Below are 72,089 nucleotides of genomic sequence, written 5' to 3'. Positions count from 1 at the left end.
CTGTTACCCCTTACTAAAACTCTGTGGGAGTTTTTTGGTTTGCCAGCTCCCACTTTCAGAGGGGGAAGGGTTCAGGAGGCTGACAGACCCCAGAGACAATGGAAAGCAGCCAACACTCCAGCTCAGCCTGATTGACAGGTTGGACAGGCCAGTGAGGAAGGGGAGAGGCCAGGCCCGGTCCTCCCTGTGAGCTGGGATTGTTCTGGCTCTCTCTCTGAACAAACAAGCTGTGTGCAGAAGAGGTCCTGGAAAGACAGAGAGCTGAAATAGGAGGACAAGCTGTGTGAAGAAGTCCTGCAAAAACAGGGAGCTGAGAGACAGCCCAAGCAAAGCAAGCGGTGTGCTGAGGGGCAGTTTTTGCAGCAGCTGAGCCAGGCACACACAGCTCAAAGAGCGCAGACCCTGTGTTGAGCAGCAGACTGGCAGTGCTCAGAGAGCCAAAAGGAACAGAGAAGCAATGCAAGAAGCTAGAGACTGGCCACACAGCACAGCCTGCAGCTGGATGTGGTGAGCAGCTGGGAACTGCAAAGTGTGGGGAGAGGCTCTGGACTGGGAGAGGGGTCTGGCCACTTAGAGCTTGAGGGTGTGTGGGCACTGCCAGAGCAAGCGTGTCCAGCCTGCAGCCCCCGCTGCAGCACATCCAAGGCCTCTAAGGGGCCCCTAAGGAAAAGACTGTGAACTGTCCTTACACTCTGCAGGCTGCTGTTTTGATGTCCCTGTGCTACAGAGCAGGGCTGTGTGTTCTCATTTAACCATTCTCATTTTTTTCTTATTCTTTTCTCTTTAATCAGTTGATGTTTAATAAATTGTATTTGCTTTGAACCTTATGAAGTGATCACTGGGCCAAGAAGGCCTGCAGTGTAAAGAGAGCACCTCGGAGTGGGGACACCCTAACTCCTGCCCCTAGTGACTACAAGGTCAGGGATTAAGCCCCAGGAAACCTGGGCCCAGCCTTGTTGGGGTTTCGAGGGCTCTGCTACTCAGGAGAGTGGAGGGGGAGCCCTCAGGATCAGGGAGCCGTGGGATAAAGGAAGTGGGAGTGGGGACTCAGATCCTTTTGCTGGTTCATTTCACCGGGGTGTATAGAAGCCAGGAAAGTTCCCCACAATAGCGGGATCATTCCCCCGCTTACATGTATAAGCAGTGCTGTCATACCCACACAGTGAGTACAGCCTGCCTCACGTAGCACAGTAGCATACTGAAAATAAACTCAGAATAGCCATCTTAAATAGTCTTGAAACGCCATTAGGCTCATATTGTGACTCTCTCATCATTTGACATCAGTGGGGGGTTTGGTGCTAAAATGAGACACATTAAATCTGTCTCAGAAGCATTCAAGAGCTGGATAAGAGAGTTATTGCTGAAAGCCAATTCTGTAATGCACAGGGGGAGACCACAAGAGAGATGTTTGCCTTACAATGTATTTATCAGAAACATTAAATGAGAAAATAATCACCATCGCCTTTAAATGGGCAGTTCCTTCTTGCTTGGAGTACTTTGGCTTTCAGTAAACAAGTTCCTTCTCAGAACATCTAAACAGTTTGCTTTTGTAGAGAAGAATAGTTGTTATGCCCTGAGTGCTTATTGCACTAACACATTAGTCTTATAATTTCTAATGACAGGTTAGACGTACTGGGAATCCAGCATTTTTATACAAAAAGAAGAATGTGATGTGACTTTATTAATACCCTGGATCACCCGGAATCACTGTGGTTTATGGCTTAGAGAACCACAAGAAAAAATGACTGTCTGTTAGTGAATCCATTCTGAGCCTAACTGAGGCCTGAAGCTTTACTATAGTACTGCGAAGTAATTACAGAACATAAATGAACTCAGTATTCGGTAGTTTCTCTTCTCTCTCTCAAAGTCTTCTTTAAATATAACCAAATAGCACACTCACTTCATCAAGAATATAAGAAAGATGATCTGACAGGGGAGAAGAGGCTACATTATATTAACTGGGATACAACAGAAGGAAAAAGTCTTTGAATTTCATAGCAGGCCTTTTTGCAACAGCAATTGTAGAGAGATTTAAGACCTTTTGTGAACAAAATAATCTTTTAGGTAGGAATTTTAACAAGTGCTTGGAAACTTAAGCTCTCAAATCCCAATGAAACACATGGGAAGCTTGGTGTCTAATACTCATAGGCACTTTTGAAAATCTCAGCCATGATTTTTTTTTTTTTAAATAGAAGCCAGTAAGATTGTAAGGTTCAGAAGTCTATTTGTTTCACTTACCCACTAGCTATATAATTCTTAACTTCCTACACTCTAGCAGCTGAATATCTATACCACAAAAACAACATTAAAATAACATTATTAAGATGGCAAAAGAGAAGCACTCAAAAATTAGGAAACAATTGAATATGCCTGTGCAACCTTATTTCCACTTCCTCATGCTTTGTTGGCATGGCTGGGCATAAGTTACTTGACATAAGTAAGACCTCATTTTTTAGTGGGCATGACAGGGAAGGTGAATGCAAGGTTATGCTGTAACAAGCAGTATTCTGGCATCAATACGTCTGTGCTAGCTAAGATAAATAACAACCTGATTCTAAAGACAAGTGGACAAGATAACCCTGAAATGTGAAAGTCAGGTTAGACATGAACAGCACATGGATGGAGGATGTGTACAGGAGGGTTTGGGGTGGCCATCCCAGGCTTCGTGCTTTGGGGTGCCCCACAGAGGCCTCTTCACCTGTCTTATAGGTGGGGTCTAGGGCAGTCTGGGAAATTACTGGGATGCCTAGCATGGGGTGGCAGCAGGATTGACCGACCACACACACACTCAGCGCAATGGCAGGAGCTGGAGCTACCTGGCAGCCTGCTCTGCTCCACCCTCTGCTCCCATTCCACCCCACTTCCCACCTCCCAGCTTGCTGTGCTACGCTTCAATATGGCAGCAGGAAACAGAGCACCCCTGGGCATTCCGCTTCCTGCCACTGTGGTGAAGAGAGAAGGCAGGACCCCTGCTCCCACCCTGCACCAAGTCATGCAGTAATATCCCAGCTCATGTTGCTGGAGGAGGGGGCTTCAGGTAAGGCAGTAAGCGGTGGAAGGATCAGAGCAAGTACACTGGGGGAAGGGGTGCAGTAGGGGTGGAGCAGAGCCAGGGTGGGGTCTGCAGTGGGGGAGTTACCACATTCCCAAAGCCTGCGGCAATGGGGGGGGGGGGGGGGCGAGGGGAGAAGAGATTGCTCCAGACCCTGGATCTTCATAGGGATCACCCTGGGTACAGGGATTGATTCCTGAAAAATAAACAAACCAGTCATGAAGTATATGATGCAATATATAATTAAGAATGTATGTTTTATTAGTGTTAGTAAAAATATATTTAAGGTAAACTTTTGATACGTAACTTTGGCTATGTCTACACTACACTGTAAACTCAAAATAAGATACGCAATATGCACTATGCAAATTACGTAGCTTATTTTGAGTTTATTTTTAAATAGGCTATTTCGAAATTTGGTGCTGTCTATACCCCACCAAATTTCAAAATAAAGTGCTATTTTGAGACATCCCTTAACCCTCGTGGAATGAGGATTACAGGGATGCCAAAATAGCACGTTTGTTATATTTTGGAATAGCGGACGCATTCAAAAGACATGGGTTAGCTATTTCAGGATACCTCTGGTGTAATGTGCAGGACCAGATTATGACATACTGAGGTCTTTAGCTATTTCAAGGGTAAGAGGCCCCATACCATAAAAATGTACTATTTTTACATTTTAACTATTTTTACTATTTTAACAGAAAGGCATTGAATTTATAAACACAAAAGCTGCATGGCTTCACAGAAAAATAGAGATGATATATAATTTTTATACCCTGAATAAGTAAAATTATTATTTTATATGAATAAATGAAAAAAGCGATTAATTTTGTTAGGGAAGTACAAAGTTTATCAAGACTATATGTAAAATATGTTTACAAATGTTTTTTCAGATTTAATTTTCCCTACAAAACTATGTTGGGATTTTTCTTTTGCTATCAGAAAACAGTGAAGACTCCTGAAACTGATGAAGGGAAGCCTCTTGATCAAGTTCCATCAGACGATCACTTGCAAACTCAATCATATGAAGCACGGCTCGAATCCCACAGGCAGAGACAAACAACTACTGGATCTATATCAAACATTTTAAAAAATGAAATACCCACCCAGGGAAGTGAAAAAACTTATTAGCAGAGCCAGACAAGTACCCAGGCATCAGTTTCTTCAAGATAGGCCCAACAAAGAAAACAACACCTACAGTCCCCAACTTAAACCTCTCAGCTGTGTCTACACTGCACCCCTTTTCTGGAAAAGGGATGCAGATTAGACCAGTCAGAATTGCAAATCTGCGGGGGATTTAAATATCCCCCGCGGCATTTGCATTTACATGGCTGCCGCTTTTATCCGGCTTGGGGATAAGCCGGAGAAAAGCGCCAGTCTAGACGCGATTCTCCAGAAAATAAGCCCTTTTCCGGAGGATTTCTTATTCCTACTTTCAAGAATAAGAAATCCTCCGGAAAAGGGCTTATTTTCCGGAGAATCGCGTCTAGACTGGCGCTTTTCTCCGGCTTATCCCCAAGCCGGAAAAAAGCGGCAGCCATGTAAATGCAAATGCCACGGGGGATATTTAAATCCTCCACGGATTTGCAATTCCGACTGGTCTAGTCTGCATCCCTTTTCCGGAAAGGGGGTGTAGTGTAGACACAGCCCTCCTGTGCATTATCAACAATTTACAACCTATCCTGGAAAATGACCCCTCACTCTCACAGGCCTTGGCAGACAGGCCAATCCTCATCTACAGACAATCCCCTAACCTCAAAAAAATTATTTCCAGCAACCACACAGGACATCTCCATCATACTCATCCAGGAACCTAGCCCTGCTATCAATTTTGTTGCCAACTCTGTCCACACATCTATACTAGTGACATTATCACAGGACCTAACCACATAAACCATCACATTAGAGGCTCATACACCTGCACATCCACCAATGTGATCTATGCCATCAAGTGCCAGCAATGCCCCTCTGCCGTGTATATTGGCCAAACAGGATAGTCTCTACAAGAAAGGATAATTGGACACAAATCACATATTTGAAAAGATAACACACACAAACCTGTTGGGGAACATTTTAACTTTCCCAGGCACTCATTAATGAATCTCAAAGTTACCATATTATTACAAGTCAATTTCAAAAAACAGCTTGAAAGTGGAGCTGAAGAACTGAATTTCATTTATAAATAGAGGTTTAAACAAATAGGTTTAATCTTTAACTGGATTGCCCACTACATTCCACATTTTAATAACATAAAAAAGCCAAGCACCAGGTACTTAAGAGAACTTAGAACCCACTTGGTTAGCTTCATTTAGCATGGACACTCTGACAATTTTTTCCCTTTTTTTTCTCCCTTCTCTTTCTCTTCCCATCCCTTCTCTGCTATTTATTTTGCAACCTGCACCAACTCCACTCACCTGAAGTAGTGGGTTGTGCCTATGGAAGCTCATGATACCATCTACATGTTTTGTTAGTCTATAAAGTGCTGCAGGACCATTAATTGTTTTTTAAGTTTTTTCAGTTACAGAACTAACTTGACTACCCCTCTGAAACTGTGCATGCTGTTATACTTGAAATAATTTTACCAGTTGCTGCTGGTCAACAAAATGCTGCCTTAGGAGACGGGTAGCAGACTTACTTATAAAAATACTAATTTTATAAATGCAATTTTTGTCACCTATCGGTAAGGAACAATCAGTACTTCAGCTTAGACTTCACCAATGCAGAGTATAGACATTAATTATGTCTTTTCTCTAATGAACAATGCTGCTAACACACCAGAATATTAGCTTTAGTCTATAAGTGCATCAGACTGCTAACTCATATCCCCCAGATCCTTTTCAGCAATACTACTTCCTATCCAGTTATTCCCTCTTTCTACCTGTGCATTTGATGTTTTTTAAGTGCAATACTTCTTACTTATCTTTACTGAGCTTCTTCTTCATGATTTGAAATCAATTCTCCAATTTGTCCAGCTTATTTAGAATTCTAATCCTGTCCTCCAAAATGCTGGAAACCCTCCCAGTTTGGTGTCATCTGCAAATTTTGTAAACAGATCCAATTCATTATACAAGCCATTAATGAAAATATTGACTTGTACTAGGTCCTCTGAGGGACCCCACGAGACACAAACAAATAGTTATCAGTGGTGGGAATGTGTCATCTTTCAAGCACCCATCTTACAGTAATTTCAATTAGACCATATTTCCCTGGTTTGCTTATGAAAATGTCCTGTGAGACTGTCAAAAGCCTTACTAAAACAAAATCAAGATATATTACAGCTACAACTTCCCTAGACAGTACAGCAATAATACAGTTAAAGAAGAAAATTATGTTGGCATGACATGATTTATTCCTGACATGATATTCCTCATAGCCCTGCTACCCTTCACTTGCTTACATATGGATTGTCTAATATTTGTTTTGGTATCTTTCCAGGTAACCAAGATATGCGGATTGTTCCACCACTTCCCATGATTTTTGTCCTCTCTTTTAAAGATAGGTGCTATGTTTTCTTTATTCCAGTACTGAGATTTTCCCATCCTCTAGGAGTTCTCAAAAATTGTTAACAGTCCTGGGATTGTTTTTACTAGTTCCGTAAGTACTCTAGGGTGAATTTCATAAAGACTTGAATACATCTAATGTAACAATATTTTAAAACCTTTCCTTTTCTCCTATTTTTTCTTGCATTCATTCTCCCTTGTTTTTAATGTTAATTGTGTTGTGTATCTGGACACCCTTAATTTTTTGTTGAAGACTGAAGCAAAATAAGCATTGAACATCTTACCTTCTTGATGTTCCATGGAGTACAGGACCTACACTTTTCCTTCTTCCTTCTCTTTCTCCTACTGTATAGCAAGAAGGTAATTTATTGCCTTTTATGTCCCTTCCTAGATATAATGCATTTTGTATCTTAGCCTTAATGATTTTCTTTCTACTTGTTTGTACTTCTCCTTTGTTGTCCTCCTTAGTAATTTTTTCATGTTTCCCCTCTTTGTAGGATTCTTTTTTGATTTTCAGGTCATTAATGAGCTCCTAAAGGAGCTATATTTTCTTCTTCCTCTCTTTCATTTACATTATGATAGTTGGCTGTTGTGCTTTTAATATTCTCTTTTCTGGAGAAACTGACAGGACTCTTGAACTCCCATTTCCTTTAGATTTTCTTCCCATGGATCACTGTCTACTTGATCTCTAAGTTTGTTAAAGTCTGATTTTTAAAATATTTTTCTTTGTTCTTCTGCTTACCCCTTCCTTTCCTTAAAATCAGGAACTCTATCATTTCATGATCACTTTCATCCAAATTACTTTCCACCTTCAGATTTACTACCAGTTCCTCCCTGTTGGTCAGAATCAACTTTAAAATGGCTGTCCATCTGGTTACTTCATTCACCTTCTGAAACAAAAAGCTATCCCTAGCACAGTCCAAGAACTTATTTCATAGTTTGTGTTCTTCAATATTACTTTTCTAATTATGTCTGGTACTTAGTGTTCGCCATTACTGCTAGGTCTTGTGTTCTGGGTGTTTCTGTCATTTATTCTAGAAATGCCCACATTCACCTCCTCTTCCTGTTTTGGTCATCTCTAATCGACCTCTACTATGATGTTGGTCCAGATTTTTCCTCTTATCTTTAAAGATTCCACCTCCCTTTGGACTGCAGAATAAGTACACAGCAGCACCTCCTCCCTTTTCCTCCTTCCTGTGCTTCCTGAACAAGCTATATTTCTCTATACCAATAGTCCAAACATTAGATTTATTGCAATAAGTTGCCAAGTCAGTAATAATTATGACTACAAGATAAATATTTCCAGTTCTTCCTGATTATTTTCTATACTTCTTGCCTTTGTGCATTGTCATCTGGGATGTTGAGCAAATTCCCTCACTCTTTTTCCTGTGCTGCATTTCATAGGACATGAGGTCAAGTTTCCAGATGTATGTCTCTGTCCCCAAAAAAGGTAGACCTCAATCACTACCACCCTATATCCCTCTTCTTGGGTATCAGTCTCGGTGGGTGGGGGCAGGTGGCTTCTCTTTCTTAGCCACTAAACTCTGCTCCACTTCTCCAGCAGAGCATACGGGCATATGTTCCATTTACCTTCTTTGTAAATAAACAGCCTTTGTAAATAAACAACATTGCATCAAAAAATACCTCACTCCCTCATTGGTTTCTCATCCTAGTTAAATCAACTCACATTACTGAGGTCGAAAGGACAACAATATATATTTATCTTGTCCCATTTTGTCTACTTTCTAAGGTAAACAAATCTTTTCAATCTCTCTTCATGTGATAGGTTTTCCTTGCCCTTCATCATTCTTGTTGGCCTTCTCTGAACCCTCTCGTCTTCTGCTTTAACCTTTGGGAGAAGGGGTGACCCAGTACTAGTGAACATAAACCTATTACTGTACATAACTAAAAGGTGTGTATATTGATAGTCGAACCTCAACTATGATGATTCTAATCTTACAGCTCTTATTCTGGAAGATGAAATTTGAACTAAAGTAGTTTGAAAAACAATGAAAACAAAATAGTCTTTATTTTGAACTTTGGGCTGCTGAAGGATTAATGTAGGTGGAGTAAATAACCTGATATCCTATAGCTATCTTGTCTGAAGTCATCAGCAGACAGGCTACTGGGCTAGATGGACCTTTGGTCTGACCCAGTATGGCTGTTCTTATGTTATCATTAACTCTGCTCAGTTTTTATAATCATTTTAAGCACAGATGTCATATGTTACAAGTTCAAGTTCGGTTTAGATTAGGCTCCAAAAGATCAAATGCTTTCCCAATGCTTCTCCAAACTCTCCTGCTTTCCTAAGTCTGCAAAAGTGATCCTGAAAGCCCCATAAAAAAAAAAGACTTGTAGCATTCCTGTTGCTCCCTGTTTCCAATAAAGCCAGACATGACATTAAAAAGCTTCTCACAGCATTTCAACATTTCATTTCATCAGATTTTTACAGCCAACATGTATCTTTCTGAAACCTCTGTTATGCCCTACTCCAGCTACAGATTAATTCAATAGCAAACTCTCTTTGAGGTCAGTGGGAGTAGGAATAAATTCAAAAAAGCAAATTCTGTCCAGACACCTTGCAAGTTCCTTGACAATGGAACCAGTCCGGTGAAGAATTTGGGTGGCTATGCAGCTGATGCACACTATCAACATTTCATGTATCCCGCACTAAAAAGATTATCTACAAGCAGCACAGAGGAACGGCTAGAGACATGCAAGACCTAAAATTGTGTATATTCTCTAGTCCTCCACCTAGATGTGAGTGCGTGTTTGTTTTGGAAGGTGTCCATAAGTAACTCCCATGCATCTGTTTTTCACTTTATCTAGGACCTTATATTGTCCCATTATTGAGGTATCTGATATATTGTGATCTTAATACTATCCTCATAACATTCCTATGAAGAACAATAATGCTGTTAATATTATGCCCTTTTTTCAGATGACGAACTGAGGCAAGTAGGATTTTCAAAAGCATCTTATAGAAGTTAGGCACACAAGTGATTTTTTAAATGCCACCTCCTAAGTGTTAAGCTCTCTAGCCTTTCCAAGGGTTACACAAGAAGTCAGCAGCAACACAGAGAATAGAACCTAGGTCCCAAGCTAATGTCTTAATTTCTGGATTAGTCAGTCACTTTCCCAGTGCTCTGCTATCTTTCACGCACATTTTTCCCAGCACTCAGCCTAGCTTTTCCCAGAACTGAGATTGTGGAGAATATTACACAAATAGATTTTATACACATTTAAAATAGACTTATCCAACAACTCTGCATGCATATGCATGAATATGAAAAATGAATTAATTTTTTTAAAACAACAACTGACACAATGTCAACCAAGGGACCCTCACCAAAACTTAATTAGAAAACTTAGCTCCCCATCCTGTGCAAACTGTCCTGCAGTGTGATTTATACAGAGAGAAAACCCAACCTCGACTATGAGATACAGTTGAAGAACCAACTCTGCACAAGCACATCTGTTCATTAAGTGTCTTGGGAAGAACATCAGCTATCATATTCACAAATGCAAAAAATACAACACACACACAGTCCACATTTTCTGAAGTACTGAACACATATTCCTGATTTACTAAGTGAATAAAACAATGTGAATATTTCCACATATGTGTAGGCATGAACATAAACACATGCTTGTAAACCTCCACAAGCCTCAACATTTTTCTTCTTGTTTGCCATACATGCTTAACGCCTGCCTTGCCTAATCGAAATGTAAGATTTCATAAATGCTGCAGCTGAACAGAACAAAATTACAGCACTCCCTAATATCGCAAACATAATTAACTTTGAATTATGTGAATTAACCGTGCCTGACAAATTATCATTCAGCTCTGAAATTAAATTCTTTCGTACCATTAGATTTGTTTGTTAAGCTCAAGTAGGCAAAAGTAGTATTTAATAAAGTAATAATGATGCTTTGCTGAGAGTGTCTTTGAGAGATATATGGATTTATCCAAAATAAATCATAGAAGTGCTATTATTAGCTCATTTGAAAATTCTATATACCATTGGATCTGCATAATAAAATTATGAAAAAAGGTTTGAGGCATCTATAGGTTTCTCTATGTCTATTTAAACAAAATTTTTCTAATCACTACTTTAACTTTATCTGTTTATATGCCTATTTAACAATCTACGCAGTACACATAATAAAAATATATTTAACACTTGGTACATGCCAATTGTAGCTAAAGTCATGTCAGAAAAAAACACCACAACCCTACTTGTAGAGATGTCAAACACAGCTGAATTTTAGTCTACTAAGCCTTTCTTAGGGAAAAAATGTTTGGACTTTTCCTACAACAGAAATGCACAGCAATGTGAACAGAAAAAAAAATCATGGACATTAGAAAGAGATAAGATCTGTTAGGATACTTCATCCATCACATTCAGAATTGTTTCTTACAGTATATTCTCCAATGCTTTATGCAATTTAGTTTTTAGCGCAAGCCACACAGATTCTCGCATATCACTAGGAGGTATTCCACATGGCCAGTCATTACTGGCAAACCCTTTCCCACCATAGAAGTGGTTGTCGATTATCAGAGAATTCTAATAACATTAGATTGGCCATACTGGATCAGTCTAATGGTCCATCAAACCCAGTTTCAAGTCTTCCAACAGTGGCCAATGCCATGTGTGTCCGAATGAATGAACAGAAGAATTGATCATCAAATGATTCACTCCCTTTTGTCCTTTCCCAGCTTCTGGCAAACAAAGGATAGGGACACAGTCCATTCCCATCCTGGCTAATAGCCACTGATGGATCTACTTTCCTTTAATTTATTCTTTATTCTTTTCTTATTAGAATAATGTTATCGTTTTGGGCCTTTCCATCATCCCCTGGCAAAGAGTTTTGTTGGTTGACTACAAAGAAATAATTTTTTTGTATTAAATCTGTTGCCTATAAATTTCATTGTGTGACCTTCTTGTGTTATGTTATTGAAGGAGTAAATAACATTTCCTTATTCCACACCATTAATGATTTTCTAAACCTCTAACATATCCCCTCACCTTTTGCCATTTCTTTTCCAAGCTGAAAAGTCCAGTCTTTTTAATCTCTCCTCATATGGAAGCTGTCCCTCACCCCTACCATTTCTGCTCCTCTTCCCTGTACTTTTTCCAAATCCAATATATCTTTTTTAGATGAGGTGACCAGGTCTGCATGCAGTATTCAAGATGTTTGCATGCCATGACTTTATATAGAAGTAACATGGTATTTTCTGTCTTATCTATTACTTTGCTAAAGATTCCCATATTCTGTTACCTTTTTAAGATCACTACTGAAGATTGAGCAGATGTTTTAAGGGAATTATCCACAATGATTTCAAGATTCTTTTCTTGAGTGGTAATAGCTAATTTAGACCCCATCATTTTCTATGTATAGTTGGATTATATTTTTCTATGTGCATTAGTTTTAATTTATCAACACTGAATTCTTCCTGCCATTTTGTTGTCCAGTCACCCAGTGTTGTGAGATCCCTTTGTAACTCTTTGCAGTCAGCTTTGAACTTAACTATTCAAGTAATTGTATATCATCTGCAAATTTTGCCACTTCACTGTTTACCTCCTTTTCAATGAAGACTACTCCCCTGCCCCATCTTATAAATTAAGAACCTGGCAATGATTCCATGTCATCACTTGAATGACAAGAACAAAAAGGAGTCTGCTATTTTAATGTTCTGCCCCCTCTGTTTATAAACAAAATCCCTGCCCCAAGGACAAAGGTGGGAGCAGTACAAGCTCTGTTGCAATTAAGAGCTGCCTTTGGTGGCTCTACAAAATACAGAGGTTCAAACTTTAGGGGAGGGCTCCCCACCCATCTTATCCCCCATTGTGCCCATGCTCAGGCACAAGATAAATTACTATGCTGAACTGAGCTGTAATATTGGTGAGCCAGATTCAAATCTTTGTATAGTCCTCTTTATCCTTCAAATACTATAGATAGGTACCATGTCCCTCCCAAATTGTTGCTTAGCTAAGATTTGTATATATAAAAGGTGAATTATTAAGAGTCTGCAGGGACTGATTTACAATACAATCTGAAGGGTTTTACACATCAGCCAGAGAAAAGTGGGTTTTTTTTGTGAAGTGATCTGAGAACCACTGATATTATTCCCCGCCCCCTCCTCCCAAAAAACAATTTATTTGGTTATCTAGTGTATTTCCTTGACAATTGGGCTTTAGTTTTCCAAATAATGGATAACAAACTCTGGTTAGTCACATGTCAGTTATGTCTTCTGGGGATGAATGGGCTGAAGCAACACTCAAGAAGATTTTAGGGATTCTGCAGGTGCTTTCCAGGACTGATACTAAGCTCTCACAGAGCTGCTAAGATTAACAGGAGTGGAACTTCTTTGCAGCTCCTCAGAATTTTATCTTCAGCCCTGAACAACAGAAGATGCTGACAAGCTAAAAGCTCCCAAATATCTGATGCCTTGGTTTTATGAACATTTGTAAATTTCCAATGATCTGAATTTCACATATATCCACACTCTTACAGAAATCAACATATATCAACCAACATTACAAAATGAGAAAAATGTTTTAAACATTAAAAGCAGACATATATGAATTAATTGAATCCTAATATATACGGTCCTAAATATTGAAAACTGAACAGTGAGAGATGAGAAGAATAAGCTGACTAATGGAAATACATAAAAATTATACACAAAAACTATAGTTTTACCAATCTGAGTTGGGATCCACAAACTCAACCATGTGTATTCCAAGGAAAGATATGATTGTCTGTCAGGCTGTAATCACTACAACAGATAACAAAATATTTACAAAATTAACTGTAAAACAAGATTGGCATTTTCACAAATATTCATCATTGGCTTAGCTCTACTCTTGAGAAGTCAATAGTAACAACTCATTAGGACATCTCAGTAAAACTAAAAAGAAACTCTTTTCTTTAACCTTGATGTGCAGCAGGGCCCAGCCCTCATACACAAATCAATGCTGACAGCCTTTGAAAATCCTATCCAATTCTGTGTTTATTTTAACAGACAAGAAGAAGAAAAGGAGAACAGGGAGGGATGGGAAGTGATACATATAAATTCTCTAATTACAATCCTAAAAAAATATCTATGGGACCGAAGTCAATGTGATTCCTCACAGTGCATACATCTGAGCACATGCAAAAGTCTTTGCATGATTGGAGCCTGTTAGAGGTGGACAAGAATGGTGATTATTTTTCCACATTTTTAAAAAATTTTCATCCTCCAAATTTGCAGATTTTTGCTAAAGAAGTTCAGGTGTTTGAGTTAAGTTCTTTGGGCTCAATTGTGCCTTTAACAGAGAGTCCCATGAAGGAGACAATGTGGAGCCAACCAGTGAAGCTCTGTGAGGAATTTCGATTCAGGGAGGGCTGAGTGCCTTCTGGACTTCTGCTGAAGTGCAAGGAAGAAGTCTTACTGTGGTCCTCCATCTGGGAGGCAGGGTATTTACTCCTGAACAATTGATCACTTGGTACTTACAGAAGGAGTAAAGTTCACCTCTACTCATTTGTTGAGATACCTAGCAAATCAGGAATGTACGAAGTGACTGCAGTTGTGTACCACTGTGTCTCACGGTTGCAAGTATTTGTGTGAGAAGACTCTTTGCATCTTCATAACAGTATTAATTATGTTAATTAATACTATTATGAAGTACTCAAAGTGTATGTTTGTCATGCAGGGCAATATATGGAGAGAGTGCTTTTCATTATAGTATATTGCGCAGAACTGGAAAGTTGGTGTAGTTTTGACACTATTTGATCTTTCCTGGTGTTATGAAGGACCTTTTTGAAGAAGCAATAATAAAGTACTAGCTATGCCTTTCATTTGAGAGTTTGGACCCTATCATTTTTTACTTGGTGCAATAATGAGCAGGGAAAGCTACTGTGCAATTTAATAGTGAAATCACGGTAGTTTTCATTATATATATTTTCCCTATCAGATAACCCTGAACACTGTTCCAGATTTACCTTCTGTTCTTAGCTTGTAGTAGATAATGACTCAAATCATACTGAGGAAGCTGCCTTAATCAAGATGACAGATGTAAGAATGAGTGAAAACCATGCAGAAGATTATAAAAAAAAATTTCAGCTAACAGTTGCAATTTTTAAGACTGACATCAACACAGACCTTTAAGAGGATTATGTTTTATAAAAGCCATTATACAAACCACTCATGTTGTGCCTGCATTTCACTAAGAGGGCCTATCAATATGGAAAACAATTTGCTCTATTTCATGTTTGTTTGTAGTCACAAACTGGAAATAGTGTCAGTGCACTCTATTATCATTTTCATTGCACAAGAACAAGTATTCTCACCTTCTTGGATTTTCATTTGCAGAATACAGTAAATTGGTGGAGGCTATGGAATGCACAACAGTGTCAACTAATGTTTTTTGTCCAGTAAAGATAGCAATTATATTAGAGTATAGAAGCAACAGCCACGATGACCCATATCAGCAAGGTGGGTACAGATATATAGCAGAATTTCAACCAAACAACAGTTAATACACCCCTTTCAGTAAGAGGATATGTTCTTATCAATGTTAAAGTTTAACACTGCTTTTTTGTGGAAGGCCACCTTTTTGGAGCTATGTGCCTGGCTTGCCCCCGCCCTCCAGAAATGTGACACCCACCTGCAGCCCACCATCCCCTAAGAGAAGTGAGTTGCAATTGCCATCTGGTAGCTCGCTACCCCCAACAGCTACCAGTCGGTGGGCAACCAGTTTGGTGTGGGGAAGTCCACTGTCAGGGCTAGCCTCACAGAAGTAAGGCACTCTCGGGCTGCAGTCCCTGCACCGAGAAAGGAGGGGAGGAGTCCTGGAAAAGGGAGACCATAGGGAAAGGGAGGTTGGGGGCTGTGGGGGGTGGAGTTCAGGTGGAGGGGGAAGCCCCATCCCAGGGGGGTTGTGCCATCCTGCCCTCACACAGCCCTGCTGCTGGCAGGTGGCCTCATAGGGCATGGCTCCTGGGGTGTTTGGGGGAGGGGAAAGGAGGAGAGAGGGGCGGGCACCTCCCAAGGGCTCAGGCACTCCTTCTCTCATTCTCATCCTGCTGTGGAGGGTCATCCATCTAGGAGACCTGGACTTGATTGTGGCTGGATTTGCTGCCCTGGGGTCCCTGAACTGTGTTGGAGCATAGATGGGACCCACATACCGATCTGCACACCTGACCATCGAGCAGCCCAGTAAATGAATAGGAAAAGCTGCTTCTCCAAGGTGCCGCAGGCCCTGGTCGAACACCATGGACAGTTCATGGACATTTTTGTCAGGTGGTCGGGCAGGGCACATGATGCCCATGTCTTTCAGAATTCCAACCTGTACACCAAACCTGCGACTTTGTGGCCTACCCCCTGATGCCATGGCTCATGAAGCCATATACTGGACACCTGGACCCCAGCAGCGACCAATTTAATGCCCGCCTGAACCTGGCCAAGATCCAGATCAAGTGCACCTTTGGCTACCTCAAGGCACGGTTCAGCTGCTTGCTAACCCGCCTGGATGTGGGAGAGCTCAACATCCCCAAAGTGGTTGCAGCATACTGTGTCCTCCACAAAATTGTGTAGAGGAAGGGGGAGGCCTTCCTCCTGGGGTAGGGGGCAGACACCAGCCATGAGGGGCGAGCCTTTGAACGGCCAAAGACAGCTACCATCCACCAAGCCCATCAGGCCAGGGTGTGCATCCGGGAGGCCCTGAGGGAGAGGTTCTCTCAAGGACCCTAGTAACTCTTCCATGGCCACCCCAACAGGGAACTCTGGCATGCTGCCCTATCCCTTCCCTACCACAACCCCTCCTTTGCTCCTTCCCTGACCTCTCAATGAAGACATCTGTTTGGTTTTCAACAAAACAAACTCTGCATTTATCTTTCATTAAAAAAGGTGGGCGGGGGGGGTATCATAATTGGGGGGGGGCCTCATAGCCTAGAGGGGGAGGGAAGCTTGGAATGGTGTGGGTGGTGGCTGGATGTGCCACCTCCGGTGTGGAGACCTTGTTGGACTTGGGGATGGGTGGATCCAGGAACCACAGGGGGGTGGGCAGGCGGGAGCTTAGAGGGGGGTCAGGGATGGCAGAGGGCAGGAGAGAGGGCATAGGCATCACTCGGGTAGGGGACATAGGCATTGCATGGGAGTCAGGGGGAGAGGGAATGAGCATAGCAGGGGGTGCAAGAGGGTGGTAGGCAGGAGGAGCAACAGCAGGCAGGTGTACCATCATTTCTCTCATGATGTCACTCATGCTATCGCACCACTGCATGAGTTGGTCCCATGTGCTGTTCCACCACTCTGCATCCTCCTGGATCATGTCACGCAGGACACTGACATGCTGGCACATGAGGTCTTCCTGAACCCTGGCACACTTTCGTGTCCCCCAGGCTCTGGCTCTGGTGATGTGACTCGCCCCTTAGTCCCAACTGTGGAGAACACAAAGAGGGAGAGGTGGTCAGTCATCCTTGCAGACACTGTCCCTGAGGCCGTGCCCACCTCTGTGAACAGCGACCAAAAGTCCTTGGGCCAGAGGAGGGGGATATCCCAGGAGCAAGGCCATGTGTGGCCTGCACAACAGCCCCTACCTCACAGGGGCCCCAAGAAACCATGCTGCCCACTTCCTCCCCTTCATGGCCTACGGACAAGCAGACCAGGAAAGTGTCTAGTCACAACGGGATCCCATGGGTGGCACAGGAGCTGGAAGCAGCCTGGTCCTCCCTAGGGTCCACACACACACCTGCGGCTCACAGCGCTGCTCACAGGAGTGAGTGGTGCCTTGCACGTGCAGGCATGCCCACTTGCTGTGTGCAGCACTTCTCGGGGTATCTGGGGTCGTACCTGAGCCCTTGTGACTAGCCTGCTTCCAGCCATAGCAGGTACTGGGAAAGCCCACCCGCCCCGGGGCCGTACGTGTGTGGCCTCTCCGAAGCCTGGCAGCAGGATTTCATCCAGGCTGCTTGCTGAGTCTGTGTACTACACACTAACGCTGCACATGATTCCACATACATGGACTGTAGCACAATATCCAGCGTGAGCAGCCCAAGTGATGCTTGAACCTCGCCCCCTGTGTGCCTGCCTCCTCCACCCTGTGTGTGTGACAAACTGAGCACACTCACCTGAAGATCCCTCACAGGCATCAGATGAGTCCTGGGAGACATCCTGGCTGACCGGCTCCAGCTCCAGTGACAGGGTGTCTGTCTCTTCCTCCTCCTGCTGCTGGCCCTGATCCTCCTCCTCCTCTGCCGTGACCTCTGGCCAGGTGATGATGGGGGTCTTGAGGCCAGAGTCCACAATGATGGGTGGGGAAGATATTTCCCTGCCCCCCCAGGATCTGTTGCAGCTCCTGGTAGTAGGGGCAGGCTGTGCTCTCTGGCCCTGATGTATCCCTGGCAGAGCTCTTTGATCTTATTCTGGACCAGTTCCCAGGTCCGAGGTGGGTGACCGCGCTCCGCCAGGGACTTGGCCATGTGCTCGAAGAGGTCTGCATTGCGGCACTTGGAGCAGAGATCCTGCAATATCTCCTCCTCGCCCCACAGCTCAAGGAGGGACAGGATCTCTTCTCTGGATCTGAAGGGTGCTCACTCCTTGATCCCCTTGGGTGAGTATTAGGATCCCTAGGGCTGCTTCCTGTGAAGGCCAGGAGGGCTTCTCGGGAGGCTTGTGGCTCTTCTGTGTGTGGCAAGGCTTGTGGCAGCTTTCAGGCCAGCTTCCTGCCACAAGGCTTCTCCAGGGTGCCTGCAGCATTAAGAGGGGCCAAGAGACAGGAACTATAGAGTTCTGACTAATTTGGATGGAGTGTCCACCAGGGCACGTGTGTTATTTCCTAGTGGCCTCTTCTTTCGAAAGAAAACCCTCCTCCCCATCCGAAGAAGCCTTTTTCCAAAAGAGCTCTTTCAGAAAAAGGCTTCTTCCTCATAGAAAGAGGATTACCAATGCAGGAAAAAACCCTCTGTTCTTTCAATTTTCTTTTGAAAGAATGTGATTGCAGCATGGACATAATTGAAGTTTTATCGGAAAAACGTCCCTTTTTCCAACAAAACTCTGTAGTGTAGACATACCCCCAGGTAGGTATTGGGCCAGGGTAGCTAGATCACACACTTCCTTCTGACACAATGTTTTAGCATTGAGTAAGCAGCATTTAGCTACCTCGCAGTGGCAAACGCATCCTCTGCAAGAGGCAAAATAAGTGTCCAAGCTATTGGAACATGGGTCACAGCTGAGACATTTTATCAGAAGCCATAATCAGCTCTTTGACAGACCACCCCCACTGCACAGTGTAGCAGAAACTGACAGCATCAGAGAATCTGACTTAAGGCATGGATTCAACATATTCTTATGTGTCTACACTGGTTTGTGTAGGTCCGTGGTCCCCAACACGGTGCCCGCGGGCGCCATGGCACCCGCGGGGGCATTTCCATGCGCCCGCCAGGTGCTCGGGGCTGGCCTGGCACCGGGCGCATGGCGGGGGGAGCGCCGGCCCCGGGCGCGCAGCGCATGGCGGGGGGAGCGCCAGCCCCGGGTGCGCGGCGCTGGCGGGGGGGGTGCTGACCCCGGGCGCGCGGCGCTTGGCAGGGGGAGCGCCGGCCCCGGGCGCGTGGTGCTTGGCAGGGGGAGCGCCGCCCCGGGCATGCAGCTATGGGGGGGGCCACCCCCGGGCATGCGGCTATGGGGGGGCCGCCCCCGGGGCGCAAGTGTCCCCGCCCCCTGGCGCCCGGCGGGCAAACGGCCACACCCCCTGGCACCCGACAACCTTGAAAGGTTAGGGACCACTGGTGTAGGTTAACACAAAAATCATTGTTTTGCAAGAAACTGAAGCAGCCTGAGTGGTCACATCCGAAAACAGTAGAAATGGTAGAAAAACACAATTTCTCTCTCAATGTAATGATATTTTGAAATTTGTTTTCATCCCAACTTGGGACAATATTCTAAAATACTGACATTTTTATTCACTGGAATTTTTTAAAAAAAATTAATTTTGAAAATATTAGAATGACTACATGGTTACATTTTGTTTTAACAATGTCAGCACATAATATAAAATACTTCACTCTATGTAAAAATTATTACATATAACATTAAAATAAGGTATAATACAGAAGTCAAAATGCGAAAGAATGAAATAAAATGAAATGTGAAATTTGGAGCAATGGTCAATAATAAAACCAAATCCTCCATTTTGATGGTGAATCATTAAAAAAAAAATCAAATGATTATTTCATGGAAATGACACATTCCTGTGAAAATGCAGTGTTGCCACAATAGCATTTTCTGACACAAAACTGTTTCATCAAAAAGTTTTCAACCAGCTGTTGAAGATACCATGTAATTTGCCCCTTGTGATTATTCCCAAGAGTACACACTTAAAACCCAAATTCACTGGTGAACAAGGGTTTTGGAATACACACAGAGCAAATGTCTTCATTGACACAAATGAAGCTCTAATGAATTATAACTGGTGCATGGACAGCAGCCAAACTCCACCCAGGGTTAATTTTGAATACTTTCTTGGTTTGAATAGAACATGTCACACATTTCTAGGTTTTGTCCAATTGTAGTTTATTTTTAAATGATCCCTCAAATGGAAGTAAGTAGTGTATATGTCAGTTCACAAAACAGAACAAAATACCATGTGCATGTGTGTGTTAATGAACTATAATTACATAATTATTGGTATTGTGAAAAACAGAAAGGCAGATGTCTCCATCCCTCCTCCACCCTTCCCATAAGCAAATGGTTGGAAAAGCAATGTAATCTAATCTGATGAGACACACAGCTCAATACATTTCTCACACAGCTAAAAACAAGCCCAGCAAGAGTAGCAGTATTTCCCCTCTTAAGGCAATTGAAAAAGAAGTGAGTGGCTAAAGGAGATTGGTCTAAAGTTTTACCTACAGAGGGCCAGAGAGAATCAAAGACCATGCTTCAGGCTATACATTTGTCAGAGACATAATTTGCATGATGAAGAGTACAATGTTTAAAAGACTTTTATGAAACCAATTGGGGTATTTTGACCAATATGACGTAGATGTGTTCTGCCACTAACCAGAATCCAATTAAATGTGGCTCTTAATTCCTAAAGTAAAGACAGTGAAAGGAGAATCTGGCTGTCATCTGTTCACTACTGAGCAAGATTCATCCACGAGTTAAAGAACATCTAGCTCACTGTGGGGGCAAGTATGTGTTTCTTTATTTCATGTTTTTAACTGCTAAGGCCAGAATCACTGGGGCTACTTGAGGAGTAAGATACTATTCAATTGGGGTAAACATGGCAGAAAACTCAGGTTATTATTAAATGTCTTAAACAGTTTACTGTAAAAATAAAAGATTTGAATAGTCTTAAAGATCCCCAAGATAAACTTAATTTAATTTTAATGCTGTGCACCATGACTTTTCCTTTTTTAAAGTCTACAATGAGCAATATAAGGGTTTGCAATCATACTGCCATGACTTCTCCAGTTTTTGTCATGTCAGCTTTAATTGTAACTCCCTAATTTATATTCTAACAAAAGGCTGTTCAAAAGTTCCATGTTCTCCCACCGAGGAGTTTAAAATGTACATATTATACTTCAGCAGCGTGAAAGTGCTCCTGTCCAACTTGTGGGAGAGTAAACTGGATTGAAAGAGTTTAGGACTGGCAGGATAAGGAGGCTGGGCCTGAAAAACAGTCCCACTGCCCTCAACCCCACTTCTTCGTCAAGTGTGGAGCTGCCCTGGGCCCCATGCTGGCTAGTGGCTTTGCTTGGTGCAGAGGGTCTGGCTAGGAGGGAAGGTAAAGGGAGAGGAGACAGATCTGATGAGGAGCCATCATGCAAGCAAGAACTATGGCTGGGCAAAAAGACTGTGACAAGAAATGGGGGGAGAGAACACAGACTGGAGACAGAACCAGGTGAGGGAAATTAGAACTGAAAGCCACTGAGAATGGGGAACTTGGGTGGGAAAAGCAACTGGAGGACCAGAAAGAAGAGCATGGGGAAAGAGAGGTCAGTTGAGTAGCTAACAAGGAATTGGGATTGGCTGGGGAAGGAGAATGGAACCTGAACATGGGTGGGAGACTGTGACAGAAAATTTGGAGGAGTGTCGCTTCTTGGTAAAAAGACTGGAACTGGGGTCAGATGCCTGAAGAGTAGACTCTGGGACTGGTTAGATAAAGAGAATGAGACTAGGACAAGGAGCAAGGATGCAAGGAAGAGACAGGATTCTGACAATGGCAGGTTGGCATGGACAGAAGAATTTGTGCTCACTGAAGAAGCATGCTCCCCTTCTGATTCTGAAATGGAAACTCAAGGTCTCCAAGTCTCATCATTCCTCTGCTGTGAGCAAATATCAGTGAAACCCCTTGGCAAACTGAGTCACATCCTCTTATAATTCTAATCCACCTAGAAGATGACAGCCTACTACAGCTATCAATTATTTTGTTAGCTCAAGTGGCAGAACTCTGTGCATTAGAACTAAAGGTTTTATGCAAATGAAGCAGATGAGTGTCACTATGATGCGGCATGATGGATTTTTTTGATTGTTGTTTAAAAATAGGGACATTATATATACACACATAGCTAAATTAAAAAAAGACAAAATGCAAAGTCAAGCTGCCAAAAGTTAGGAATAGAAAGTAATAAGGTTACTGGGGACTATGTAAATTGAGTATTATGCATTTAATTTCCAAATTTTGTATAGACCTAAATACTGAAATCTTAAACCTATACATTTTCAAGATTCAATTTCAATATTCTGTTTATATCTAAAACTGAAATTTCCTAGTGGGTTTATTTGCAGAGTATTTTAACTGTAAATAAGCAGAGGTTTCCCAGAGGGTTTACTTCCACAGCATTTCAAATGTGAAATGTGTTAATTGACCTATCAATAATGTATTCTTGCTCTTCTAATGAAGATGTAATTCCAGTATTAATCAATTGACTCATTTAGTAATCTCTCACTGCCTTTAAAATGCCTAACAGCTTATGCATATTCATTTTGCTTCAAAAATACATTTTCAGTCTAAGTGGGATGCCAACATGCCTTTTATACATCTTTTGTGAAAAGACAGGAAATACCAGCAAAAGGATGATTCTCCCAAATGAAAATTACCCTGTTAAATATTACCAATGTACAAATTTAAATATTTCAAGGCATCATAAACTCTTTTAAATCCCACTCTTTTCTTATTTAGAAAAGAAGCATCAAAGGCAGGCTCTCTGATTTCAAATGGAATTTTGTCATTAAAAAGTCAATGGGTCCATCACTTCACCCCAAATGCATAGGCTATATCTACACAGCAGCATTATTTCAGAATAACTGACGGTATTCCAAAATAACATAGTGCACGTCTACACTACAAGTCTTTATTTCAAAATAATGGCATGTTGGGGGACTTTTTACTCCTGTAACCCCCATTTTATGAGGTATAAGGGAAGTTGAAGGAAGAATGTTCTCCCTTAGACTTCCTGTGGCATAGACAGTGTTAAATGCCAAATTAAGCTATTTCAACTTAAGATATGCAACTGACATAGCTGAAGTTCCATAGCTTAATTAGAGTTTTTTCTCCTATGTAGGCGTGCCCTGCGATCTAAGCGCATATGCCTAGAAACAAAAATTCAGATTAGGACCTTAAAGGCCACTCTTTGCTTTTGGATTTGAAACAGTAAACCTGGGGAACTCTTTCCTTGCCAAACAAAATCTTTGACCATTTCACTAGTTTTATTTTCTATAAAGATGATGAATTGAAATCATTCAAAGCAGTGAAAAAAGTAATCTAATAATCAAGAGAGGACTATCATTTTCACATTTATTCTCCCTAACCAATTTATTAAAAGATGCTTCCACTTATGGCCATTTGAGATTTGATTCAGTAACAGGATATCATTAGTTTCATAAAAAGATTCAACCGTGGGAGTCAATGTGATCCCTAAATACTTTATTCTGTTATTTAAAACTTTAAAAAAGGACATTCTTTAATCAAGCATTCCTTAATTACATTATATTTTGTCAATATTGTGCAGAGGATTATTTCCATTAATCTTGAGCCCAGAGTTCATGCCATACTCTTCAAGAACACCTAAGATTAAAAGGGACAGGATTTATTTAAAACAGAAGAAAAATATAAATCTGTCATCTAGCAATACAGGGTGATCATTCTTTTAATTCAAACCAGTGTCATTTTTACAATTATTGTTAATATACTTGTGTATGGCTCAAGTCAGAAACCAAACAGAAATGGAGAATGTGGGCAATCCTGTTTTGCTTCTTAAAATAAAAATAAAGTCTTAGAATTCTCTCTATTAATTAGGATAATATTTTAAGGTACTTTTACTAGTTGGGAAAGCTGATATCTTAATTTGTTTCCATGACTGTAATATGAAGCCAGATCAGGGGTGAGCAATAAATAGCCTGGGCTAGATGCGGTTTGCCAGGGATAGTCACTGGCAAGCTGTCAAACATTAATTCACCTGCACATCAATAAGAATGGCTCATAGCTCCCATTGGCCATTGTTTACCATTCCCAGCCAATGGGAGCTGTGAGAAGCTGTGGCTCTCTAGACCCTCTCCAATTTCTCCACATCTTTCTTGAAATGCGGTGTCCAGAAATGGACACAATACTCCAACTGAGGCCTAACCAGCGCAGAGTAGAGCAGAAGAATGACTTCTTGTGACTTGCTCACAACACACCTGTTAATGCATCCCAGAATCAGGTTTGCTTTTTTTTGCAACAGCACCACACTGCTGACTCATATTCAGCTTGTAGTACACTATGACCCCTAGATCCCTTTCTGCCGTACTCCTTCCTCGACAGTCGCTTCCCATTCTGTATGTGTGAAACTGATTGTTCCTTCCTAAGTGGAGCACTTTGCATTTGTCTTTATTAAACTTCATCCTGTTTACCTCAGACTATTTCTTCAATTTGTCCAGATCATTTTGAATTATGACCCTATCCTCCAGTGCAGTTGCTCCCTCCCATTTCCGACCCATCTCTCAGGTCTCCATGTTCTCCACTTACCTGTGGGCTTTGCTTACCTGTCCCTGTCGAACCTAGTTTAAAGCCCTCCTCACTAGGTTAGCCGGTAATCTGAAGAAGTAGGCTGTGCCCACGAAAGATCATGATACCACTTACATATTTTGTTAGTCTGTAAAGTGCTACCAGACCATTTGCTTGCTCTTTTTATCTGTAACAGACTAACTCAGCTACCCCATGAAAATCAGAAAAAGATACGCAATTTGCAGTACACAAATTGAGTATCTTTTTCTAATTTACTTTTAAAAGAGGTATTTCTGAAATTCAGTGTGTATACACGGTGCCAAATTTCAGAAAAAAAGAGCTCTTTCCACACATCCCTTATTTCTCGTAGAATGAGGTTTACAGGGATGGTAAAAGAGCACATCCACTTTTTTGAAAAAAATTCAAAGGGTATCCCGGAAAAGCAATGCATTCTAGACGTAGCCTAAGATAAATAGATAAATATTTTTAGAATATATTGTGGGACACAGAGAAAAAAGTGCAAACACTTTAGTTGAGAATTTTTGTGCTTCCAGTAATCTATTAATCTTAAATCTGGAAAGTGTTTCAATAATGCCTTTGAACTCAGGAGTAAATAAGAACAGATTTTTCCTTATGAAAACAACACACTGTTAATACTACACTCAATTCTTATACTATTTTAGCATGAAGCTAATTCCAAAAAGTATTTATTTTAAAAAAGGGAGGAGGGACGAGAGAGAGAGGGACACAAGAACCCCACACCATACGTAGGATTGCCAATTCTGACAAACTATTCCTGGAGATTTTTTTTTCCTCCAGCATGACGTCATGTAATTTTCTTAAAATAGTCTATTGAAATCTCCAGGGTTGCTTTCAATAGTCACCAGGAGATTCATGCTGTTTCTGGGAGACTCCAGGCTAATGTCAGTGAATTAACAATCCTACCCATACCTCAACCCACCCATCAGGAGAGATATGAATCTATAAGTGGGGCTCTGATAGATTAACAATTAAATATATTACTAAGGAGCAATCTCTGACTCTCGGTAGCTAAAAATATTAGATTTAAATATGACATAACATGTAATGACTCTATGTAACATTAACAGACACAAAGGCAAATATGCTGAAGAGAGTATTTAGGGGAAAATGAGGAATTTCATTTATATTTGTGTTTCCTGGTTATTTAGTAATATTGTATGTCATGAAGTTGATGTTTCTTTTTTAATTTACTGTATTTTTAAAACATTATTTTAGAGGCAATTAGATGGAAAAAAATAAGCATATGGTAGATTTTTTGTTGTAAGAATACATTTGCCCAGTATTCCTAGAAATAAAACCTACCATATGTTTCATTTTGCTGCCTTTCAATGTCATTGACTGTCTCCTGGTTCTTTATTGTGGGAAAAAGCTGTACAGAAATTCCTTCTCTATTGTGTACACTTTGAACATGTTCCCCTTCCCTTATCTCTCTCAGGGTACATCTACATTGCAGTTTTTCCTCTGTAGTCACTTCCCACATAAAGGAAAGGGTTTTTTCCCCCCCTATCACTGTACTCAATCTCTCTCTCTCTCCTGCCAAGCCTAGTCTTCAGTGAGGTTAGGTTGACCTAACTACTTCACACAGGGCACAAACATTTTCACAGCTCCAGCTATGTAATTAGGTTGATCTAATTTTAAAGGTACAGACCAGGCCAAACCTGAACAAATCCAGTCTTCTTTTTCATGTCTCTAAATCATTCTTTTCACTGATCATCTATTTCTGTTACTCTTTTTTGAGTCATGCTGATCAAAACTCATCACATTATTCCAGCAAAGAATCATACCATTTTTATATAGATAAAATTTGCATATTCTATTTATAAGTATGTTCTTTGTTTTCTGTCTAATGAGAAATTTTTATTTGGCTGTTCACAGTGAAACTTGGGTTTTCTTGAGTCATGAAGGCCTCGGCAAGATCCGGCCCACGAAGCCACCAGATCCAGCCCCCAGACACAAAGGGGAACCCCCAGGCAGGCTCCTGCTTGCTTCCCACCACCTGCACACTACTCAGAAAAGTGGCTGCCAGGCCCTTTGTGTTTCTCAGTTCTGCACCTGAGGCTGGGAGAGGATTCATGAGCACAATCCCATTGGCTGGTTAATGGGAGCTGCTTGTTTGAATAACAGGCAGCACACGAAGCACCACTTCCCACCCCTCCCTTCCAACCCTCTGCCCCCTCACTCCTGCCGCCTTACTCCACATAACCAAAATCCTCTGCCCCCTCCTGCACCCACACTCCCTCCCAGAACCTGCACCCCAAAACTATCCCTAGGTCCCAACCCCCTTCTGCCTTAGGTCACGACCCAAACCCCTGCACCCCAGTCCAGTGCTCCAGGTCACAACTGCCTCCTTCACCCAAACTCTCTCCACACTCCCTCTTGTACACTAATCCCTTACCTGGAGCTCCCTTCTGCATCTAACCTCCATCCTAGTCCCTGTACCTCCTCCATACATATCATGAAAGAATGCAGCCCTCAACCATTTTCCAAAATCTTAGAGTGCCCCCCCCCATCAAAAATTATTGCCCACCCCTGATTTAGAGCCTTCAAAATTATTGCTTCCAATGCTCCCTGGAGCCTCACAGGCAAGTGGGTGTTGGGCTAGACTGGCAGGGAGAAAAGAATGTCTTCCCTCATTCCCCACTGACTATTTCTTCCTGTACTCTATTTTAGCCAGTTACTCAGCATCTCACTCCATAACTGTTTGGTTTCTTTAATAACTTCAGTGATGGCAGAATTCAGATCTCCGTATTCAGCTAAATAATATTTTAGTGACACTGATTTTACATGGGATTAGCTGCTAAGAAAGTATTACTGAGAATGAGTAAGGTTAACAGAATCTGGATCCAAACATTCAACAGTGATCACATGAGAATTTCTCTCATGTATATTAGTATTGGCTCAATCAATGAATTGAACACTTATGAATTTATGGCTCTCCCTTTTTTTCCCCTCTCTGACCTCTTGTACATGAGAAAGGAAGGGTTTTATTGGGCATCCATCCTCAGCTCCCTTATGTAATGAGAATGCTTTATAAGAGCAATGTCTGTATATATGCAAATAGTTACCAGAAAGAATGCTGTCTACTGGCATAAATTAGGAGGCTGAATAAAGTAATTGTTGTTAAACACTTTAAATGGATTACTGGGTGCAGCTTTGAACAGCTAAGATACAATGGCTGGACATTAGCAAAGTAGGGGCCCTATATCCCCATGTAACTGGAGTACATAACTGAGCCTAAAATTTTTCTCTACGTGAATTTGGGAAGTGAAGAAATTGCTTTGCAAACAAAATGTCATAGCAATCTTTGGCCACTGCTAGCATTCCAGTCCTTAATTAGAACAAGGCAGCCTAAGGTTAGTTCAAAACTTTTTTTCTTCCTACAGCTCACATATCTTCCAAATACTGATAAGAGGTGACTATTTTGGGGGTGGTCCTGATATGAAGAAATTGGAAAGGGAAACTATACAGAAGTGCAGTGTCTGATCTTTAAGCCAGTAGTAGAAATCAAACACAAAACTATGCTCAGAGCTAAGCCACCATGCTGGCAGCTAATTGAAGAGCAGGGTGGCTGCTATAACACACAGAGTACATGAACAGAGTTGACTAAATGTTACACATTTTAAATGTCATCTTACTGACAATGTTAATGTACTCTTCTTGTCTTCTCTGATATGGGCCATGTCTTCATGTGGCTTAAGTAACATGAGGATTTGTCAAAATAATACACTGCTAACTAATTTGTGATTTTTCAAATTACTTAGCAAATGTTATTTCCTTCTATCTTAAGTGAAGGACCAATTCTTATTGCATGCCAATCTAAACAAATGCTATTTGCTATCTGGGTGTAAAGAGTTAACTTACTGAAAAAACATGCAAGATATGCAATGTGACATTGACACATGATTATATAATGATCCCTATTTGCAACTTCCCTATAATGAAATAGGGAAACTTGTAAATTAAACAGCAACAAAATATGGTTTTTAGAAGTGTGAATTTGATCTATCACACAAACAGAGAAAATAATGAAGATTAGTCATTTTATTGTATATGGGAACCCCAGACACAAATTCAAGTTAGCCTCCCTTGCAGCAAACAACTCTGACTCAGGGTACGTCTAGACCGCAGACTTCTTTCAAAAGAAGCTTTTCCAGAAGAGATCATCTGAAAAAACTTCTTCCGAAAAAGAGTGTCCACTCTTCCAAAGCACATCAAAAAAGTGGTCTGCTTTTTCAAAAGATAGTGTCCACACTGAATGGATGCTATCTTGCATTTAAGATGTGATTACTATGGCTGGAGTGGCCAATAGGGCACCTGTGATTTTTCCTGGAGGCCTCTTCTTTCTACAAAATTCCCTCTTTCCCGTCCAAACATTCCTTTTTTCTGAAAGAGCTCTTTCGGAAAAGGCATTCTTCCTCATAGACTGAGCTTTACCAATGTTGGAAAAAACCCTGAGTTCTTTCGATTTTCTTTCAAAAGAACGCAATAGCAGTAAATGAAGTTTTCAGAAAAATCATGGTTTTTCCAAAAAACCCTGCAGTCTAGATGCACCCTCAGTGATACATTGGTATCCACTGGCAAATGGCACAAGGAGCGCATATAGTTTTGTTAAATCCCTTGTCAGATATATGCCTAATATTTCACCAAAGGGGGCCATATGAGTTCTCTACTGAGAACCATTAGCTCATTGGTTGTCATAATCATTCTGAAATGTATGCATGGATATTATTTGAGGAGTTAGATATTTATATTAATAATTATGATAAGGTCTTAAAATTCAGGCAAGTCACCAGGAGGAATGTTCCTTTCATAGAAGAGGTAGAACACTCACGCATTTCCCTGTCTGGCAATTTCTGTATTGTATACCTTCTTGCATACTCAGCCAGGAGTTGACTGAGCAATTGACAAATCAATAAGAAGTCAGCAGGAGGCAGGGGTGGAGAAAGGGACAGCTAATCTACTATACATTTCACAGAGTGAAATCATCTAATAAACCATCTTGTTAGTCTTTAAAGTGCTACATTGTCCTGCATTTTGCATAACTAGTCCAGTACTACTGGTCCATAAATGTATTTAAGCCCAGGTCAGTGAACCTAAAATATACCAGTCTGCACCTACAAGTAATCACTGCATTTTTATTGTTTTATCATTAACAAAAAATTAGATGAAATCTTAATTTTTTTTCTACCTCAGTCTCTAGAAGAAGATTATTCATGCTTCCTCCTACATGCAGTAGACAAGCTAATAGAAAAGCACCCTCTACATTTGTCAGAGTAGCAGTTTAACTGGGTCATTTTTCTGTCTCTTGCCTTGAGCCTTCAAAGTTGAATGCATTTCCTGTGAGGTTCCCAGGCTTCCCAGGAAAAGAATTTTCAGCAATCACTGCAGATTGTTATCCTGATCCATGTTCTTCTTCCATTTGAAGAACTGTTGTATTGCAATGGAGGCAGCTTTTTTTCCTGGCCAAGTGCCACAAATGATATTCCATGATTCCCAGATTACTGAAGGCCTGTGTCAGACAGCATGTTTGAGTACTCTATTATGGCTAGTCATTAGTGTTCCCTCTAAACTGCATGGCAGCACAGTTTCACTGGTGATTAATCAGCCTCTCCCAATCAAAGGCTTAGGGCTCCTTGCAGTGACTGGGCTGGGCTGATTAATCACCTGTGAAGCTGTGCTGCCCTGAAGCTTAGAGGGAATACAACTTAGTCATCATGGGAAAAGTCTTGATTGGGTCTTGGAGGGTGCAGGGGAAGGTTAGAGGGAAGTCACAATTTTAGTTTTCAAATAGGTAAAGCGAATAGCACAATACTGGATTTAAGCCACCAAAAACAATAGACACCAATACATTGTTAGATGTGTATACAGCCAAACTGTGCGAATTCCTGGATGATATTTGGTTGGGAGAAGGTCAGCTATTTTTACAAGGCTTTGAAAATTAAAAAAAAAAAAACACACCTTGAATATCACTTTGTCATGGAAGTCAGAAGCACGAGTAAGTTAGTATTATTGATAAAGCAACTTCCAGTAAAGGTAAGAAGGGGTACCTGTAATATACTGGTTATGCAAATATTCTCAAAAAAATTAGAGATAGTTACACTTCCAGTAGGGTACTTGAAACATTTAAGAGATCAAATTACTTATTCAATAGTTCTGTGTCAACATTGTGCATTCCATGAATTACTTTACTGCAAGGATTTTACCAGCACTTGTGACATTTTTAGGTCTTCTGCATAAATATGTTTGAGAGATTGAACCAGATGTAGTGTGTGTTTCTAGTTTGAATAGAGACTATGACAGATTCTAAGAAATTCTTATCTAATCCATTGGTTCACTGCTTTTTCATGGAATGGAACACATTTTTAAAAACAGTTATACAAGGACGTCCTTCCTATAGATGGGGAAGAAAACTGCTTTGCTTATAAAAATTAGTCACCATTCCTAACTGGATTGAGTTTCACACTATTTCTTGTTTATTCTTATAAATAAAAAAAAAATACAAGTAACTAATACACAATAGCTATTTTTAACAATCATTGCATTTATTCAACTGATCGGTAAATAGACTACATATACTGGGCATTTCATTTTAATTTCTATATTGTTTAATGATTTCTTTAAAAAACTTTGTTCCATTTTTAAGTTGGCATCAGGACAGATTAATATTTGCATGGCTGAATTTGATTGACAAGTTTGATTAGATGTAGGGGGTTGATTTTTTTTTTTATTAATTCAGAGTTATGCTAACTGTTAAACACGGAATCCAGAATTAACAACATTAGAGGCATCTGGCTGTATTTTTGCATGAAACATCTTTGTAATGAAACTGCTCTTTCAATAAATAAAAAAAAATAGATTTATTGCTGGGTTTGTTTTATTTTCAGAACTGCGGCCTCTCCCTGAACTCTTAAACAAAAACACTCTTCAGGGGAAAGATGATGTCATTTTAGCTGAAGCATTATTTTCGTGTTGTACCTCCAAAATGTATAAAAATAAAATTGACTGTTGCTCTTATTTATAAGGTCATATTTTACCAAGCTTTTTTTAAACTTGTCACAATATGTCCTTATCCTCTGGCTGGCACATTATGCTCTAATTAAAATGAATATGTCATGCTGAAATACAAGTGATTCAACACTTCACTAGACTAAAACTTGAATTTTAAATATAGTTAAAAGGAAAGTCAATGCTATGTGGTAAAAACTGGGATCAGCCACAGCAATTTAATTTTGCATATGGGATAGCGAGGGGTCAACATGAGGAGGTCCAGATAGAAAATGCAGAATAAAAATTTCCTAAAATGAGTGCATGGGAAAACAACTAAATATATTATATACCACTTAATCAAAATGCACTTAACAGGGAAATCCGCTTAAGTGAAATTGGTACCCTGGGAAACATTTAAGCCTAATAGTACATCATGACCACACTGCTGTTTAATGGGGGTGATAATTCTGTTTAATGGGGATACCATCTAGTGATTAAGTGATGCTTAAGTCTTTGTGTGTGTCTCATTTTCATCCCTGTTCTGTTTCCTCCTCTTACAACACCTTATATTACCTCCCTTAGCTGGATACATACAGAAAATATGCAACATAGGTATGAGTTCAACCATCAAAGTTTAGCATATTGCAAAATTTGAGGGCATACAAAGTTAGGCTTTAAACCATTTTGTAGTACGAAGTGATTTATTTGTGGTCCTAAATTCCAGTTTTTTCTCTCTCTCTCTCTCTCTCTCTCACTCTCTCACTCTCTCACTCACTCTCTCTCACACACACACACACACACACACACACACACACACACACACACACACACACACACAAGATGCTAAGTTGTGCACTTCATGCCTGTCACTGGAGCTGGACAAAGGAAGGACAGACTCTTTCCCCAGCACAGAAAGTGGCTTCTCCTGCTTTCCAGGCCTGTCCAGTCACACAGCTTCCTGGAAAGCAGCCTTACTAGCGAGGGGAATTTCCTTTCTAATCAAGAATTCTGTATGTTTGGGATACTGTGGTAAATGGCCTGTATCTCAAACAGGTTCTTCTGCACTTTAACTTAGATAACACATACTCATGTCCAAAAAATGGTATGGATAGGAGTGAGGCAATATAGGTGAATGTCATGGGCCAACTCACCAGTACAGCACCTCCAGCTGGCTGCTCTATGAATTAGCTTGTTGTTTTATGGACACCTCCCTCAAGCTAGTATCTCCCTAGCTGTGTCTACATTAGCAAAAACTTGCCACCTGTCTACACTGGCCATGAGTTCTTGCACAAGAACACTGACATTCTAATGTGTGAAATCAGTGCTTCTTGTGCAAGAACTATGATGCTCCCGCTCAGGAATAAGCCCACTTGCACAAGTGTTCTTGCGCAAGAGGGCCAGTGTAAAATGGCCATCGACACTTTCTTGCGCAAGAGAACGTCTACACTGGCACAGATGCTTTTGCGCAAAAGCACATCTCTTGTGCAGAAGCACATACCAGTGTAGACACTCTCTTGCACAAATACTTTAACGCAAAAACTCTTGCGTTAATAGTATTTGCGCAAAATCTTGCTAATGTAGGTGTAGCCCCTATGTTCCTTTTTTTACCCCAGCAGTACCCAGTCCAGTCTCTCTGTGCCCCCTTCTGGGGGTGGAGGAAGCGTGTTGTTTACTTCACGCACTCCAGGATCCTCCCCTTCCAGGGGCTCCCAGGGATCACCCAGTGTCCCTGTATCCACCTTGCCTCAGTGACACACTGCCAGCCTTCATCTAGCCCCTACCTCAGGGACAAACTGCAGTCTGCAATGGCCACTCATCACTGGCAAAGGGGTGTGGAGCTGCTGCCCCTGACTACCCTCGCTTCCTGTCTACAGCCCTAGTAGCCATGGGCCTTGCTTCAGGCCCTGCAGCCTGGGAGCTTGCTTGGCCAGAGCTTCCCCAGCACTGCCTTCCTTCCTTCCCTAGCACTGCTCTACCTCCAGGAAGCCTCTTGTTTCCCTATCAGTCAGGTCCCTACTGCACTCACTTCTCCTTCCAGGAGTCCTTTTTCATATGGTCCCCAGTTGGGCCCTCATTAACAGAGCTGCTTCAGCTGGGGCTTCTCTTAGCCCTCACTTAGGGCTGGGAGTTTTGCCCTTAAAGGGCCAGTACAGGGCAAACGCCCTGTCATAGTGAGGTAATATATTTTATTGGGCTAACTTCTGTTGGTGAAAGGCTCAAGCTTTTGAGCCTTAGTGATTTCATTAGATCTGGGAAGGTAACCAAAGAGGTACGTGAGCTATATGAAAGCTGGAGTTTCTCTTTCCTTCATAGCCTTGCTTAATCAATAGTACAACTTGAATATTTCCCCTTTCTTTGTGCTCTTACTTTTTCTAATGAGTGTCAGTTCACCTAGCATTACTGATGAACAAGAGGGCTGTGTCTACACTGGCACGATCTTGCGCAAAAGCGACCACTCTTGTGCAAAAACTTGCTGCCTGTCTATACTGGCTGCGTGTTCTTGCGCAAGTAAACTGACATTCTAATATATGAAATCAGGGATTCTTGTGCCAGAACTCTGATGCTCCCACTCAGGAATAAGCCCTTATGCACAACTGTTCTTGCGCAAGAGGCCAGTGTAGACAGGCAACATGAATTGCTTGCTCAAGAAAGCCCTATGGCCATGAGAGCTTTCCTGCGCAAGAGAGCATCTACACTGGCATGGATGCTCTTGTGCAAAAGCACATCCCTTGCACAGAAGCACATGCCAGTGTAGACGCTCTCTTCTGGAAGACTTTTTGCAGAAGAACTCTTCTGCAAAAGAGTTTTTGCACGAGAACGTGCCAATGTAGACACAGCCAAGCTGAAGAAATGGGAAGGGGAAGCTATGTGCCTAGCAATCAGACAATAGACTTTATGCTAATAAACTCCTAAAATATAGCAGAAAGAAAAACTTAATAGAAAAGCAGCAACAAGGAAAACTCCCCTCCTCACCACTTAGTGCCATTGTTGGGAGTCTAAGCTTAACAGCTGTTTGCTCCTTATTTGAGCTCACTAAAGGTCATCTGAAACTTCTGGAGATATTTCTCATAATGACAATATCCATAGCGATGTGACATAATCTATGTCAGAGAGGGGGAGAAAAAGTGGAAGGTGAAACTGAGAGTCCAAAGAAATTTACAATGTTAGCAAGCTATAATTCTGTAGAGAAGAATGTGGGAAGATAATTCATTGATTCACACTATAAGAAATTGTAAGGAACAAAGGGGACCTGCTAGACAGCATGCAACTTAAGAAAATCAAGAATGAAAAATTTCTGGCCTACCTTTTATAGCACTCTGGACAGAAAATGAATTAACAATATTTTAAATTGTATATATCTACTGAGAAACAAATACAGCCAAATACAAAATAAGGAGGCTTCTAAACAGAGATGGGTAAACAGCTGACAGAAAACAATTTATTCGACAAATTAGCTCTTTGTTTTGCTCGAGCTATCCACAAAGAGGTTTTCTGATTTATGCCAGACATTTCAGGAACAGATCAGATGAACATATTCCATCCTATGGATTGCTTGCAAATTGCTCATTGCAAATATTTCAACTCTGATATTGAACTATTGTATCTGGTCCTTGACTGAATGATTCTTAGCAGTTCGGGTCTCCTGCCGCACGTCTTACATATGGGCTCTGCTATCCCTGATCTACACTAGAGAGTTATTTAAAAAATAACTCCTCTTTAATTCAAAATAATAAGTGGAATGTCCACACTACCTAGCCTGTTATTTTGAAATAGCAGGCTGGTTATTTTGAAATCTGTACTCCTGCTTTCCTTGGGGAATAAACTATTCCAAAACAGTCATTTCTGGAGTTATTACTTCAAATTTAGTTATTTCAAAATAATTTCCTAGTGTAGACATATCCCTAGGCTTCTTGGGCTTGGCTCCTTCCTGATTGGGGGTTGAGGAGCGTGCGGGAAAGAAGGAGTATTTCTCAAAAGCCAACTATTTGTTCTACCAAAAAGAGAAGTTATTCACAGTAAATCGGTAGATCTATTACTATCCCTCTCCCTCCTTACATGAGGAATGAAATATAATAATGCTGCATAGTGATTGTGATGTGCCATGACAGTATATTTACTGCTTACTTGCATAGGACGGAAAAATAACCTCTGTGGAAACTGTTCTCCCTCCAGAATCCCAAATACTGGAACCTGCCAGATGCATAGCCCTTCTGCCTCCCGGTATCAGTGTGGATTTTGTACCTTTTATCCTTCTGAATGGGCTAAAACGGCAAGAGAAAATATTGTGCTAGGTTACCAAAGGGATTACCAAGAGGATTAAGCAGTTTTCAGTAGTATAAGGGTAAACAAGAAATTAGGTTCCATGATAAATGAGGAAGCAGATGTGATAGGACATCATCATCAAATGGAGACTAATCAGAGGAAGGAAACAAAAATGAACAGTGGGCTGGAAGACATGACTTACCATGCTCTATGTAAAAACAATGAGAAGTCCTGTGGCACCTTTGGGTACGTCTACACTACAGCGCTAATTCGAACTAACTTAGTTCGAATTAGTTAATTCGAACTAAGCTAATTTGAACTAATGCATCTAGAACTAAAAACTAGTTCGAATTAGCGTTTTGCTAATTCGAACTAGCGCGTCCACACTGATTGGATGCAGGGGCGCATTTAAGGGTGGCTGAAACTGGTTCTGGCAGGGCATCAGGTTAGTAATTGCGTTGTGTGGCTGCTGTCTGAGGCTATCTGAGGTTCGTGCTTAAAGGGACTCCCCTGGACAGCGGGTTCTCAGCTTTTCCTGCTTGCTTGCCAACCTCGTCGAGGGACAGCAAAGCGTTGGTCTCTGTGCCCGTCTGTGTCGGTGCTTCCCTTCGGGGACGCCGCCGCAGGTGGCAACATGGAGCCAGAGCTCGCCCTGCACCTTCTGGTGCACTTTCTGGACTTGCTACTGCAAGCCTGCCACCAATGGCTCGAGGCTGCCTGGCACCACCTGGTGCACATCAGCCCCCTGCCTCTCCACCTGGCCGCCCTGGGGGCCGTGGAGGAGCCGCGGCGGCGCGCCAGCACCGGCGTGCCCCACCGCATCTGGCGTCTGGACACCAGCAGCGACTGGTGGGACCGCATCGTCCTGGAGTGCTGGGAGGACCAACAGTGGACCCAGAACTTCAAGATGAGGAGGGACACCTTCTTGGAGCTCTGTGAGTGGCTCGCCCCTGCTCTGCGCAGAAGGGACACTCGCATGAGGCCCGCCATCCCCCTCCAGAAGCGGGTGGCCATCGCCCTCTGGAAGCTCTCCATGCCGGACAGCTCCCGATCCATCAGGAACCAGTTCGGCGTGGGGAGATCCACCTTCGGAGCAGTGCTCATGCAGGTACGGTCCCTCTGCCCCGGGGTCTATCACGTCCCGGGGGGCAGGGACGGCATGAGCCCCCAGGAGGCGGTCCAGAGCCAGAAAGTGGGGGTACACCTCCGGGTCGGCCCCTGGCAGGCAGGCCCGGGAGTAGGACTGCTGCAGGCCCTTGATCTTGCAGCGCACCTGCTCCTGGCTGCGCTGGTGGCCCCTGGCAGCCAGGCTGGCAGCCATGCGGCCGTAGACAGCCGCGTTCCTGTGGCTAGTGCGGAGATCGTGGACATTGGAGGCTTCCCCCCAAACCTTGATGAGGTCCACTATCTCTGCACTAGACCACGCGGGCGCCCGCCTCTTGCGGCCCCAGGCAGGGTCCTGGGAGCTGCCAGGCTGGTTCCGGGAAGAGGGGGAGGGTTGGGTGTCATTGGGTGGCTGGCTCATGGGTGTCAGCTGCTGGGTGTGCTGGCACGGGTGCTGGAAGCCTTGCAACTGGCACAAACTGTGTAGCCGGCCCGTGGCCCTTTACTGCCCCCCTCCCGGCCCCGGAGCCCTTAGAGTTTGCCTGCTGTTGGCCAGAGTGGCCACCAGGGCAAGCTGGGAAGGGCTAGCCTCCCACTAGTTCGAATTAAGGGTCTACACAGCCCTTAATTCGAACTAGGAAATTCGAACTAGGCTTAATCCTCGTGGAATGAGGATTACCTAGTTCGAACTAAGTGCTCCGTTAGTTCTAGTTAAATTCGAACTAACGGAGTGCTAGTGTAGCACCTATGAAAGTTAGTTCGAACTAACATCCGTTAGTTTGAACTAACTTTGTAGTGTAGATATACCCTTTGAGACTAAAACTATGTATAGCTCATGAGCTTTCAAGAGTAAAACCCACTTCATCAGATAAGAGGTAAATTCATAGAGCAGTCAATCTTTACTCATAAGAGACAACTAAGAAGAGGGCCACATCAGTGTTCCCTACAAGCTCAATGCTACCCAACTGATTAGCAGAGCATCCACAGTGCTCACATCAAGCAGGCAGTACTGGTGGTGTACCGGTGGTACACATCCCCACAAGCCTTGGCACATATAAATTTTATTCCATATGTCGATGGAAAACATTACAGGGAAAACATTGGGCTACAGGTAGCTGAGCAAAAATGGGGAGGGAGGGTTTCGGGAACAATGGAAAAACAACAATGAGGTAAATGGAGGGATTCAGAAAAATTATCCTTAGACGTCTGAATAGCCATCTGCAACTTCTAAATACATTTTGTTTTGATATGCCTTAAAATGTGGCATATACAACTAGGAATTCTACCAGGTATTTATCCAGAATACTGTATATGAATAGTTTCCCAAAACCAAATTATGTTTGTTAAACTACTGGCAAATGCTTCACCCCAAAATCAAATAGTCCCAAAGACCCTTTTGTATTTGCCTACAGATGTACACCATACCAAATATAAGTATATTGCAAAAATGTAAGCACAAAATCATAAGAATATAGGGCTGAAAGGAACCTTAATAGGGCAACAACTCCATCCCTCCTCCCGCCTCCCTCCCCCGGCCCTTTGCTCAGGTTCAATCTAGCAAATGTACATAATCCATGATTGGTGTTTGTCCAATATGATATACAAATCTCCAGGGTCAGGGATTCTACATACTTCCTTGAAAGTCTCTTCCAGAAGCTTACCTACTCTTACCTACCCTTATAGTTAGAAAGTTCTTCTTAATATCTAACCTAAATGTCCATTGCTTCAGATTAAATCCATTACTTCTTGTCCTACCTTCAATAGAAATGGAGAACAATTGATCACAATCCTCTTTATATCAGCCCTTAACATGTCTCAAGATTGATATGAGAGCCCTCCTCAGTATTCATTTCTCAAAGATATGCATGCCCAATTTGGAGTTCTCTCTTCAAACTTTCCATATAAGTAAGGTTTTCTAAATGTTATTTGTTCCTTACTTCTGACATTTCTTCAGTTTGTTCTTATCTTTCCTAAATGGTGTCACTCAGAATTGGAGGCAGTATTCCAGTGATGTCTCACCATTGCCAAGCAGCAGGACATGAGCACACTATTACCTCCCACGTCTTGCATACAACACTCACGTTCATACATCCCAGAATAATTTGTGATCCATTGACTCTGCTGCCACTTATTGCCTCTTTTGTCATTCTGCATTTGATTTTTCCTAAGTGTGTGTCTACACTACACAATAGTTCAAAATAAGATAAGCATCTTGAGCTATGCAAAGTGCATATCTTATTGTGATCTTATTTCAAAATAGCTTATTTTGTACTTTGGTGCTGTCTACACCACATCAAATTTCAAAATAACCCACTATTCCAAAACGTCCCTTACTGGAATGAAGTTTACAGGGATGTCACAAGAGCGAACCCATTATATTTAGAAACAACAGGCTTGCTATGAAGATGCGGGATAGCTATTTTGTAATACTTCAGTGTCCCGAAATAGCACTGCAATATAGACATAGCCTAAGTAGCTTGCACGTGTCTTTACTGAATTAGATCTTGTTGACTACAGACCAGTTCTCCAGTCTGTCAAGACTGTGTTGAATTTTAACATTGTCTCTAAATCACTAATGAAAATATTGATTAGTACTGGACCCAGGACTGATTTCTGTGGGAATCGACTAGATGCGCCCTCCCACTTTGATAGCATTTGTAAGCCAACTTTGCAGCTGTTTATCAAAGGCCTCACTGAAAATCATGATATATCCTACCTAATGCTTCTCCCCTATACACTAAAGCTGTCAAAGAAGCAAATTAGGTTGATTTGCAATTATTTATTCTTGACAAATCCCTGTTAGATGTTAATTCTAATTCTATTATCCTTCAGTGCTTACATATTGATTGTTTAATGCAGGGGTGGGAAACCTAAGGCCCGGGGCTGGATGCATCCCCTAGCTTGCCTGGAACTAGCTCCTGAGGTTTGGGGCTCCCTCCCAGCATTGGGAAGCCCAGACTGGTGCTTCCCCTCCCCTGGCATCCCTACTAGCTTGTACCTTGCCAGGCTCTAGTGCGTGAAGGTAATGAGGGGCGTGTCTTTCACCTTCTCTGTCGGGGAGGCGGGGCATGTTACTGAGAGGTATGTAGATTTTGGTTTGGGGTTTGTTTGTTTTTAGCTTCTTCCTTGTGCATGGATCCCGACTGATTTTTCTGTGGGTCAGTGGTCCTTGACCCAAAAAAAGGTACCCTAGACCTCATTTAATGATTTGTTCCATTATCTCTCCAGGTATAAAAGTTAGACTGACTGGTCTATCATTTTTCGGATTTTTTCTGTTCTCCTTTGTAAAAATGTCCTGTGTTTGCCCTTCTCTAGTACACTGGAACCTCACCATTTAACTCTCCCTGACCTAGGAAATGGAATATTTTCCTTTGTCTTTTTCTTGCTCCTAATGTATATAAAGGATATTGGGACTTTTATGAACCTTGCTTAATGTAACTCATTCTGTGCCTTAACATTTCTGATTTTGTGACTGCATGTTTGTGCTATTCTTTTGTCTTTCTCTTTAGTGATTTGTTCATGTTTCCAATTTTGTAGGATTGATATTTGATTTTCAGGTCATCAAAGAGATGGAGCCACATCGACCTCTTCCTTTATTTCCTCCTAGCATAGTTGGCAGTTTTGCTTTTAATATTGTCTCCTTGAAAAACTGTCCACTCTCTTGAACTCCCAAGTCCTTCAGATTTTCTTCCCAAAAACCTTATCTACATTTCCTCTGAGTTTATTAAAACCTGTTGTTTGTCCAAGATCTGTTTTGAAACAGATGTTGTCCTTATTCTCCTGACTTCAGACCTTTCTTTACTTAGAATCATTGACATTTTGCTACCAAATCCTCCCTGTTCATCAGAATCAAGCCTAAAATATCTTCTTCCTTGTCACTTCCTCCAGTTTCAGAAACAAGAAATTGTCATAAGAACTTATGAATGGCCATACAGGGTCAGACCAAAGGTCCATCTACCCCATATCCTGTCTGCCCAAAGTGGCCAGTACCAGATACCCCAGAGGGAGGGAGCACAACAGGCAATCCTCACATCATCCCTCCCTAGTCACCCATTTCCAGACAAACAGAGGTTAGGAACACCATTCCTACCCATCCTGACTAACAGCCACTGATGGACCTAATTCATGATACATTTCAAGAATTTATTGGAAATTTTGTATTTTGCTGTGTTATTTTTTCAACACATCTCCTTAGTTAATCACTAATTCTTAAAAACAAACGTATGACAGTTCTAAGGGCCTCATTGACCATATAAGTACAGTTAATGATAAAAAATGTAACCATATCTTGCCCCAGTCCACTCTATGTGGAAGGATCACTACGTGAACTTTTGCCTCAGGAAGACAGAATGTGTCTTGCATTTCCCAGTGTGCATGTACAATGGGCACACTGTTACAGCTCATAGCTAGCTGCAAGTTAGTTTCCTGCCACATAGTTGGCAAAATCTGGTGGATGTATAAGGAGGGAGGGCCAGGGTGTGGCTCCTTTCTATCCCTTTACAATATTTTGCTCCTGAAGGAGGTTGCACAGGTTCTTACACATTTATTCTCCTGATCTCAGAGATTGCAGTTCTGTCTAACCCTTATGGTGGGCTCTATACAAGTAGAATTGGGGAAAGGCTCTTTCCTCCATCCCCTTTTCACTCTATAGCCATGAAAGGGCCAAGCAGAATCTATCCCATATCCTGTATGCTTGCCTCATTGCTGAACATGAAAGGACCTAAAGTAGATATGTGCTAGATATACTCCCAAATACAGTAATTTCCTGACCCTATGGAATTAATATTCCCTGTTGTTGTGGCAATGAGCAGAGTATAAATACCTGGACAGTTAGAAAGGAACTGAGGAAATGAGAGAAGTAACAAGGTGTAGGAGAATGGGGAGAGGAATGAGGAAACTAGGAGGCTAGGAGTCAAGGCAAACTGATAGTATTAGCGAACAAATGGAGCCAGTGAGGGGAGAAGGAAACAAAGAAAGGGTGGGAAGGAGCAGTGTGAGAGAACCTAGTAAGGTGGGGGAGGGGAACGGAGGGGAGGGAAGGAAGCAACATTGGGTGAATGGGTATGAGGGCTCAGGGAACCAACAACTAGGGTGAAAGGGAGAAGAGTGGCAGCAAGTGGTGGGCTGTGGAGGAAGGATAGGAAGGAAACAGAAATGGGTAGCGGGACCAAAGCATCAACTGGTGTGCTTGAGGGAAAAATGTCTCAGGTACACAGAAAAAGGAAGATCTGGTGGAGCTGTGGAGAGTGACCAGTAACTAGGAAGAGCAGAGGGATATATTTTATGCTGATTTGGGAGGAGTGTACCTGGAAACTTGGATAGGTAGTTGCAGAAGGGGAGGTTTTCAGGGTGCAAGATAAGCACTTCAGCAAATCACACAGCAGCTACAGCACTCAGTAGGAATTGGTTCAGCTAACTGAATGAAGCCTCTCCCCGCTCCTCTCTGTGCAGATAGACCTGACCAATTCAGCCATGATAACAGTCTAAAATACTTGAGACATGTAAACAACAAAAAGGGAGAGGGGTTTTTTAGCCTAGTAAAAGGAACTAGTTTAATTTTGTAATTAAACAAAATTAAGAAAAGCAAAATATAGGATGGACATTAGAAAGCTTTTACTTCCTGAGAGTGTGACTGATTAAGCTGTTGAATAGCCTCCAAGGAGATAGGGGGTATAAAAAGGTCTTTAAAATTACACTGGACAAAACACTATTCCTCAGATTCTGCCATAGTGGGAAAGTGGACATAACACAGGGTAACAGTAAATAGTGAATTCCCCCTACACAGGGAAATGGCTGGCAAAGACAGCACTGCTATCTCCTGCACCACTCGTACCCAGCACATGGGGATTGTGTGGGCATTCCACAAGAGAACAGGGGAGAGACAAAGCAGAATTTTGCTACACCTGATCCTCCTTTGATATAAAGTTACTGTTAAACCTTATATCTGTTATATAACTTAGAGCTGCTCCTTGCAACTCTAACTTGTACTGGCGCCAAACACCTTGGAAAGAGAGAGAAGCATAATGGATTCCATGATGGCTTTCCCTATAAAGTGTAATACAGGATGTATTCCTACTTTGGAAGGGGTTGGACAGGATGAACTTAGACATCTTTTCCATCTCTCTGGAAATGCTATAATTGAATCGGAGACATCTGCAAACCAATCAGACTGTCTTATACCTAAATCCTTACAAAAGTAATAGAACTCTAAAATTCATTACACTATTTGCCCTAACTTTAAATTGCAACACACATCTATGATGCTGACAAGTCATTTATTAATTACTTAAGAATAAAAAAACCCAAACCTAGTATTTCACTTGACATGGGTTTTAAATCCAGGGAAAATGAGTAAAAAGACTCTTAACTGTTTTACAATGGTGGATTTAGCAACTGAACCATCAGAAAAGAAAATTATTTTTCAAAGGCTAAAAAGAATCAATCAACATAAATTTGTCATATCAGAATTAAGTTGTGGGAAATCTATGGACATATAACACATCACGTATTACAGAAATAGGTATAATGTTGCTTCAGTGCATGCCAATATATTATTAAGTATAATTTGCAAAATGCAGAAAATCCCAGCAGTCATCAGTTCTCATCTGTGTGTAATTACCTGTAAAAATTCCAGATAAGTTTGAATCATTCAAGTCACTGGTGTTCTCCATGATCAGCAGCTTCTAACAAACATACATGATTACTATGAGTTCTGCTTTCTTAACACTGAGCCTTTAAAAATATCTGCAGAGACAAAAGCTGTAACAGAGAGAAAATAAAGTATACCCCATGGAGCATTACAAGGCAGTACATTCATTAGGCAGTTCTTATGATACCATAAATGCTTTAGTCATAAGAACGCAACATACAATTATAGCCTAATACTCCAATAGGGACTACTTTGCTTTTTATAATATATGGTGTTTCCTTGCACAAAAAAATAAAAAGTATCAAGTAATTTTTGTCTTTATAAGTTGAGAGTGTTTTCCCCTTTTAAATGAGATTCAGGATGTTTCATATTGGGACTATGTAACATTTAAAATGTAATTCATCACTGAGGTCATGTTTAAAAATCTATCCTATGGAGACACAAGTGAATGATGTATAGAAACACATTAACTATAAGCACTAACCAATATTACAATTGCCTGTACAATGTTTGGTGTGAAAACACAATGTAGCAATAGCTTGCAGTTAGCAATTAAACAGGAGCATCCAGCCAATTAGCAAGCTTTGGTTCTAGCAAGAAAGTGTTAAATGGTTTCTGCTGACACACTGAGGAAGGTGGCTTATTACCCCAGGCTCTGGAGATAGTGGCTCTGGGATGTAAACCCAGTAATGCATAAGGAAGGGGGATGTATTTGGACTTTACATAGTGGGTAAATGCACACTAGGCATTTACACAGCTAATTTATTTATAGAATCAAAGAGCCCTAGAACTGGAAGGGACCTTGAGAGGACATCAGATCCAGTCCTCTGCCCTCATGGCAGGACCAAGCACCATCTAGACCATCCCTGATAGATGTTTATCTAATCCACTCTTTAAAAAGTCAAATCCTTACACTGGCTGGGAATCAAATCCAGGTCAACTGCTTGGAAGGCAGCAATGCTCACTACTACATTGCCAATGCCTTCTTTGCCATATTCATGTCTACCACTAACTTAAGATATGTAATGCTTTTACAGAAACTAGTGTGGACACTTGAAACTTTTTTCTGTGTAGGGATGAAGGAGTGGGTAACTACTGCCAAGGGATGTACCTGCCCTCAGGAGCCACTTGCTGTTCTGTGCCCATGAAGCCAGGCCAGGCCTGAGTTCTCAGGCTGAGTACTGAGTTTTCTAGGTGGTAGGATTTGGGGCACTGATTTCACTGATCATTTTTGCCTCAGTGAGGTCTAAGGGATCAGGCCCCAAATGTTATTTCTTTACCTGAACTCAAAGTTCTGTACTGCAGCTGTGGCCACGTTAGTTTTTTGTTCAGGGAGACATAAATGATTGTTATTGTGATTTGTATTGCAAATTCTTCAGAGGTGCTCAGTTATTACCAACAAAAGCCCTACATACACCTGTATAGATTAAACAGAAAAGCGTCTGGTCCTAGTAACCATCTAGGAAAATGCTGGAAGCCTGGATTAAACTTCAAGGTTAAGCTAAATTAGGATTCCAAACTTAAACAGAAGTCAGAAAAATAGCTAATTCTGAGAGAACACGTGCAAAATTTTGGTTCAAACAAACAAACAAACAAACAAAAAGGAACTGTGGGAAAGTTAAGATGCTACTAGAAAACAGAGCAAGTTGTTCTTGATTTTACCAGAACATGAAATAAGCAGCAAGATAGAAGTAAATAAATACAGAGGCAGTCTATTAGTGAAGCCTAAATACTCAGTCAAGACTATTAAAAAGTTGTCAGTCCATAGATTTGGACATTTGTTTTAAACCAGAAGTGACTGCAGTGATGAATTTTGTTGTAGCATTTGGCAATTCACAAATGCACCTTGATGGCACAGCATGAAGTAAGGCTGGCTGAGGAAACATTACAGCAGTCACCGAACATGGCTTTTTTTTGATGGTTAAGAAATTGTAAGGACAAGATGATAGTGCTGAATGAATTGTATTGATTATTAACGAGGACATGGGAGGGAATGATATAATTTATCACTCTATCAGGGAAATAATCAAAAAGGAAAAAAATGCAGATGTCACAAACCTAAATAAATAAACTAAAAAACAATGGGAAAAAAATTAGAATGAAATCAGAACACCAAGAAAAAAAGAGGAAAAAGTAACATTTCCTGAGTTTGGTTAGGTTAGGTTTTAGGAAGCCATTTGTTCAACACGAAAAGATAAGGAAAGTGAGTTTTGTCAGAGATTGCCAGCCAAGTACACATAATTAGTGATGGTTTCTAAATTAAGTGTTATCACCCAAGAAAAAAAAATTTGGAATCATTGTGGATAGGCCTCTGAAAACTTCAGCTCAATGCACAACAATATTTTTTTAAAAGCTCATAGAAGGGAAATCTATTAGCCAAGATGATCAGGAATGTAATCCCATGCCAGAAGCCAGCAGGTGAAGATGGGGATGGATTGTGCCACAATTCCCCTTTTCTGTACACTCTCCCTGGAGCTCTGGTAATGGCTATTGTTGGGCTAGATGGACCATTGGTCTGACCAAGTATGGCAGTTGCTGTGTCTTAATTCTCTGAAGAATCCATCTGTACTGACTATGTTCCATCCCAGAGCTACAGAAGCCAAGCAGGAGTTTCCTTTTAATTGCTGCTACCAGCTGACATGGGTCACTGAGCAAACAAGCACAAAAACAAAGAAAATCTGTTCGTCCTGAGCTCTCAAGGCTTGCTCTACTGGTGCTCAGGAGGCAAGGAGAAGCAACAATCTGACTTGAATGCAGAGGAAACAAAGCACAGACTGGGGGAGGCATACTTGGATCAGGAAGAGGGACTTGGACTGAGATTTGGAGCTGATGAGTGTTGGGGCTGAGACCCAAGAAGAGATGGGGGTGTGAGGAAATGGGACCCAAAGGATAGTGGGAAAGACTAAAATGGCTTAAGAAGCCAGGGGAAGGGAGATTGTACCTGGCAGAGAAAAGAAAAAAGGAGTCACATACTGACAGGAAGAAAACAGGTGCGAAATGGCTGTGGAGTCCTGGACTGGATGGGCAAGGCAGCTGGGTGAAGAAGCTATGTGACAAGAGACTAAGAGGATTTGGACAGGACAGGCTGAAGGTAATGGATCAGAAAAGTTCAGGATGAAAAGGAAAGGGCAGAAAGGTCTGTGACCATTAGCATACACACCTTACCAGAACCTGGAATGAAATCCAAGATTCCTGTGCTTTACCATTACTTTGCTGTCAGCAGGTATCTGTGAAATCCACTGGCAAAGAGTCTCATTCCCTTCTAGTGCTAAACCTCTGAGAGGATGACAACACACTGCTGTTATCAGTTATTCCATTTGTTCAAGCGGCTGAGGTCTGTGTGGTTGATCTATGTACTCCTGCTATAGCTAGGTTGACTGTGTCATTTGTTGTGGAAGTCAGAAGATATGTAGGGAATAAGGCAAGGGACTGTAGACAGAGAAAGGATGGTCTCTGTGCTTCAATTCACCATCTGTAAAATAGGAATAAAAATACCACCTATTCTCATGGGGTGTTGGGAAAATTAATTAGTTAATGTTTGTGAAGCACTAAGATACTACAGTGATAAATACCACAGAAAAACTCCCCATTATCAGGAAATTAGTAATTCTGTCTTAATAGGAGGACTTGAATAGTGTGCAGTAAATAAAGCCTGGGGCCACACATTGAACAACAAGGAGAAAACAATGCATGGAACAGCTGCTCATTAAGGGAGTACTGTTTATGCTCTGAATGAGGCAAGGGTCTTGCGGAAAAATAATATGTGATCATGTAATTAAAGAATGTATCGTAATACAGATGCACAAGGGGAGCAAATTAAAATTGCCTGGCCGCATTCATTCTGACATTTCTTAACTTGGAGCTTGACTTCGCCACCAATGTTCTTTTAATGTTGTTTTTTATGTAGTTATTTCAACATATTATACCTACGGATAAGATTTTCTCCTGATTATTTTTAGGAAAAGTCACAGACAGATCGCAGGCAATAAACAAAACTTCATGAAAGCTGTGAATTGTTTGTGACTTTTATTAAACATAAGAGGGGGGGGACTGTTGAGGAGCGATGACTAAAGGCCAAGCCAGGAGGTGGGGAGGATAAAAGCCTGAGGCCCACCATGGAGGAAAGGGGAGCACCTGCTAACTGTGCCTCAGGGCTGCAGGGCCCTCCCCACAGTAGGCCTTGGGGTTCGAGGGCTCGCCTCGCACTTGTAGCAGCTAGGAGCAGCAGGGCCAGCACAGTATTCATGACCTCCATGATATAATCTCATCCTAATTAAGCCATTCCTGTAAACAGTGCTTTACAGAAGTCAATTAAACCAACTCCAAACTCAAGTCAGTTAGGTTATGGCTCCAGAAAAAATAATTTTTAAATCCCAGTCCTGCAGCCAGCACTTTTATTAATGCTTCAGTCAGTGATCACCTCCAGTATGGCAACCTTTGCCCTCTTTGTTCCCAAGCTTTCAGCACAGTCTGCATTATTTCCACATATTTATTGTGGGTATGATATGACAAACAGCTGCTCTCTGACTTAACCTACCCCAGACCACCAGTCCCCAGGCTACAACTTCAGGAACCATACTCACCCTGGTTGGTGCTGTGACTGGTTCCATGCATAAGCAACCCCAAGCAGAAGTGAGAATGTAGTGTCTGTATCTTAGAGGAGTGACTTTAGCAGGTACTATCACAGCGTATTCTCAGCAGAAAGAGAAATAAGATGCCAGTGACAAAGAACGTAGTAAGTATCTTTGATTAAGTAATTCCATTTAATCTTGTTATTCAGCTGTCTTGGGTCATCCTTAATTTAGACACACCACTGTCACAAATGACAATGGACCTCTGTGTTTTATCTTCAGCTGCTGGCACTGAAATCTGAGTGTCTCCCCCTCACAACCATGGAACACCCGAGCCAGGTAAAGAGGCGAAAGAAGAGGAGTTGAGATGGCTTGTTTTATGAGAGCCTGGAAGGCAGTGTGGCATCTGACTGAGAGCACAGACCCTGGGGGATGAACACGGCAGACAGCTAGGAGAAGGAAAAAGAGTAGTGAGGGAAAAGTCAGGAGGCCCTGCAGGAAAAGGAGAGGGAGATGCACCAAGACATAATGGGGCTTCTCAAGTTTCAAAGAGATGCTTCAGACGCTGGTGGACCTGCAGATTCCACTGAGAATTAAGTATCAGGACCTCCCTATACTGCCCTCTACCATCACTGTGGCATCAGGAGTCACTGCCCTATCCCTAGCACTATACTATAAAGGATATTAAAAACAACCACAGCTTCATATTCACTGACCAGTGAAAGCCACTCTTGGTGTATGTATAACTGGAATGGACAAGAATAGTCTTTCCCCTCCATAAAGTCTATTTGATTTATTAAAGCTTTTTATGTATTTGTTTTTAAAATGCCTCCTTTTTGTACTGATTTTTGTTACAGAGTAAAATTCTATTATTTGGGATATAATCAATCTTTCTTAGTTCACAACATATGGTGCTGAGTGTGCAGCAGCTCTGAAAGCAACCAATTACCTGTTACTGCTATGTCACAATTCTCATAGGATACTTCACAACCAAAATAAATAGGTCCATTGCCATCATTATGTTCCTAGGCATATAGCAATCACCACACTATTCCTACCCAGCCCCAAAAGAGTAAGCCTCAGTGGAGCACACTATAACACTAGACTAGCTCACTGTTAAAATGCTCTTTCAAAGCCTCACTGAGTCATACACTCCAAGCTGATTTCTCCTAATAGTCCTTGTGTCTGGCTGTTCAAATTCAGTAAACTGCCACTCTGCCTTCCATTCCAGCAAGAATTATTCATCCTTTGTGTCACATATATTATGGAGGACACAACAGGCAGCTATAATGTTTGGGATTTTTTTCTCATAAGAGGTCCAATCTTGTGAATAAAGAACTCCAACAACCCTTCAAATGATCAAAATCACATTCTACTGTTATTCTGTACCTGCTAAGACTGTAGCTGAATCATTTATTGCTGCTGTCGAGGGGGCCAGTGAACAAGGAGAGCAAAGGTTAGACTAGATTGCCCAGGATCACTATTGGCATTTCAACATAGCCAATGGTAATTTACCAGCTGGAAAAAAGTCTTTGCTTGGACTCTCTGAATAGTCCTGTGTTCTTAAAAATGTGCGTATTATGCACTCTTCTTGACCAGCCCACATAATGTCAGTGAAGAAACCCCACTGATCCATGGATAACCATAGCAAAGTAGCCCTTTCTGTTCATGTAGTCTGTGACAAGGTGGTCTGGTGCCAAAACATTACCACATGCTACCACATTTCAGGATAGCTGCACCACATAGCTGCAAAGTGTCCTGCAAATTGCCAAGAGCATTGGTCCTTTACAGGAGGAGGCTATTAATGACCCCACACACTGACATGGCAATGGCTCCTACAGTCAGTTTCTTGACTACACTTTGATTCCTGACTGACTGATAGCAATCTGACATGTCAAGGTTGCACAGTGCAATTCCTATTCACTTCTCCATTATCAGTAAAGCTTTTATTTCAGTGTTTCTGTACTGGGACCCTGAAGCAGGCTCAGTACATAGATCCAAGCCTGTGGCCTTGTGTGCCTGAAAGTTCTGCAGCCGCCACTCTTCATCTCAAACCAGCATTTTGCTGCAATCCTACCAAACACTGCTTGTTTCTTGGGCCTATAGGTAGCAGTTTACCATCTGCAGCTGCTCCATGATGGCCAACAACAACCTTGAACTGATTATTGCTATGTCTTGCAGCAATGTGGTTTTCCAAGGAATCGTCATGTTCCCAGGTAATTCTATTTGTTCTTGCATTTCTGCAAATACTGTAGGAATTCATACCCCATTCTTGCATGATAAAAGTGCAGAGTTCTGCAAGCTCCATCATTCTTTCAGTGATGGTGAGCAGAAAGGACAGGCAGTTTGTGGAGTTTTGAACAAAGGTGCAAAAGGTATGGGATACAGATACCATTATGGGATGGAGGCAGTTAGAAACTAGGAAGTTGATTCCATGCTGCCAGTCACTCCTGCACAACTCATTTCTGCACCATCACACTTTGCCAAAGTTTCCCCAAAATGTGCCAGATGGTGGCAAGTTACACATTGGGATGTCTATACGTGGTGCATCACACTTTGCAGTGACACAAGCATTCCTGCTGAGCCAATGTGCTACCAACACAAGCAGCCAAGTGGGTATCTGTACAAGCAATGTTCTAACCGTGGTGGTTAAATGTTGACATTACTTGAGTTGATATAAAGCCATGCATATACTACAAACTTAAGTAAAAATCTGAGGGGCTGTCTGTGCCCCCCACTGAGCTAGTTCTTTGGGGCACACTACCCCCATAGAAATTCAAGACTGATCCTGGGATCCTAGTTGCATGTGGCACTACTCAGAGGGAAAGAGACTGATTAAAAAAATCAAACAAAAAAGCATCTGCACTCTGAAGGCAACTCTTTTCCTCACACTCTGGCTGCATCTACACTGGTATGATTTTGCGCAAATACTTTTAACGGAAGAGTTTTTCCGTTAAAAGTATTTGCGCAAGAGAACATCTATACTGGCATGTGCCTTTGCGCAAAAGATTTGCTTTTGTGCAAAAGCATCCATGCCATTGTAGACTCACTCTTGCTCAAGAAAGCTCAGATGGCCATTTTAGCCATCGGGCTTTCTTCCTCAAGAAATTGATGTTACCTGTCTACACTGGCCTCTTGCACAAGAACACTTGCGCAAGAGGATTTATCCCTGAGCGGGAGCATCAGAGTATTTGCACAAGAAGCACTGATTTTGTACATTACAACGTCAGTGTTCTTGCGCAAATACTCGCGGCCAATGTAGACAGGCGGCAAGATTTTGCGCAAAAGTGGCCACTTTTGTGCAAAATCTTGCCAATGTAGACACAGCCTCTGTGTTTAACCAATGTCCATGAGTCTGGGCAGAGGTGCAAGCATAACAGAAGAAGAACTTAAAAAACATGAGTGGGGAGAAAAGTGGGGTAGAAATTGCCATAGTCCCAACCTACTGTAAACGTGCTACCTATGGAAGGCTGAAACAAGGGAGCAGAAAGAGATTAGTGGTTCCTTTTAGTCACCCTTCCCATTTTCTCTGTATATTTTATTTACATGGTTCTGTACAGAGAGAATTCCTTTTCTCTACTGCCGCAGGGGCATACAATAGTACAGACGTACTAGCAGATACTTCTCTATTGCATAGTACAGATCCTGTCATAGATGCTGGAACTAGGTTTGCGGTTGCATCCCCGGGCTTGAAGTGCTTTCCATTAAACAGTTTTACAGTTTAGTTCAATGCTTTTCAGCACCTCCACTATGTACATTGTTCCTGGATCCTATAGCTCATTGGGACAAGGGGAGGGGCAGGGAAGGGAAGCCAAAGCATGAAGAGAAAGAGAGAACTAGGGAGAGAGAGAAAATGAAGAAAACAGTGGGAGGAAGGAACTGAAAGAGCAAGGGAGTGAGAGAAAGGAGGGGAACCAAGAGAAGAAATGGAAGAGACAGAAATGTAAGAAATGAGGGTAGAGAGAAACACTTATTGATAATTCATTTTTTGGCATTATTTTCATATTTAAGTATCGGGGGAAGAAACAGTATATGAGCAACATCTCATCAAGAATAGCAAATATTAGAACTGAAGATTTGCCAACTCAGAGCAAAAATTTCCCCCAACTTCAGTAAATGCAAATAATGGCTACATTCACAGAAATCAAGAAAGGTCTGCGAATAATTCATAATCCAAATGGAAGACTAAGGTTTATATTAATCTTTTTGTTTTAATGAATCCTATTTAACTAGCATGAAGGAAGAAAGAGACTTTTTGAGTTCAGGCTGTTTGTAGAGTACTTGATTGGCAAATATTGGAGAGTAGGGGATTTTTTAAATTACTTGTAGAGTGAGCCAATTTGAACCCCAAATACCTGAGACAATAAATCATAGACTCATAGAGCTGGAAGAGACCTCAGGAGGTCATCAACTCCAGCCCCCTGCCCAAGGCAGGACCAATCCCAACTAAATCAAACCAGCCAGGGCTTTGTCAAGCCGAGACTTAAACACCTCTAAGGATGGAGATTCCACCACCTCCCTAGGTAACCCATTCCAGTGCTTCACCACCCTCCTAATGGAATAGTTTTTCCTAATATCCAAACTAGACCTCTCCCACTGTAATTTGAGAGCATTGCTCCTTGTTCTGCCATCCGTCACTACTGTGAACAGCCTTTCTCCATCCTCTTTGGAACCTCCCTTCAGGAAGTTGAAGGCAGCCATCAACTCCCCCCTCATTCTTCTCTTCTGCAGACTAAACAAACCCAGATCCCTCAGTCTCTCCTCATAGGTCATGTGCTCCAGCCCTCTAATCATTTTGGTCTCCCTCCGCTGGACCCTCTCCAATGCATCCACATCCTTTCTATAGTGTGTGTGTGGGGGGGGGGGGCAGAACTGGACACAATACTCCAGATTTGGCCTCACCAAAGCTGAATAAAGGGGAATAATCACTTCTTTGGATCTGCTGGCACTGTTTCTCCTAATGCACCCTAATATGCCATTCGCCTTCTTGGCTACAAGGGCACGCTGCTGATTCATATTCAGCTTCTCATCCACTGTAATCCTCAGGTCCTTTTCTGATGTACCGCTACTTAGCCATTTGGTCCCCCAAACAATGCTTGTGATTCTTCTTGTCCTCATTGAACCTCATCAGATTTCTTGTGGTCCAATCTTCTAATCTGTCCAGGTCACTCTGGACCCTATCTCTGCCCTCCAGCATATCTACCTCTCCCCCTACCTTAGTGTCATCTGCGAATTTGCTGAGGGTATAATCCATCCCCTCCGCCAGGTCATTAATAAAGATGTTGAACAACACCAGTCCTAGAACAGAGCCTTGGGGCACTCTGCTAGAAACCGACTGTCAACCTGACATTGAGCTGTTGATCACTACCTGTTGGGCCCGATAGTCTAGCCAGCTTTCTATCCATCTTACAGTCCATTTATCCAATCCATATTCCCTTAACTTGATGGCAAGAATATTGTGGGAGACTGTATCAAATGCTTTGCTAAAGTCAAGGTATATCACATCCACTGACTTTCCCATAGCCACAGAGCCAGTTACCTCATCATAGAAGCTAATCAGATTGGTCAGGCACGACTTGCTCTTCGTGAATCCATGTTGGCTATTCCTGATCACTTTCCCCTCTTCCAAGTGCTTCAAAATGGATCCTCTCCATGATTTTTCCGGGGACTGAGTTAAGGCTGACTGGTCTGTAGTTCCCTGGATTGTCCTTCTTCCCTTTTTTAAAGATGGGCACTATATTTGCCTTTTCTCAATCATCCGGGATCTCTTCCAATCTCCAAGAGTTTTCAAAGATAATGACCAAAAGCTCCATAATGACATTTGCCAACTCCCTCAGTACACTTGGATGCATTAAATCTGGGCCTATGGATTTGTGTATGTTTAGCTTTTCTACATAGTTCCTAACTTGTTCTTCCCCACCAAAGTCTGTCCACCTCCTTCCCATACTGCATTGCCTAGTGCATTTGTCTGTAGGATCCCATGTTGCCATTTTTTATAAAAATCACTTTTGAGACCTGCACTTCAAGGAAGCTGCAATCCTTACAGAAAACTCACAGTAACAATGTTTCAATAGGAACATTAAAAACAAATGGTACCATGATGAATAACAACACTGATGGTTCACACGTAAAGCACTGTGCCTGAGGGAGCAGACAAGAGAAGAATCCCACCTAGGCATGTCTGCTCAAAAAGTAGCAAGCTGGTGCTTCAAATATACAGCAACCACTTTTTTTCTTAAGCCATGTGCAAGAAGGAGGCCTGAATTTCACAGGAGGGGAGCCCAATTCCATTACTGTTGCTAGCTCCTCTAACTTACATTGCAACAGGCCAGTTGCACTCTGGCATTTCCCTTCCTCTCCCTGCACATCTCTGCTGTTTATTGGCAGGGATGCTTATGTGGAAGGAGCCCAATTTCCATTCATAGAGAAGGCCATGTAAAATTAAATAGCTCACCACTGGCCATAACCTGCCATCCGAGATTTGATTTCCAAAGCACACACCCTAACATACTTGGTTTATTTATTTATTTTAATATTATTAGAGGCTAATATTTCTGGAGGGACAAGTGACAGCAGGCACTGAAGCTGAAAGTGATGTGACAAACACAGCAGCACACAATGGTGAAAACAACTCAACCTTGTAATTAATTTCTGTCTTTAAATTCCCATCAATAAAGTTTAGCTGGATGCATCTAGGAGGGAGAGGCTTTCTAGCGGCACATTTCCTGTTGTAAAGGTTATGATATTGTTTGCATATTTACTTTGGAGGACATGAGAAAATGATGCAGAACGATGAGCAATGAAAACTTTAATAGATCTGGGTGTATAAAGAAATCTTGACAACATTAGTATGCATTATAAATGGTATAATATATTACTAAGGTAGAAATAACCTTTGTATTTCAATTGAAAGGAAAGAAGAAACTTCAACCTATAGCAGCCTATAGATGAGTTTAGCCAAAATCCGTTAACAGGGCAGCATGAAAGTCTTGGGGGGGATTTCTGCTGAGATTCTTACTTGTGAATAAATGAGAATAATGAAGCCTAACAATGACCAACCTTCATATAATTCATTAAAAATGTTCTTTGGCTAACATTTCTTACCTGTTCAATCAGTAAAATTCACCAAACTGAAGTTAGATTCAGCCCCATGTAATTGCCCCTTTCTCAAAAAAGTTTTAGGTTACTTTCACCTATCTTACTACCTCTTGTTTTAAGAGAGATTTCATTTGGCTGACCCAGTGTAGTACTGTCATAGGTATACTGCAGGCCACTAATGGGGTTTCTAATTAGTGCTGGACCAATGTTTCAGAAGTTCTTCTATAAAATATCCACATTTATATAAAAAAATTGAATCTGATCTTCAGCTATGGCTGAGGAGTTCATGGCAGAAATGGGAAAGAGAAATAGAGAGGCATTCCAGGTCAATCTCTAAGCTGCTATGATACTGAGATCACCCCCAAAACAAACTGGAGAACTAAAAAGGTTGTTTTAAATAGTGCTGGCTGCTTGTCAAGCAAAAGGACTGTTAATTGAAACCATAAATTGCTGGGGATGTAGGAATGGCAGAGCCATACCTCTGTGCTGGTCACAAGCAGGAGAATTGCCAAATAGCCATTACTGTGACTCTAAACCCCTGAAGAATTCCCTCGGCTGAGAGTTTCCTAGTAAGAACTGGTGAAAACAGTCGCACAAAGGAAGCCATCTGCAGTTCACAACAAATTATATTGATCCAATAAAACTCAGAATTTATACTTTATATTCTTGAGCACCATCTATGGCATTGGATCTGGACAATGAGTCTCATGGTACTGACCTCCTCTGAGACCCACTGAAGGAAAGAATGAAATAATATAGCAGTGTCTAGCTCTTGAAAAACTATTTACATATTCAGAGTTGTAAAACATCCTTGTGATCTCTCCGACTATATCTGTCTAATCTGACTCTGGGGTACCTTTATGCCAAGGGAGTGGTGGAAGGTAGCCTAACAGAGTAGAGAATCTGGCCCAAATATTGAGGGAATGGCTATGCTGACAAGAATGTATATCTTCTTTAATCCATAACTATTAAGAGAGAAGCAGAAAATTAGTTTTTCTGTGCCCTGTTCTTATAGGCTATGGTAGAATTCATCATTTATTTTATACTATCTGTGTAGCTGAAAGGCAGTGTAGCCGACTAGTTCATTTTATCATTTAATTGTGTAATCCATTGTTGTGGCTAACTGATATGTAATTTCACAAGTAATCAGTGTGTGATGAATAGACTTAAGTTGGAGGTAGATATATAAATAGGATAGGATTATAAGAGTATAAGATTGACAAGTATTTATGATTCATGAGTGTAGTAAAGCAAAGCTGTAATGCGAGGCCTTCAGGTTAAGGGTTCTCAGATTTCAGTTTACCCACACTAGGCCTCGGGCTTAAGGAGGTTTGGCATAAGTAGGTGACCTAGGAATAATGCTGCACCAGTAAACTTACATTACTGTAAAAAAAAATGTTCCTGTAGGTCAGGAGTGGGCAAAAGGGCCTCTGCAGGCCAGATGCAGCCTGTCAAGTGAGTTGATCTGGCCCATAGAGGCCCTGCCGCTCCTCCCCACTTCCCCGGGGCATGAGGAGCACATGAAGTGTCCTCCTGTCCTGCAAGAGGCTTAGCATCTAAAGTCAACTGCCAGCTGTTTGCTGTTGCTCAGCTGGCAGTTGACTGTAATCACAACATTTTCTTGTAGGGTAGGGGCAAGGAGAGAGATTCCATGTGCTCTCCCTTCACATGCCCTGATTGACCTGGGGGCAGCAGTGGGGAGCACACAAAGTCTCCTCTCACTGCCAGGAGCATGGGTATCTAGAGGGAATTGCCAACTGTTCAGAACAGCTGGTGGGGGAGGACAAAGACTTTGTGCACTCTCCCACCCCAGACCAATCAAGATCTGTGGGTGGGGAAGCATGGAAGTGTTCTGGCCCTGCCCCTTCTGCCTGAAGCCCTACCCCTATCTGGAGTGGCTTGGGGCCACTTGAAAAAATTTCTGAAGTGACCCCCGGTCAAAAATTATTGCCCACCCCTTCTGTAGGTGGATATTGGCCACAATATACCCATCTGTCACGGGGTATGCCCCTGGTGTGGGCTGTGCCCCCTCCCTTACGGGCCCGTTGCCCGCTCTATCAGGGCAAATACCACCCTAGTAGTCCCTACACAAAAGTCCAGGTCCCTCTATCAGGGTAAATACGACCATACCAGTCTCACTGTAAAGTTCATGCCCCCTATCAGGGTACATATGGTATTCACGGCCCAGCCACTCCAAGAAGCTTCTCCTGGCTCGGGGTTGATTGTCCAGAGTGGGGAAAAGGTGGTAGGCTCCTGCCTGCTCAGTGGGGAATCCAATACAGGCCAAGCCGTGCTATTGGTCCTTTGCCCTGGGCTGCTTCCTACCGCGCCCCGGTTCCCCTGGGGCCCATTCGCCACTGGGTTGGTACCTGCCAGGGTTGCGGGCGAGCTCCTGCCTCCCTGGGGTTGGCGGCTGCTTGCTCTGTCTCCAGGTCAGGTACGGGCAGCAATTCCCGTCTCAGCTGCTGCAGAAACACTGGTCTGCTTCCTCCTCCTTCCATCTGCTGCAGGGCTCCCTCTGCTTTTATACCCAGTCTCTGCTGGGAGCATGCCCAGCAGGGCCACAGGGGCGGGGCTTTCTCCACCAGCTGGGCCTGGGCTACCCCCTGTCCATCAGTGTGGGGCCTGTCTGCCCCGTCACACCATCTAAACTGCAAGACACTTGATAGTTACTTGGAAAGTTTTGCTCTCACTACAGGTTAATATGTTTACATGAGATGCTAATGAGAATGAATAGAACTAAGAGAACAACCTATGAGAAGTGGGGCACACCTAAAGTTAATGGGGTGTGAAAGTACAATGAGAACAAGGGAGCTGGAAACCTCCACACATACATAAGATGGCAGAAATGATCATAATAAGATAAAAAGGGTTCCTGGGTTGATTAACAAGGGAAGACCCCACCAGGGAGGACTCGGATAGAAGACCCATGGAAGAGACTCATTAGGGAAAGAACCAAGTCAGGATGACCCCATGGAAAAAACCTCTGTATTGATGACAACAGTTGAGAGATCCACAAGACTCTATTGATATCTTTGGGTATGTGCTATGAATACAGAATGGGTTCTCTTTCACGTTGCACATGTCTGTTTGTGACTGTAACCTTCAAGATTAGCTTAGTGAAAATTATAACACAAACAAGATACTTTATTTGTAGCAGTGTTTATGGTAACTATATTTGTTCTTCCTGTATTCCTATAGTTTCCCAACTTAAGAGACTCACCAACGATGATCTTCATCTTGTCAGTCTTAAAATGGTAGCAATACAGAAGCCAGTCTCACTCCCTAGAGACACTGTGATTTCACACAAAACTATAAATTCAATTTTAGAAAAGGCTACAGCAGCTTCATTTTAAAGGGCAACCTTTAAAGGTTTCTTTTCAGAGAAGTATCATTTATTTCAGAGAAACAAATATTAAATACTTTACCAACTGTGAATGAAATTATTCTAGCTTTATTGAAAGAGCTACATGCATGCCAAAATTGCTCATCTCAAACTGTTGACAAGGCTAGTTAAAATTCATTCACAATAGTAATAATAATACTAGTTGATGCTGCCCTAAGCAAACCATTTCACAATCTATATGTTACAGGAAGGCTCTGTCAAGAGAAGAATCCTATATTTTTAAATACTCCTAATCAGAAGGCCGAACACCACCTTTGATTTATGAAAATTGAAGTAAACATAAGTACTTAATTTGCTCCTCATTAATTTTTGCTGTTTCTTTCATTTCACGCTGCCATGAGAATGAATCTAAACTGGCCAATTTTTAGTCCATTCTACATCTCAGGTCTTATGCATTAGACCATGAAACTGCACAGTGTGAGCTGCAAAACTATTTTGATGATTTTTTAATAATCATTACCTTTCTGTTAATATTTGGTTTGGTAAAACCATCTCATTATTAGAGAGAGGCTAACAGTAAGCCTTCAGAGCAGGGATTGTCTCTTCTCTGTGTTTGTGTAGCCTCAACACAATGAGGCCCTAGACCTGACTGGAAATTGAGTGTTATAGTAGTATACATATTTTCTATTATGTTCCATCTATCATGGAACTTCAGTATGCTGATGACAATGCAGTTTTTGCTCACTCTGAGAAAGATCTTCAGGCTATCTTGAATGTATTTGCTGATGCTTATGCATGCCTTGGTCTCAACCTCAACATCAAGAAAACAAAAGTGTTCCATCAGCCGTCTCCAAATGAGGTACTATAGGCCCCATCTATTAAAATCAACAGAGAGGCACTGGAGAATGTTGATCATTTTCTCTATCTTGGAAGTTATCTTTCATCCAAGGCAGATATTGATATAGAAATCCAATGTCATCTGAGCTGTGCCAGGGAAGTCTTTGCTTGTTTACAACACAGGGTTTTTGAAGATTATAACATTTGAACAGACACCAAACTTCTTGTCTATCAAGCTGTCATTCTCTCAATGCTATTGTATGGGTGTGAAACCTGGACAACCTACAGACATCACTTGAAAGTCCTTCAGTAGTATCACCAATGCTGCCTCCACAAGATCTTGAAGATCAAATGGGAAGACAGGAGCACTAACTAAATGGAAAAGGCAAACACCAAGGCTACATCTAGATTGCATCCCTTTTTCGTAAAAGGGATGCAAATTAGACGTATCTCAATTGCTAATGAAGCAGGGATTTAAATCTCCCCCGCTTCATTAGCATAAAAATGGCTGCCGCTTTTTTTCGGCTCAGAGCTTTGCCGGAAAAAAGCGCCAGTCTAGACGTGGATCTTTCGGAAAATAAAGCCTTTTCCAAAAGATCCCTTATCCCTTAGAGATAACTAAAGGAGTATCCTTAGAGGGATAAGGGATCTTTCGGAAAAGGCTTTATTTTCCGAAAGATCCGCGTCTAGACTGGCGCTTTTTTCCGGCAAACCTCCGAGCCGAAAAAAAGCAGCAGCCATTTTTATGCTAATGAAGCGGGAGAGATTTAAATCCTCACTTCATTAGCAATTGAGATATGTCTAATTTGCATTCCTTTTACGAAAAAGGGATGCAATCTAGACGTAGCCCAACAGTATTGAGACAATGATCATCTGTCAGCAACTTCAAATGCCAGACCTTTACCTCCCAAAACAGGTCCTGTTTTCTCAGCTGAAAGAAGGATACCGTAACGTGGGAAGACAACGGAAACATTATAAGGACTTACTTATAGATAACTTAAAGAAGTGCAACTTTGACATTGACACTTGGGAGACACTTGTCCGGGATCGCTCAATATGGAGAGAAACCCTATGCAATGGATCCCTGCATTTTGAATTTGCCTGCTGGCATGCTGAAGGGGAGAAGAGGCACAGGAGGAAGAGGAAACTGGCTTCTAGTCAGGGTCAACAGCCTCCTGCTGTAACAGAAAACATCTGTCCTCATTGCAGTAGGACTTGTAAGCCACCTGAGGGTCCACAACAACCATGGAAGATAATCATACTCAGCAACGAGTGAGCACCCATCATCATCATTTACTATTGCTGACATAGTAGTATGTCAAATCCATAACACACCCCACAGCTCAGATACAAAACTCCAAACACATGTATCCCAGTTCAAAGAGTGAAGAAATACTTGTTCATCTTGACTCCATTTTTGTTCACCCACATTCACTGTTCGCTTTTATCTGTATTTTGGCTACAGTAGAACTGATTTCCTTCCGTAAGCTCCTGTCTGTATTTTAGCAGAGTTGTCATCCTTCTGTTTGTATTTATCTGGGCAGTGCTGCAAATGGGGGAGTATATGCATATTTTTATTTCTCTTATAGTTCTGTTATATAAGAACAGTCACACAGGGTCAGATCAAAGGTTCATCTAGCCCAGTATCCTGTCTTCTAACAGTGGCCAATGACAGATGCCCCAGAGGGAATGAACAGAAAATCATCAAGTGATCCTTCCCCATTGCCCAATCCTAGCTTCTGGTAAACTGAGGCTAAGGACACCATCCTTGCCCATCCTAACTAACAGTCATCAATGGACCTATCCTTTATGTTCCTTATCTAATGCTTTTCAAATCCTATGATTATATATATATAGTGATTATTTTAGCTGGAATTTCTCAAACTAAAGCAAAGAAAACTTGAATGGAGCATTCTATTTTTTATTTCTATAGGATGCCAAACCAATGCCAAAAAAACAACCATAATCTTGATGTGACATTTGTTTGTTAAGTTGAGGTCACAGAAATTGAGTTACTGCCAGAGATGAATTTGGCCCAAGACTTTGCTTTTATGTAAATTATCTTAAAACACACAAAGGTCAGAGGAACAAACTCAGTTATACACAGGAAGAACGTTTTAAATTGAGAAATCAAGATATATATGTCCCTTCTTCTCTCCCCTCACTTCAAGTAATGCATTCTCTAAATGTACACTTAACTATTCAATTGTACCAGCCATTGATTGCCACTTGATTTAAGCCTAATTTATCCTTATTCAGGCATCTTGCTGCTTATGAGGCCTTTGATGATTGTGAGCCACACACAGCGCAGAGAGAGTTGTAGATGGTTTGATTAATTTAGTGCTGCTGAGTATTTTTTTGAACTTGTAATTGTATTTTGTGTATGTTTAACTAATTTGTAATTCTGATTTATAGCCATGCTGGCAGGATCACCTAAACATGGAATGATGCATCACAGTGGAATTTTAACCTGTACATAAAACCAACGGCAATTAATGAACTAGATTTGTGTGCTGTCCTAAGAGAATGAGTAAGGTATATCGTAGTCCATACAAATTCCCTATTTGAATGCAAATGTGGCATAGATTAATTTATTTAATCCCAAAATGATTTTTTTTGCCTATATTTTTTTTTGTTTGAAGGCAGACTCCATAAATGAAAAGGTAAGAGAAGAGGTATAAAGATGTACAATGACTGAGGTGCACAGTCATCAGGTTTGCCTGTCCTGGAGCATGGCCTGCTGAGTTAGATTGGTGCTTCATGCACTCTCTGCCTCACTTTCCTTTCTTAGGCAGCCAGGAAGTCCACTCTGACACTCTTGACTCAATAATACCCTCCTGAGAGTTTGTTTATTACAACCACATCATACAAAAGGGCACATAAAAACCCCCGCATAAACAAAAGATGCTTCAGGCCTTCTCTATTGACTAGGTTCTTCTTTTTCAATCAGGGTAACTCACCAGTCTCTGTTATCTCTTTGTGATAGGACCACTCAGCTCTCCTCCTAGAGCTAAGTAATACAAGCAATGATTATTCCTCTCCTCATCAGGAATCCCAGCTCCCCTCGTAGAACAGAGATGTGCTTCAGCTATCTCAGCTGGTCCCACTTAGTCCACAGGCTCAGAGAACTAAGTAACCTTCTCCTGCTGATATCTGCTCCTTTCTAACTCAGGGCTTTGATGGAATCTCCTTACTGACTTCACTGTTGTAGGCATCTGCCTTCTGGTGAGATAGGAGATGAACTTCTTTCAGATCAGTCCCAATTGGTTTGGCGAGAGGGGAGATTTGCCCTGTCCTCTCTGCAAGGCTCTTGGACCCAGACTCTTCAAGAAACAGCACTGAGTTTTCTATCAGGTCCTTGCATCTGTAATTAGACCTTACAACTCTTAATAAGCCATACCAGGTGGTGGTAGAGACTGACCAGTAAAGAGTGCTGCCCTTATAGGCAAACCACAGCAACATATGCACCTATAAAACTTATATCTGTTTACAGTCATGTGGAATATTTGTTGCAAATAATTTTGCCTATGAAGTTTTAATAAGGTTTGAGTTTGCAGAACTTTCCTAGAATTGTAGAAATGTTACATGTCTTGTTTTTGAAACATCTTGTAAGAAATGTCAGCTAGAGGACTCCATTGTGGATTTTTGTCATTCTTACAGTGGGTCCCTCAAAGCCATCCAGCTAGAAAAACTACTATGTGTCTGAGTTTCCTTGTTGGTGATATGAAGAAAATATATCTAACTACATGCAGCTAAGAGTGCCTTAAATCCTGAGGTGGATCCCTCGAAGCCATACAGCTAAAGAAACTATGAGGTGTCTCAGTTTCCTTGTTGGTGATAAAAAGAAAATTTATCTACCTACCTTCAGCTGTGCGCCTTAAATCCTGCAGATGGGGTTTTTTTCCTATTTCATTTAAGGTAAATTTTACACAGTGTAACATTATTTGAGCAGTAATATACTGCTATAATGAGTGCCCTCAGAAATATTCAGCTGCTGATATATATGACTGTTCTTAACTCAAATAAATCTTTCCTCTTTTTCTTCACTCTTCACCCTCCCAAAAGAATACACCAGTACTTAAACTCTTCACAGCAAAATAAATAAATACATGCATACCCCAGCTCCATACTATATGACAAAAATCCATTAGCCCTCTCCTGCTTCTCCTCCGCACTTTATGGTATCTTACAGGTGGCTTCCCTACCTATCAGCTATTTTTCACAGTAGTAGTGAGAGTAGCAGGCACATATTCTGTGGCCTGTGGTGGTTGTCTGATAGGTTATTTGCAAAGGCTTCCCTGTTGTTCCTGAGATAGTAAGATCTTCATTGATAGCTGATTATTGCCACCGTCTGGTAGTAGAAACATGGGGGGTGAGGTTAAGAGGGTGCATGAAAGTTTATAAGGGGATACTCTATCCTACTATAACTCATTAAGCTCTATGGAGAGCAAGCTGGCATAGTAAGAGGGAAAAGAGGACTACAGCAGTTGCAAGATTATTACTCAGAGCTTGACTCCTCCTAGTCTTCATTATGCAGTACGGCAGCAGCCAATGGGGTGCTGAGTCTAGCTAGTACTCCACATACTCTTCGGCTACGTCTACACTGGTGAGTTCTTGTGCAAGAATGGCCGTTCTTCCGCAGACCATCCACACTGCCTGCCTGCTCTTGTGCAAGAAGTTTTACAGTAGGACATGGGAAGAGAGGGCTTCTTGCACTTTTTCTAACAAGTGTAAGATCTCTTGCGCAAGAGGGCAGTATGGATGTGCAACAGGGGTTTCTTGCACAAGAAAACCCTATGGCTAAAATGGCCATCAGAGCTTTCTTGCTCAAGAGAGCATCCAGACTGCCATGGATGCTCTTGCGCAAAAGCACATTGCAGTGTGGACGTGTTCTTGTTCAAGATCCCGCTAGTGTAGACATAGCCTTCTTGTAGTATTGGTTGGAAATACAGGAGAGGATTCCCCTTGTGACAGCTGCCAAGCCAAAGCAGGTGCACCTGTGGAGAAACACCTTCCTGACTAAGTAGCAGTTGGCTTAGTCCCAGCCTGAGAGAAGGCTAGAAATTTTAACAAAGCTCAGCATTTTGGAGCAAGCCTGTAAAATAACTTTACACACCATCACCATGATGTAACTAGTTCCCATTTGCCATTGTAACTACACTACCCACAAGATCAACCTAAGGCCTAGTAAAATGACTCTTAGGAGTACAAACCAAGCCTAACAGACTCATTTTATATCAAGAAAAGTACATGGCAGAGGAAGGAATTCGGGGTGGCAGGGAATCTTTAAGTTCCTCTTAGCTTCTTTCAATTTTAGCAATTGCCTCTGAAAGGACAAGCACTTTTTATTTAAAAAAATATCTTTGTTTCAAACACCTCCATTAATAAAGGGCTCACATGAGCCCTTATCTCTTCATCAGTGGTCTGGTGAGGTCACCTCTCTCTCTCAGGTTGTTCAAAATTCTTATAACCTGGGGTGGGGGGGTACAAGAATTCACACTGGAATAGCTCCAACAGAGAGATTATATTCTACTGCCTTTATTAATATGGATAGAATAATATCATTCAAAACAACAGCCAGTATGAGTAGGACACCATACTATGATGCTTACAAGAAACTTTGTCTCCCTTAGTCACAATCTCACCAGTCCCTGAGTAAAGCACCTCCTTCTGCCTGGGCAGGACTGATTTTTATGCATGGTGCATGCTCATCAAGACTCAACACTCATGCTGCTCCCTTAGCTCTCCTCTGAGTTTTACAATCAGACCTCAGTTTCCTATGTCCCTGCAATGGCAGTACATGCCCTCTCCTGCTACCTATGCAGTTCCTTTTATCATAAACTCCTCATCTTCCAATTAAAGAAGAGTTAGCAGGGAGATGTAGGGTGAAAGTTTCCTTCCAGAACTCCAGCCAATCAGACCTTGGTGATAATGGGCAGGAGTGGAAATGCCAGCTTCCCATTCAGAGCCAATCAGGGACATGCAGGCAAGGCCAGCCTTCAAAGGACTGCTGCTGAGCTCTGGAGTGGTGGCTCTAAAGGTGATATTGCTCACGGAAGTGGAAAATGTGGGGAAGGACCCACTTTTTTAAATTGGAGCTGCCATTGCTGCTCTTAGTACATACCCCTACTGCTTTTTCTCCTTTGTTCAAGCATAACTTATCAAAAAAAAGCTATGAAGTGGGTCTTTGGGCAGGGAAGAGGAGATAAGGAGGATGAATTACAAGTATCCTGTCAGATGGGAGTTGAGCTTCTTTCTCCAATAAGTGGTGAGGATATTGGAGCACAGCATTCAGCAGCGGAGGAAGAAGTGCTAATGTTTCTTTCTTTCTACTTTCCTTGTTTAAAGAAGATAAAGATTTATATCACCTGCAATCCACAGAGAATATACAAGGGTAGCCCCTGATGCCTAGATGAGGAGCAAGGACATGCAAGGATGGCTTTATACCAGTTTGATCTTCTATAAGCTCTTACAGATGGTAGACATCACGAGGAGTACAAAAACACTTGTCATTCTCCTTTACCCCATGCATGTCTCAATACCAGACAGAGAGAGGTGTAAAGCTGTCATGCCAGATACCCTAGCCCACACAATAATCGCGACACATGGGAGGGGGTGTGTTTTATCCTGCTGTGGCTATTAAAGCTGTAGTTAGGACAGCTGTGTGCCAGTGATGCCCTACAATATACCAGGCAATATGGTCCATGTTGTAAAATTGGCCTGTAGGAAAGGGAACCAGACTGCCTAATTCTCCCTGGTGCAACAGCAGAAAACATTCAGCTCCCAAACTGTGTAAAGCACATTTTGTAGGGTTCTCCAAAACAGGAGCCAAAGACTGAATTGAAAACACTAGAAGATGCTATCCAATATTGAAGAGCACTTTCTAATATGACAATCACCATCTGTAATAGTCTCTGTTAAATATTGGAATAAAATGCAACATCATATATCTTTTATTCTTCTCTCTACTCCTTGACTTCCAATGTGGTCAAACACCATCTTCACATATTTAAAGGATACACGTACATGTACATAGAGGTACCTACTTTTAATTTATTAGTCACTGCGGCTGTGTCTAGACTGGCCAGTTTTTCTGGAAAATCAGCCGCTTTTCCGGAAAAACTTCCCAGCTGTCTACACTGGCCGCTTGAATTTCTGCAAAAGCACTGACTTCCTACTATAAGAAATCAGTGCTTTTTGCAGAAATACTATGCTGCTCCAGTTCGGGCAAAAAGTGCTTTTGCGGAAAAGCGTCCGTGCCAATCTAGACGCTTTTTTCCGAAAATGCTTTTAACGGAAAACTTTTCTGTTAAAAGCATTTCCGGAAAATCATGCCAGTCTAGACGTAGCCTGTGATTTTATTTTGATTGGGTATGCAGCTTGGAGAGAGGGGCTTTGCATATAAAGCCACTGTTAAAGATAACATGGTTTGTTTGGTTTTGGGAGAAATATCTCATTCGCTTTTTTTTACTTCCTTCTCTCCCATTTGCCTAGTGAGGGTTAAAAGTGAGATTATGGTGAGGGTGGAGCAAGAGAGGGACTCCCTCTGAAACCAAATAATGCTCTCAAAATTCATAATATGAAAAAAACGACATAGTTTAAACAAAAGAAAAATGCCATTTCTTTCTTTGTTTCAGGCTAAAGTATGGTCTATACAGAAAGATACACCAGTTTAACCAAATGTGTGTTTAAAATGGCTTAGTTAAATCAATGAAACCTGTGTAGAGATTTAAATTTGTCAGTATCTGCACTCCAGGAGGGGGAAGGGTTGCATTGATTTAACTAACATGGTTTCTAAACCAATGTACTTGAATCAGTGCACCAATTTTGTAGGAAGGCTCTCGCACAGGCATCAGAGACACTGGGTCACATATTCAAGCTTTACTATGCAACTATGAAGGCTAGAAACACTTAAATAACTGGAGATTCTGATCTCATCCTGTAATGGCAGGACCTAAAGTTCTAGGCATGAGTCTATAGTTTGGCACTCATTTAAGTGTTCCACAACCTGACCCTGAGAACTAGTGTAGAAAAACACTCTTTCCATTTTACTTCTCTAGAGTATCTAAGAATTTGTTCAAATATCACCTGCTTAAAAATACTGAATGTGACATCTTACTTATAATTCACTAGCCTTTAAAAATCAGAAATACATATTACTTTTACATGAATTTGTGTTTGAAAACCTCAGAGTGGCAGAAAATTATTTTAGGCCATGTGTATAGCATATAAACAGAATTCTTGAGATAATGCTGTGCATGGCATCTTTTGTCTCTATTAGATTTACTATCTAACTGCAGTGCACTCGCTTTCTAGTTTTCTGCCATGTTGTAGCTAACAAAATATCTTCATGGCCTACCCTGCTTCTATAACTGAAATACATGCTCATATTAAGGGGGGAATCAAATTGATTAAAATTATAATAAAAACAGAAGTGATTTTTTTTCATATCGGCTTTTCCCCAAATGTATTATTTGTTCCCCTAAGAAAGCACCTTGTAAGAACACATTTGAGAAGTTGTATTTTTATGCCAGCTCTTCAAGCCACTCTGGTGTTTGAATGACTCAATATTATCTCTTAGGCTATGTGATCTTGTTCTGCAATCAAAGCCTTTATGTAACAAGCTAGTGAAATTAGAAATGTGATTAGAAAATGTGACTATATTATCTAAAACTTACACACACTTTTGTATTGCTTCAGCTTTTCAAGTCTTGAGGGAGCTGACAATGATTAGGATCTATTTCTAGTGAAGTTACAATTGGGAATAAGGGTCTTCTGAGTACGTGAATCTACCTTATTATGACAGAATCTCCAATAAAGATATGCATTAGAGTATATTAGAATTTGCTTTTGAAACCACATGAAATTTTTGCATAAGAATTTGCACTGCAGCATACATTAACCAAACGTAATATTAAAAGATATCCCTCCCTCCCCACACACAACCATACTACATAAAAGTGATGGCAAGCACACAGAAAGAGGGAAATTAAAAGCTGAGCTTGATACATAGCAGTACATTTGCAGAAGGGTAGTTTTCTGTTTGCACATGTAAATCAGGCTGACACAGTATGGGTGTCCCATTGATGTGAGCAACCAACACCCAAAAGCTAACAAACAAGCCAACTCTGAGAGCTATCTTATGTGGGGCAAAATAAGATATTCAGCAACTGTAATCATTTCCCAGGCTGCAAGAAATCAAATAAAGGTTGTCCTTTCTTTAGGGTTTATCCAAAGTCTTATTAAAATAAAATGAACCCCATGGCTATGTCTACACTGTAGGCTTTTTGTGCAAGAACAGGTGGCGGCTTTGCTCGGGTGACCCTGGTCTGCTGGGGGGGTCCAGCGGCTTTGCTGGACCCCCCCCCAGCAGACCAGGGAGACCGGGAGAAGCTTTTCTCGCCCCGGAGGACACAGGTGATGACCCGCCGCCCGTGAGCTCCGGGGCGAGAAAAGCCCCGTTCGTAAGTGCGGATCCGACATAAGTCGGATCCGCATAAGTCGGGGACTGCCTGTATATGGTTGTGCCAAGTTTCTTCCACATATTGATCTGAGGAAGTGAGTCTGGCCCACGAAAGCTCATCACCTAATAAACCATCTTGTTAGTCTTTAAAGTGCTGCATACTCCCGTCTTTTGTTTTAAAATATTAGGGTGTGTCTACACAGCAAAGTTATTTCAGAATAACTACCATTATTCCGAAATAACTATGTGAGTGTCTACACAGCAATTTTGAAATAACAGATGGCTTATTCCAACTTCTGTAAACCTCATTCTACAAAGAATAAAGCCTATTCTGAAATAGCTATTTTGAAATCAGGCATGTGTAGACACTCCACTTCTGCTATTTCGAAATAGCCCCTCACCAGGACCATTCTAAGTTATTCCTGTCTCTAGTTGGCCCTGTGGCCCTGCTCCAGTGATGCTTTATTGCTTGTCTGAGTGCTGAGGATGCCTGTGCACAGGCTTAGAAAGGTATACTAATCCCACAGAGTATCTTTCACAGCTATCCCCTATAACAATTCTACCAGGAAGGCAGTGTCATGCTGAAATGCCTTGTGTGCCGTGCACCCCATGGACAATTGTATGCTAGGCTTGAATATCTTCATAACAGGAAGATTACTGTCCCAGCAATGTTGATTGGCACCTACACTGCAGGCTTCTTGTGCAAGAACTGTTTTGCGCAAGAGTTCTTGTGTAAAAGGTCTTCCACAAGAGCACGTCCACACTGCCATGTGCTTTTGCGCAAGAGCATCCATGGCAGTGTGGACACTCTCTTGCACAAGAAAGCTCAGATGGCCATTTTAGCCATAGAAGTTTCTTGCACAAGAAAATCATGCCAGAAAATCTACACTGTCTTCTTGTGGAAGAGCTCTTGCACAAGAGGGCTTATTCCTCATGGGGAGAGGAATAACTCTTCCGGGAGAAGCCCTTTTTTCCAACACTGTACTGTAAATTTACTTGCACAAGAACACATGTGCAGTGTAGATACCCAGCAAGTTTTTGTGCAAGAACACCTGTTCTCACACAAAAAGCCTGCAGTAGTCTATCTGACTGTGGCTACATCTACATTGCATATGCTTGCGCAAGATATGCAAATGAGGCAAAGCATGGACTATTGCCACACCTTATTTGCATACCTAATGAGCCACTATGTTGGACAAGAAGCAGTCTACACTGCTCCTTCTTGCACAAATACCCCTTCTTGCACAAGAGCTGTTCTGCCACTTAAAATAAGTGGCAGAATGGTTCTTGCACACAAGGGGGGTTTTGCACAAGAAGGAGCAGTATAGACTACTTCTTGCGCAAATGCTCCTTGTGCAAAAATGGCAGCTCATTTTGTATACAACGAGGCACAGCAATATTCATCACCACACCTCATTTGCATATCTTCTTGCACAAGAATGCACAATGTAGACATAGCTTTTGTGTGTGGCCAAGTTCCAACTCAGGTCCCTCGGTCAGGCACACCTTCTGGTCCATGAATCAGCCAGAGACACTTCTGGTGCAGTCACCTGTGCTTTTATTGTTAGTTCCCACCACCTTCTATGCACAAAGCTTACAATCAAGTCAGCCAACTCCTCCATCTGCCTAGGCACACACTCAACCACACCCTAGCTCCTCATGGCTTCCTTCCTCTGCCTTTTATAGCCCTCGCACAGTGAGGCCCACAGCTCCTTGTAATAGCTCTTCAGGCTTAGGCTTGCTCAGCTGTTTCCCCTCAGCCTCTTTAGCCAGGCTACAGCGGCAGAGCTGTCTTAGCCAGCAGTCTGTCACAGTGCATAATAATGTGTAGGGTGGGACTTATTAATCCTGAGTAGGTCACACACCTCTTGGGGCAATAGTGACACAATGTGCAAGGAGTGAAGTGTGTTGCACAAGCAGAAAAACTGTTCAACAAATACTTTAGCAACTATCTGTGCCTTTTGGTCAGGCACCAGATGAGACTCCACCCAGGAGGATACACCAGCTGTCTTTCTCAGTCACTGATGGGGGTCCCAGAATACACATAGCTACCTTCTCTAAAGGTCAGCTCATCTAGGTGGTAACCATAGATGCTCTGGGTGAAGTATGGGCTTTATTCAGTCCTTAACAGACTATGGCAGGCCAGAAATATGATTTTGACCCTTTTGGTAAGCTTCTCTGTGCCCAAATATCCTCCAGTCCTGCTGCCATGTAACACCTTCAAAATCTCAGGGACGGATCCCCTTGAGAGCCCTAGTTGAGTGTAATAGTACATTTTGTTGACTATCTTTGGGTATGTCTACACTACCCCGCTAGTTCGAACTAGCGGGGGTAATGTAGTCATCCGCAGTTGCAAATGAAGCCCGGTATTTGAATTTCCCGGGCTTCATTTGCATGAAGCTGGCCGGCTACCATTTTTAAATGCCGGCTAGTTCGGACCCCGTGCTGCACGGCTACACGCGGCACGGAGTAGCTAGTTCAGATTAGGCTTCCTAATCCGAACTAGCTACTTCGTGCCGCATGTAGCCGCGCGGCACGGGGTTCGAACTAGCCGGCATTTAAAAATGGCGCCGGCCGGCTTCATGCAAATGAAGCCTGGGAAATTCAAATCCCAGGCTTCATTTGCAACTGCAGATGACTACATTACCCCCGCTAGTTCGAACTAGCGGGGTAGTGTAGACATACCCTTTGAGAGTTAAACGCTCCTGGTGTAAGTCAGGCTAGGTTCTCTGTATTAGCATGTACTTTGGTTTACCTGTGCCTCTTTCTTTCTTCCAGTACATTATCTGGGAAACTATTGGGTCATTGGCTTGGGGTTCCTTAAAAGTGCTGACTCCTTCATTTGGCATCACAGGCCCTGCCCTATTGCCACTGATCCTTTTGGGAGCAGAGCTCCTACTAGGCTGGCAGATATTTGTTCCCCAGTCCTAGCTTTCTTGCTGGCACTGCCCAGACTCAGTGTCCTAGACAGGGCATCAGCATTGGTATGGGTGGTATCTTATCTATTATAAGATTTGAGCCAGTAGTGCAAGCCACTGAGCTAATTGTCCATGGGGATCCTGGAAATTATGAAGCCATCTGAGTGAATGGTGATCTGACCTTACCAGGAATTCTTTCCTCAGAATGAAGTGCCAAGCATGTTTGGTGAAAGAAACCACTGCCAGCAACTCTGTCAGAGCCATGGTGTATCTCAGCTCTACTGTGT

This window comes from Pelodiscus sinensis, chromosome 3 (assembly GCF_052426305.1).
Source record: "Pelodiscus sinensis isolate ZL-2025 chromosome 3, ASM5242630v1, whole genome shotgun sequence".
Classification (NCBI taxonomy): domain Eukaryota; kingdom Metazoa; phylum Chordata; order Testudines; family Trionychidae; genus Pelodiscus; species Pelodiscus sinensis.
Note: the sequence above shows the minus strand (reverse complement) of the source record.